The sequence below is a fragment of the Lygodium microphyllum genome, chromosome 13 (assembly GCF_053477565.2).
Source record: "Lygodium microphyllum isolate KBCC chromosome 13, Lygodium_microphyllum_v1.1.10, whole genome shotgun sequence".
Taxonomy (NCBI): domain Eukaryota; kingdom Viridiplantae; phylum Streptophyta; class Polypodiopsida; order Schizaeales; family Lygodiaceae; genus Lygodium; species Lygodium microphyllum.
Window position 1 is genome coordinate 43116386 of NC_141147.1, and position 72089 is coordinate 43188474.

The following is a 72089-nucleotide window of genomic DNA, read 5'->3' on the forward strand; positions in this document are numbered from 1 at the left end:
GATATCATATTGTAATTTTGGTAAACATAGGGTGTGTTCACATGGAAACACGGTATAAGAAAGGATAAAGCCACATGGACAAGGAACAACCCCAAGACGGGGTGAAAATAAGATGGGTGGGTGGGGAAGGGCCCCATCAAGGCAGGACCAAGACATGATATGCTCAAGTCATTTCATAAGGAGGTTTCCATGAGAGTATGCAAAGTGGACGTGTAGGGACGCATCCCCACACTTAAGACCTTAATAGATCAGATTGACTACGTGACAGGGGCCTAACACTTGTTCATAACCCATACTCATACGTCCCCACACTTAAAACATAACCGACTCTTGAAATCAAAATGGATAGGGTTAGAAAAACTTAGTCCGATTTGCAAACAGTCAAGGGTAGTCATCGCTGTCACATGAAGGATCATAGTCATCAGCAGGAGGTACCACGGCTCACCACATCACACTTGTCATGCATAGTAGGGACCACAGTAGCACCCAGGGAGATAACTTTGTTGATGAAGCTTTGGTTAGGTTTTCGGTGGCGAGATATCCATCACTCGATCTCAACAATCACTCATGTTGAAGGGATAGATCAATCGCTCACCCCATGACTCACATCACGTGAAGAATAATTATGGAAACTCGGAGCTCACATCCGATTTAGAAATTAAGAAGGGGGATGATTCGGAGGAAGTATACCTTTGTGCATAGTTGATGGTGCATCAATGTGTCCCGACCCATTTGGCATAGGCACAAGAAGGAATACTAGGGAGCCTTATCGTACAGTGCGCCAAACAGAATGATGTGTATAGTGATGGCAAAGGAGGCCCGTCCTATGGGTGCATAGGGAAACAAGAACATGCCTGTCTCCAATGGTTTTGGCATCCCTCAATCCTCACCTCTTAGTTGATGAAGGGGAAATCAATCACGCTCAGCCCCCCCTCTGTCTCACACTCTATTGATGATTATAAGAGGGCAATCAAGTTCCTTACACCCGTTGATTGAATCCTCGCTTCCACTTGTGCGAACGTTGTATGCCTTGTGTGCAATTGATGGTGCAAAAGTGCAACCTGCCCTGTGCCAGCATACAGTGCGAGAAGGAAGGCCATGGAGCCTTATAGTGTTGTACACATAAATATTTTGTACTTTGTGCATTGAGAGGCCCATCCCATATGTGCAACACTTCATTCACACATCTCACCTCTCTATTGGATATAAAGGGCAAGGACTGGTCACTCACCCCACCCTCTGTCTCGTGCTTTGTTAATGAATACAAAGGACATCGCATACTCATATCCCCATCTGGTTAGGATGATAGCTCTCATCGCTCAAGGTTTGTCGATGAAGATCAGCTTTGTCGGGTTAATGATGTCAACTTGTATCAGTTGATGAAGAGACATACCCAAGGAGGTAGCCAACAAGTCAGGTACTTGGATTGCACATTGGAAATATCGTCAGTTGGAGGGGTTAGAAGCACCAACGGGGTTGCAAATGCACCAAGGGAGGCGGCTTTGGAATTGAATCTGAAGAGTTCGGCTAGGTAATTCCGCTATCTTGGACTATGCATTGTTGCCACCTTTTCCTCAGCCAATGTCTCATCCAAGGGTGTGTGCCACCTTTTCTTGGATCAAGGCCTATTACAACAGGGAATTTCTTTCTTTTCTTCCATAACAATTTGATTTTGTTTTTCTTTTCTTTTTTTTCATTCTCTTTTTTTTTTTAATTTTCCCTATTCCCAAGGGTGTCTCCACCTTTTCTTGAAAAGTAGGTCGGCATGACAGGGATCAAAGTCCCTTTCTCCCATGACTGATATATATTTATTTTTTTCTTTTATTTGTTTTCTTCCTTTGAAAGAGGAGAGTGATAGGAACACCATGTATCAAAACCATCCTCACCACCTTTGCTGAATCAGATAAAAAGGGAGCACTGTTGGGGTGGAAGGTGGCTCGGAGGGGCTAACAAATTGAGGTCACCTCATCAAGATAAGCAGAAGGGCTATCAGGAGGAATAGGTAAAGCCATACCGATTGACGTGCAAAGAATGAAAGGAATATCGACAGTGATTGTCAAGATTCCCAGGGAGGGTAGTACTTCTTGAGGCAATAGCCATTAATCAGGAAGGGATCATCAAAAGCATCGATTGTTTTGCACTTGGACAGAGCCATTAGGATTGATGACAAATATCTTATAGGGGCTATCCATTGTTGTTGAAGATTTCCTGGAAACTTGCCAAATTGGGAATCATAGGCCAAGACTAAGTCACCTTCCTTGAACTCCTTTTGCTTGATAAAGCTATCATGATAGGCCTTTCCTCAATCATTTACAAGCTCTAGGGGATTTCCAAAGTGGTGATGATATTCTCTACAAGTACAGGGCCATGTTGTTGCCATCATCCCACTTGAGAGCTTTGGATAGTCTGTATAGACCAAGATGTATCTATTCTATTTTCTTTTGGTTGGTAGATCAATGGGACCAATGAAGTTAATTCCCCATTTCTCAAATGACTTTAGAGGAAGGATGGGTTGTAGTGGCATAGCACTAGATTTGGTAGACTTCCCCATTCATTGAGACAAACATCACAATGTTTGTAGTAGTCATAGGCATCCTTGTGAACAGTCAGCTACCAGTATCCTGCAAGTAAGGCTTTTTGGCTATCACTTCTCCCATGAAGTGTCCTCCATAGGGCTCGTCATGGCATGCTTTTAACACAATTCTAATCTCTTCTCCTGCAATACATTTGTGTGAGACTTCATCTTTTCCTTTCTTGTATAGAGTACCACCTAACAAGGTGTAGGGGATTGATTCCAATAGAATCTTCTTCTTCTCACTACTAGAGATACTAGGGGGATATTGTTGGGTTGCCATGAGGTTGGCTATGTTTGCGTACCATGGGGTAACAATTTCGATTAGAAAAAGGAAAGCATCAGGAAGGTTTGGATCATCTTGCTCTTCATTATCGCTCTAAGGGATTCGTGATAGATGATCATCCAAGACACGGGAGTGATCGGGTTTGGTAAAACCACTTCAAAGTTGAACTCCTGAAACAAAAGGAGCCATCTCATTATTCTTCCCTTCACATCGGCCTTGTTCATTAAGAAGGACAGGGCCTCATGTTCCACATAGAATTTGAAATGCATCGACAGTAGGTAGTGTCAAAACTTCTCTAAGGCAAATACCATTGTTAGGGACTCTAGCTCCATATGGTATAATTCCTTTCTCTATCAGTTACTTTTCGGTTGGCATAATAGATAGGTGAACTAACTTTGAGGGGCCCTTTTGGCATAAGATTGCACCTAGGCCTTCAACTGATGCATCAATGTGCACATGGAACTCCTTCGTCCAATTAGGAGGCTGCTGCATGGGTGCTTCAATTAGACACTAGTTCAGAGCATCGAATGCCTCATCACAATCAGTGATCCATGTGAGCTCTGCATCTTTCCTCAAGAGCTTATGCAAAGGGGTTGTCTTTGTTACAAAGCATGCAATGAACCTTCTGTAATAGCCCACATGGTCAAGGAATCCCCTCAATTGTTTGAGGTTAGTTGGCGCTATTAAAGCTGCAATCTTCTCAATCTTTGCAAGGTCCGTCAATCCCTTGTGCAGAGACAATGTGGCCCAAAAGTACTCCTGAAGAGACTCCAAAGATGCACTTGTGAAGGTTAAGAGAGATCACATACTCTTGACATCTATCAAAGCACTACTCTAGGTGTCCCCAATGCTCACGAATTAGGCTATAAACACAGAAGTCATCAAGGTATACCTCAATGAAGTCATGTAGATGGTTTTAAAGTGAGGCCATCATTACTTGTTGGAATGTAGCAAGAACGTTATAGAGCCTAAACGGCATTACTCTATAAGCATAGGTTCCCCATTCTGTTGTAAAGGTTGTTTTGGATTGATCTTCTTTTGTAATTTGGACTTGATTGTATCCACTGAATCCATCCAAAAGCCAAGAAAATTCATGGCTTGCCACAGTGTCCAACAGTTGTTCCGTGAAAAGAATAAGGAAATGATCATTCTTACTCTTGGAGTTCAATTTTTAGAAGTCAACACATATTCGCAGCTTTCCATTCTTCTTGGATACTACCACGATGAGCGAAACCCATTCACTACTATAGGCCATTGGATAGATAAACTCAACTTCACGGATCTTCAGTAATTCAGCCTTTGCTAGGATAGAGTAATTTGGATTCATGCGCCTCTGTCTTTGCCTCACATGCTTGGTGTTAGGCTCTAGGTCGATGTGATGTTGGCATACTGTAGGATCAATTTTCTCCATATCTTTGTACAACCATGCAAACACATTCAAGTTCTCCTTCATTAGGTCATGTAGGATTGATAGTTCTTCTTCTGGAAGATTGATACCCACCTTCAGGTAACGTTCGGTACCATTTGCATCCACAAACATTAATTGCTTTTATCCTTCCACTTGGCAGATGAATGTCCCACAGATGGCTTCTAGGTGTAGATCCGACTCCTTCAAGGGAGTAGTCTCCTCTTCTGATTATTCATTGAAACTGACTTCCTCTTTTAGTTGAGACTTAGCTTGCTCCTTGGGAAGCTGAAAGGGTATTAGAGCGGTTTCAAATTTGGTTTGAGGATGAGTTAGTTCTTGGCTCAAGAACTCGTCTTCTGAGGATGCAACCAAAAATGTCACATAACAGGAACCTTCTACGTTCTGTTTGAGCTCTCAAACTGGTGGTTGTTGGCAAGGTGCATCATCATCATCTTCTCATGAGAAGGGTGGATTAGGGCAACAAGAACCACTACTAAAGGAATGCTTGTTCTTCTTAATCCATTTCTTATGGATATGTTGCACATGATGTGACTCATTAGTCAATCCAAAAGGTACCAAAGTTATTCTGTCTAACAGCATGGGGTTTTCTGTTCTGGAGCTTCTGAATCTTCTTCCTTATCTGTGCCTTCTGTGAGTAGGATAAACTCTTCTAGCTCGCTTTCATAATCTTCTTCTTCACTATCATCTTTGTTCTCTTCAAATTGTGTTTTGGCCTCTATGGGGACTCTGTAAGAGAATAACAGACTCTCTATTATGTCATCTACTTCTGCTTCTGCGTCTGTCTCTGTCTTTGTCTTTGCCACTGCGTCTGTGTTTGTCTCTATCTCTACTATGGCCAAGTAACAGGGAGAATAATACATCCATGCTTCTATCTCACTACCAAAGGTAATTTCAGAAGTCATTTCATGTTCAGGCAAGAGGTATTCACCAATTGACAAAGACTTTGGTTCTTTCGACTGTTGGCTTACTATGCCCACTGTTAGGGACTATGCCTCTATTTTCTTGGGAAATATCTATTTGATGTCTTCTTCGTATCCTAATGTGCCATCTATTACTTCATTGGAGGAATCTATGACTTTGATGGAAGTGGATCCATTACCTTTTTGCGATCCATACAACTTCAACACCACTTTGTTGGGTCCTCAACCTAGGGTTAGGGTTCCTTTAAACCAATCTGTCTATGCCTTTGCTTCAAAAAGCCATGGTCTTTCAAGCAGAGGGTATGAGGTCTCGTAAGAATTTGGTTTGACCACCAAATATGTCAACCAATAATCCCTTCCTGTGAGGGTTGTCTTCATATAGGGGAGAATGCCCAAAGGCTTGATTTTACTTTGGTCTCCCAATCTGATAAGCCACTGTATAGGCTGCATTCCTTGCAAGCCTAATTATTTCATTGTTGCATCCATCATTATCTTCAATAATGAACCTACATCAATCAATACACCTACTTATAAAGCATTCTCTTCAATCCACACACAAATCTATGGGATTCCAAGATCCAAGGCATTAGCTACATCCACTTCTTTCATAGGCTCTGGGCTTTATTAGGCTTGATTACTGTTGAGGGAGCAATCCTTGGATCTCTTCTTCTTGTCGGTATGATTTTGAATTTCTTTCAATAACTAGGAGACAACATTAGCAAGTGTCGAAATGTTAGGTTAGGTTTAAAGGTGTCTAGGTCTTTGACCAAGTCATATTCTTTGATAAGATCTATAAGCTTTTCCAATTGGCTAGGAAATAGGGCCACACCCACTTTTATCTTTCCTTTTTCCTCCAATAGTGGCAACATTTGCATCTCTTCTCCTTCAAGAGGTACTTCGATATCCTCTATCTCCTGGATCTCTGGTCCTGTCTCTGTAGCTCTCTGTGGCATTGGAGGGCTATGTACTCATTGTTTTGCGCTACATTGTTATGTTTCTCCCTGGGAAGGTTGAAGTTCACTGTCTTAGAAGTGGGAATGTTCTCTTTTGGAACTGCATGTTTTTCTTTATTTGCACACGTTGTTGCGACAACCTCCAATTCCACCAAATTAGAAGCAGGTTCTTGGGTCTTTTGTTGAGTCTTAAAAGTACCTTTTACAGGAGCGAGACTTGGACAGTCTTTTGCAATGTGGCCTTCTTCTTTGTATCGACTATATAAAAGCTTGTAGTCCATTGACCTTCCAAGGTTTGGATAGTTCAGTGAGATATTCCCCTTTTCTCCACATCTGTAACTCTCCATGTCTAATCTCTGGCCACCACCAGACTGTCGTCCTCTATAACTTTGAGAGAGAAACCTCCTTGGGCTTTAATTAGGACCAAACTCCCAATGTCTTGCGTTGTCATTTTAGACTCCAACAAGTTAAATCTTGCTTCTTGATCTTTCTCTCTTCTTTCATGCATCTCCTTCAGAGAGCAAATATCCTTTGTATGGTTCTTCCTCAAATAGTATGAACATAAAACTCCAAGAATGGTTGGTTGTTGGGTCAATTCAATGGCTAAATGTCTTGCTTTGATGTCACTTTCCACACCATGTATTGCACTACATCACATCTCTTCCACCTCTTGTAGGAGTGGATATGTTGGCGATATTCACCTTCAGCATCTGTAGATGTTAATCACATCCATAAGCTTCTTCTTTATGCTTGGGGGATTGAATTGGACAAGTAGTCCTTTAAATTTTCACCTCTTGGGGTACTTGTAATAAGGTTTTGGAAAGCTTCTGTGATCACCAAATAAATTGGTTGGGTTGATCTAGAGGGTCATGTTCTGGTTTTGATTCAAAGCTCCTATTAAGGCTGGGGGTTGTTGGTTCCACTTGGTAGGGTTCCACTATTGTTGTTGAGTTTCCATTGGGGAAACTATTTGAGGCCATTGTTGTTGTGGTTGAACCATCATTTGAGGTACTATCGTTTACTGTGGGTTCGGTGCACTATATTGCGGCACTGTTTGCATTTGAGGATAGGGGTAGGAAACTGTCATTGGGACTGCAATTGGTGGGTATGTCATTCTTGGCATGGAAGGAGGTAGGACTCCTCTTCTTGAGGTCATTGGCAGCCTTGCTTCAACTTTATCATACAATCTTGCACCTTCCATTGTAGCTTGCAGACTGACTGGTCTTCTCAATTTCACAAACTTGTGAGTTTCTGGTTGTATGTCTCTAAGGAAAACTCCCTTATGGATAGCTTCATCCAAATGATTGTTGATCCATCTTTTTAATATAGACTTCATTTGCGAGAATTAGGCTTCTACTCTTTCACTAGAGGATTGGCTTAGGTTCATGAACTCCTCTCACATCCTCTCTTCAAAACCTTACACCTAAATTTAGTGAGAAATGCCAACTTCAAGTTGTCCCATGTGCCAAAAGTTCATGTTGCTTGTCTCTCATACCATTGAAATGCCTTGTCTTTGAAAGTGGCACGGAATATTGCCATCCAATGCTTGAGGGTTTTGGCACTATTGGCCACACATGCTACCATAAACTCTGCTACATGAAGATCATAGTCTTCATTGTATTCTCCCTTAAAGATAGGCAATGGGACTACATTCATTAGCCTATCATCAATACAGGACGGATCTGACTAGGAAGGGGACCTTGAGTCGCCATGGGGACTTCTATAAAGAGGGCTACTGGGATGTCAAAGGAGGCTTCTACTGCTAGCTCATTCTCACCTTTGATTTTTGCCTTCTCTCTTCTCACGTACCTCTGGACTCCTTCTAGTGCTTACATTTTGATTTTATCATTCATCAAGGAGTTAGCTCCACCCCCTTTGTTTGTACTCCACAAAACCGAATTAGAGGGGGGCTTCAATCTTTGGAGGACTCTCTGGCCAACATTTCTTCCACTTTCTTCTTTTCAATGTATCTAAATATGTCTTCTTTAAGAAGATCATGGGCATAGGATAAGATGATGTCTTTTCTCATCTAGTTGTACTTATATACATGTTGTACTTTTCCTTCTCCTTTTCTTTTTTCTCCTCACTCAAGGCACATTTTCTTTAAGTGGGAGGTCATTGGGGCTTAAAGGCACCTGTGTCTAGCCACCCACATTTACTCTATACATTATATCCACACACATGTATATTGCAAGTGGCAGGTGTCTATCATTGTCACTTTATTTTTTCCATCTTACTCTCTCTTGCTTGAACCTTCATAGCTTTTGCTTCTTTCTTGCTTCCACTCTTGCTCCACCTTTCACTATATGCATATTTCCAAGGACAAGAGGAATAAGATTGAAGCTAAGTTTCATTTTTCTTGGATAAGGAGATTTATGACTAATGTAATATCATTTATGGGATTTAAAGGCTAAGAAGATAGTACCAATCATTATCTTCAATGAAGAGATGTATGGATAGCCACCTCATGAGTAGCACAATAAAAGTTGTTATAGAAATTACAAAAATAATTACAAGAAAATGAGATGATGATTTAATTTATTTTATGGATTATTTTAATCAATTGAGAATAATTTCTTTTTAAACCCTTGAAAGTGTTATAGAAATTCCAAGAAGAGTTACAAGAAAATAGATTATGATTTAATTTATTTTTATGGATTTTCAACATTGTTTAATTATTGCATGATTACAACTTGTTGTGCATAGGCCTGCATGTGTGATATTGGTTGCCCATGCTTGGTAGTTAAATGGCAAGGACTAATGTGATTTGTGTAGTAGATTATTAGGTGAAGTTATTATTTTTCAAAGGGTACTTATGGTGCACAAAGGATTTTTATTTATTAGGTGCTTGAGTAGTGTGAAATTATTATATTTTGAATGTAAACTCTTTAGTGTGATAGTTGTTTGTGCACAAGCACTAGTGGATTATTTGAGGGCCAATTTATAAGAGCATGGAATCATTATATTATTATTATTATTATGACGTATATCTTGGAATAGATTAGGATTAATATTTTTAGATATTATCTTTAGGAAAGATAGCTTACTTTTGAGAAAATTTTTGGGAAAGATGAACTATGCAAGAAAGAGAAATGCATGGGTCTATTTTGAGATGTCTTTTGTATTATGAGCATTGAAAATAATAAAATTAAAACAAGTATATTCATGGGGGGATGTGCTCACCTATGCATGGGAGGAAGATTGTATCCAATTAGTCTCATGCGTCTTATCTCTCTCAAGTCTACTCTCTTGTAATTAGTGGTTTTTTCTAATTTCTTCAATTTTGGTTTAAGCTATGGTGAAATGTAGCAACAAAAGCAAATAATGAACACAAGTACAATAGAAAACAGGGGAATAAAATCTGTTTTACCAAATTGATACAACTAGTGGTTAAACGCTTTGTCTACTTGTGCACCCCTACAAGCTTTGATGGTGATCTAGATAGATGTTTAATGTAGGAACATGAGTGTAGAAGATATAAGTGCTTAATAGCTATGTTATACAAGAGGGGAGCATTACCTATGGATATATTGGGATGGAGGTTAACTAGTCATAGATTCACATGGGTGATTTGTCTTGACTCATTGCCCACATGGTCCAAACGACCCTTCATTTAGCACCCATGTAATATGACACATGATACTCTAGGGAATATTATAAAAAATATTTCCTACAATGTAGGATCCAAGGCTTCTACCCCCTTAACCCCCACCAAGGGGATTATTGAGTCCCCTAGAACCCCTACCCATGACCAACCTTAGATCCCATGGATGAGGTGCATCTATTCACTTTCATTAACTCTTACACTTAACCTGATGGTCAAGTCCACATAGGCCATACCATAACTATCTACTCTTCAAGGTTAGACCCCTTTCAATATCGAAATTAAGAACCCTAATATTGCTCAATGCTCATCATGGATTCTCCTCATTTAGAAGCCTTTTAAACTTGGCATTTGGAGTATAGGAAAGTAATTGAGAGATGGGTATTTGAGTGACCTCCAACTATTTATCCCCTCACTAAATGAGTGCTAGTCTCTTGGCATGTATGTCTAAGGTAGCATGCCTCTAGCATCAACATGGATAGCACCTAGAATGCAAATGATGGAGAGGTAATGGTTAAAAGATGGAGCAATGGGGTAGTATAGTTGATGGTTTAGGTGTGTCCTTTGAGCTCTATCTACAATAATTACTTTGTGCTCTCTCATGCCTCAACCTGTCATGCAAGGTAATGAGTAATACATGGTGTGTCATTGAGAGATGATTCTAATGTTAGAAGAGCTAAAATTTCATAGGCATTGTCCCATGTCTGAGGACCCAAACAATGGAAGGGATGGGTATGGTGTGGTGGAATTTAGGGTGATAAGTTGGTTATGAAAACCTAAGGTGTCCTACATTTAATGTGCCTTGAATTATCTAGTGGGTGGATGGGCTAGGAGGATAGAGATAGAGCCAATTGACCCAAGGCTTCTAGATATCTCTAACTTGAGGACTTATGGAGTGAATGTAAGGGTTGAGAAAGGGAAATCTCACTTGTCAAGTATTATTCTACTGCCATTTGCATTTGAATTGGAGTTAAAGAAAAGGAAAGGATGCATTAGGGCAATTAACTCTTGTTCATATCATCCAACAACTCTAAGCAATATGCTCGTAGGAATGTGGTATGAAGTGTGAGTAGTGTTATGGCACATGGTTCGATTCCAATATTGATATCAAAGAATAAAGTCAATGGTGGTCAATCCTTATAAATAGTGAGCCTTTGTCATAATAGAAGAATTAGTTGCAATAATTTCATGTGACCAAGTGAAGCCCCAAGGGGAACCCCAAGAAAAGAGGGAATCTATTGCAAGAAAATCTATCTTGTGTCATCAACAAACATCTTTTTCATATTTGATATGTCCACAACAAGGAAAATAACACCAAGAACAAGAATCTTCCACAACTTCATAGAAACAATTCTCCCATGGCTTTAACTTGAACGAAATTCATTATGCTCTTCATATTCTTCATAGAATTCATCAAGATGCCACAAAGATACAAGAGATTACACCACTTTGAATGAAAATCATCACATAATATTCTTCTTTAAAAGTTCCATAGCTTTCTCTCACAATCTCTCACTCATAGATACATTGTTTTGCATAATTTTGGCTATCTTTAACTCACTCTCACTCTCATACATGCTCTCTCTCAATAGGACAATGAGATAATCAAGAATAATCATTCATAACCCATCTTAGGTCATGGATACCCCTCCCAAGAGGTATGTCTAATATGAAAGGTCACCAGAGCCATGACAATATCTCTTCGTAGCTCATTAATGTCATTATCACTTCAGTCTTTACTTCAAGTCTTCAGTAGCTACTTCTTTGAGCTAGTTTGAACTTACATTCATCTCTTCCCAATATTGAAAAACTTCCCCAAGCTACACATTTATCCATCATCACACTTACAGAGGCATACAGAACGGAACAAAACATAGATAGAGCTCTTCATAAGCTCAACAGAGGGTTTACAAAACCATACAAAGGGTCATTAGAAAACCTTAAGCTCACTTAAATCATTCAAAATCATCAAGAATTAATCAATAAGTTCCAAGCACTCTCAAACTTTATCAATCATTATTCCAACCCCTCATACAAAAGGAAAACATAGCAAAGTAAAAGGTCAATAAACTCAAATAGAACCAATCAAACACTATTAAGACATCAATAGAACGTGTCAAAACATCAAATCTTCATTTAAAACATCACGAGCTTCTAAAACATAATTAATCTCATCCAAAACACTCCCAAAAACTTCCAAAAAAACTAAAAATCATACAAAATCCATAAAAGAATCAACCATTCAGTCCATAAAAACAACAAAAATCAGCCAAAAATTCAAGTCATTTCAATCCTCAACACCAAGGAGGCAAGATTTGGACAAATTATAAAGGTCTAGATGAAAGAATGATGGCACCAAGTTTCTAGGTTGGAACAAGTAAGTGATGTTGGGATCTTTGACATCTATAAAATCTTTAGAAAGTTGTACTTCCCTTGCTTCTCTAGATCATATGAAGCTCCATGCTATTTGGGGTAATGACACATAAATTGTGATTAAAAAGTTAATAAAAGAACTAACCATCTCTTATTCTCATCAAGGATAGTCATTAAATATAACCCGCTTAAAGCTTCAGTGCTTACCCCAACCAAATTGCCTTGGAAATAAGACAAGTGTTATGAGCTTTTCAAAACCCCAAAATAAAATAAGTTACACATTCATTGACCAAATGCCTTGATATGAGTAATATGTTAGGTTGACTCTCTCATTTGTAGTGGTCCTACAACAAACAAACCAAAAATTCTCATTTATATCCTGAATGTTGTATCCCCGTGCTACATACTCACTATATGCATCCTCTTTCAATAGGTATTTGGCTTGCCAAGCCTCGTTATCTTTGTAGGCTTGGACAAAAGCTTGTTTGTCAAATTTTTCAAACCATCATTCAACATGGAATGCACAATTAAGATGAGTCTTTGGAATGCGGTTATAGGGTAACTCTTCTATGATTTTGTAGAATGACAAAATCAAAGGTGATAGGAATATTGTGCTTGACTTCTACCAATTGAAATTCCTATAGATGTATCAATTTATTTTTGCTCTTCAATCACCAGTGTCTCTAATGGGATATCAAGGGTGATGGGTTTGAGTAGTCTCTTGCCTTTCCTTCTACTTCATGAAACTCTTGCTCCCACCTCTACCTCCCAATTGCCCCAATCTTCAAGACAATCCATAGTATCTAATTCCCAATGGGTACAATGTATCGCTAAATACCATCACTTGTACTATCTAGTTCCCTCATTACCTCCACTACTTAGCTCCCTCTCCTAATGTGGCCTCAACCCACCTTCATAATGTGGTATTGTCATCATCTCATCAACACTATACACATGAAAGGCAACATTTGATAGTAGCAACTATTTTATGAAATAGTAAGGCTACATTTCTTTAAACCCTTCATTCAACCAAATGTGAGCTCCCACAATAGGATGCACAAATCTCTACACAAGGTTAGGATTGCTTAAGGCATGCAAAATCACAAATTGGATTTTCTTGAGGATGATTATATTTCTTCCTTCATTTTTAATTAGCAATACAATACTTTTTACAAGTTTGGCTATGCTGCTAACCCTTTTCTAAAAGTTGGTAATAACATGTGAATGTAGATACTATTAACACCAATTATGGTGCCCCTAAGCATGAGCATTGAAAGTGGAAAGAAATAAGGAAACCATTCACTAGTTATAGAAATTATTTCTTTGAGATGGGCTCTTTGCCAAAGGGTACATCAAGGTGCTTCTAGGACTACTCCTAAGATCGTATGCCTCAAGGGTCATCATAGATTGGTAGAGTAGAGAGGTGATTCATGGATGTTCAAGAATGAATCTCTCTCTCATTTTGATGCATGTGATCTAGCACTAGACAATTATGGCTCTCTACAAAGCCAATTTCTTTGATCTCTTGGTTACTATAGCTAGCATCTTTGTATGTGTGAATTAGTTCTTCTTTGTTGTGCCTCTTGTCACTCTCTTATGGCCTTGTCCTTCTCATTTTCTAGTTTCTAGCATGAGCCATCAAGAGAGAAGGTACTTTTTTGTATTATGGTCACCTTAGATAGGCAAATTTTAGTGTTTCTTTTGGTGTCAATGGGTCACTTTACTTTGGAGGCTATACTAATGACTTCATCTATTGATTCTTTTCATGTAGCTCCCCTTTCTCACCCAATTGTGTTGAAGCTTGATTAGATCAAATCAATGGCATGAGAGCTTGGAGTAGGAGTACCTTAAATTGTGACCATCGAGATCCTTTTAACATATAGAATTCAACGCAAGAGTCAATTTTATCAAGTCTACCACAAACTTTGAGCCTTCTTTGCTTTCTTGCATTCATGGGATTTAGTAGAGGCTACATGATGGGTTTGAAGTTAGAGTACTGAGATGTAGCTTGTGCCATTTAAGAAGAGTGGAAGCTCTTCAAAGAATAAGAGTTCTACAAAAGCTACACCATTGGGCATAGGCCCAAAACAACTTGGGATACACTTATTAGACTATATCAAGTATGTAAGGCACATATTGCTTACTTGCACAACTCGTTTAATTTTGAGTTTGTAAATGAGGGGACTCTATGGATGCATTTCTCACAAAATTTTAAGGATATAAAGTAGCTATAGTTGATGAAATATTTTCAAATGGTACAATAGTTACCAATCTTTTGAATATCTTACCAAGGTTTTGCAACTACACTCTAACTATTTAGCTCATGACTAAGGGCAATCTGACACATCACATTTGATGAGTCTACTTCAATGTATTACAATAACAATAGTTAGTGACAAAATTACTCTATTATGGATAGAGATTGCCATGCTTTTGTCACAAATTTATGACAGGCCATTGTTGCAAATCCAAGGAAAATGCCTCTTTATTTGTGTCTCAAATCCCAAACTTCAATTCTACACAAAATGTTAGCCAAAGTTATAATTAGATAAGGAAAATATCTTATGCACATTGTATCATCCTCAAAGTCAAATTTAAATCCATGTATGTATAGAAAGTCTTGCAAGTAATATGGAATCACGGGTAGCTTAGTTTATGAGAGGGTCTTCGGCATTCATCTACAGTAGTGGGAAATCATGAAGATTGATGGACAATGCAATAAACTAAATGATAAAAATTGAGAGAGGGAAAAGGGTTGAGACCACCCACTCATGAAACCCTGTTTATATAATATGTAAAATGAATGAAAATTCTCATTATTGTGTATGCAAACTTGAGAGCCCTTGCTTTCTTCTTCTCCCTTCTTATTTCCACCATAGCCAAAGCTTAAGAGTGTGAAAGAGAGGGTGAGAGAGTGAGGGATCATGGGAAGAAGTTTCCTACTCCATCTTCATGCTTCTTTCTTCTTCTTCTTCTATTGCTATCAACACACAAAGAAGCTTTAGGCCACACACACACACACACACACACACACACACACACACACACACACACACACACACACACACACACACACACACACACACACACACACACACACACACACACACACACACACACACACACACACACACACACACACACACACACACACACACACACACACACACACACACACACACACACACACACACACACACACACACACACACACACACACACACACACACAGAGAGAGAGAGAGAGAGAGAGAGAGAGAGAGAGAGAGAGAGAGAGAGAGAGAGAGAGAGAGAGAGAGAGGCTTTCCTTCTCCACATTCTTGCTTCTATTCTTCTTCTTCTCCACTTTCTAGTCTCATGAAAGCAATGGAGGTGAAGGCGTATTGGATGGAGGGGGTGACTCTTAAGGGCTCCAAGAGAGCATCACTTAGATTTTGAGGCCATCAAACCTTCTCCTTGTGGATCTCATACTACAATGAGAGAGGTAAGTTAAGATAAGCCTATCCACTCATTGAGTTTTCGATTATCCTTTCACACTCATGGGGCCAAGCAAAGAGTATTTGATTCAAAGCAAGGGTTAGAATTAGGAATGTAAGAAGTAGTTAAGCCATTGGGAGAGTGAAAGCTCTTGAAAGAATAAGAGTTTTGCCGATGTCCCATTGTTGAGTTCATAGATGACGAACAATATGGACAGTTAAATCACAAAGATAAAAGCAAAACTTGCTAGTGGACACTTTAGTGTTAAGATAACTTGCCAAGTCAAAATCACAAAAAACATACAATTCTAGATTAACACTAGCTGGATAGAATAAAGCAAATCCTACGTGTCCTTCAAGCATCAAAATATCCTATTTATAGCTTTGTTAATGCCTTGAACTTGGGCTACAATGAAAATGTTCACATGTCACTACAAAGTTGCACATTTAACCTAGTGTGGTTGACTTAAAGAAGACACGCAATAGATTGTTGATATATAGATGGATTAGATTGATCATCTTGATCTTGACGGCTAAGATACAAGTTGAGTCCCACATGAATCAAGACCAATCTTTTAGCCAATTTTAGTTACCAAAGCCATCTTTTTACTACATAAACTAAATGCATTAGCAAAATGCAACAATTCCAAGTTTGATATCTCAAAAACAAATTAAAAGTTATATTTGAGAGCTAACTTTGTAGCTTGATCTAGACTAATGAGTAGCAAATTATGCATATAAGAGAAAGGCCTTTTATTTTCTTAGCATAGAGTATATCCTTAGTTAAACTATTGTGATCTTCTCATACTAAGCTCAAGGTGCCTGCCCAAGACCATAAAGAGCCTTTTTTAACCTTCATTATTTTGCTTCACATCCCTTAATGACAAAACTAAGAGGGTGTGAAACATATACATTGTCATGCAAGTCACAATTAAGAAAATCACTCTTTCTTAATGTCTAATTGATGTATATTCCATCCATAAAGTGCACCCACCAGTGCAATAAGAGATTGAATGGCGGTCTCATGTGAAGTCGGTGCAAAGGTGTCACTATAATTAATTCTCTTATGTGACATAGGTGTAAAGGTGTGACCATAATTAATCCTCTTCTACTAATCATATTCTTTTGCAAAAAGACAAGCCATTTAGCCAAATCAAAGCTATGATTTGCATTCGTCCTCAATTTGCTTTGAGGCAAGTCAACCAAATCTCATGTGTCATTCTTGAATATGGAATCATAGTCATTTAGAATAAGATTGCTACCCCGCATTGTAGATAGAACCAATAAGCATAGTGCATGGTCATGAACAAATGAAGCATGAAAATAAGTTCTACATATATCCTACTAGGCAAAACAAGTGCAAATTTGTTATCTTTGATAATCTAAAGCCCATTGGACAAAATTTTTGACACATCAATGACCATTCACTCTCTCCAAATGTAACTTGAATGAATACATGTTATTTCCTTTTATATGACAGAAAGAGTTGAGTTGCATCTTCAACAAATGGCACACCTTTGCTAACAATCACCTTCTTTATTGCAATGTTATCAAGTTTATGTATTTGTTAATATGCCCCACAAGAACACACTTCATGACCTTATCATCCAATTCTATACATTGTTTTTCGAACATAAGAGCCTATACATTGTTTTTTGAATGTAAGAGCCTAATCTAAGCACCCAAAAATATGCAAATGTGCAATGTAAGGTTTTCTATCATGTCATGCCTCATAAGGCACAACTATTTACAAGCCTCATAAAGACCTTGTACAGTAAATCTACGATTTCTTGTGAATTCAAAAATCCCCCCTAAGGAAAATGAGATTTTATTGGGAGTGCACTATAATTCCTTAGCTTATGCCCCACAATGTATCGTAGCTTCTTGTAGATGTGAGAAGGGTATTTCCATCCTCTATTGTTCCATCCTTATTAGGAGATTAAGGTGAAGGCACTCAATCATATTTTAATTTTGAAAAGAAAGTTGGGATGTCAACACATATAATTTGATTAGTAGATTGATATGATCAACACAATTAAGTAAGCATGTACATTAAAGTTGAGTGGATGATCAAGGCAATTAAATAAGCATGGTTGTCTTGAATAAGGAGAGATGTTGTGTGGAATATATATATAACTAGAAAATATAACTAGAATGGAATATATATATGAGAAAATATAACTAGAATGGAATATACGAAGATAAATGCTAGTGTGATATCTATGGCTTATTTTTGCACGAAGCAAATCTTAAGTTTGAAAAATAAAAACGTCAATATGGATAAATTTGTTACTAGTTTTATACCATCTCAAGTGATTTATGAATGTATGTACAATATGGTGTGTTGAATGAAAATAAACGCCTATGTGAAACATTTATTATTGACATATGAAGCATTGTGGCACATTGGTAATAATGCAATTTAAATATTACTAAATATATTTATGACATCTCTAAAAAGATATCAATACCTTAGACCAAAATTCATCAGGGCCTCACTAAAGCGAGATATTACAAAGAAATCAAAGCGTTGTTACAATCTCATAGAAATGAGCTTTGGATTGAAGTTAAACCCTTAAGAGAGAGCTTTTGTCAAAGGGAGGTAAGCACAACTTCTCACTAAAGTTGCAAATGGTAGAGTCCACACATTCAAGGAAAATACACATGATTATATTATTAATACTATAACATTTTTATACATATATTATTAATTTATTATTATCACAATATTCCAATATTTACATAAGATATAATATATAATACATTATTATATTAATAATGTATTGATTATTGTACCATTACTATATTGTGTTATATACTATTATGCATGCATTTACACTATTATATATTTATTATAAAGCATCAATTCTATCTATTTTGATATATTAACATTTTATGATTTATTGTATGTAATGCATTATATAGATATCCTATTAACATATGATGTGTATATTATAATATATAATATAACACATATTAATAACATGTGTTATAAAATAGGCATTATTATATTATTAGTATATTATGTGTGACTATCATATAAAGCATAGGTTAGGATGTGAAGTGCCCTACTCTTTACTAAATCAAATGCAAAACATCGGCTATTCTCCCAATTCTTTGCACATAGAAGGGAAAGTGAGAGAACAAGAGTATATGATTGGAAAAAAGAATAGATGAGAGATCAATTAAGAAGTGTTAACAAATGTGTATCATAGATATACACATGATATAATAACTGTGATATACTGAAAATATTGTAGAAACACGACATTATATTTTAGATGGTTTCTTATGCTTGCTTTTGTGCGATCTAGAGTATGAGCTACAAAACTGATTTAGCGTACGAGACACAGTACCAAAATATGATGCTTATGTGAGAACCCTCTTGTCACGTAAAGTGTATCTAGAACCGCGCTGATGCGAAGCACTGGGAGCGCCTAGTATATAAGTAGAATGACAATGGAGTTTACAATGACAAACTATGACAAATGATTTGACAAAAACAAACTTTTCTTTGAGATTAATGGTTTAAAAAAATAACGATATGCTTAACACTAACCTTGGTTTTGGAAAGAAAAAACATTGGACATTGAACCTTGGTTTTTCTTAAACATCCACAAATGTGGTTAATAGTTAGGCAGGTTAGTTAATAGTTAGATAGGGGGGTGAGGCCCAAGGTACTGGCGTGTAAAAAGCATGGGCGTTGCTTTCTGCGTGCGTGCTGTGGATCCCGGATGCTTTTGTGCCTTTTTTTCAAAGACAAAGCGTGTGCGCGTGTGTGCGCCTCTCTCTCTCTCTCTCTCTCTCTCGCGGGAGAGAAGGCGTGGAGGCCAACCCGACCAGTTGTATCCTACTAGTTTTGTGCCAGGTTTCTCTCTTTGTATGAACAACGTGCGCAGCACCTGTAGCAGGATTGCCCAGTCCAGCGAGCGCGCGCACGCACTCTCTCCCCCTCTCGTCTCCTTCCATCCAGGACAAACAAAACAATAAAATAACAGATACACAGCGGGCCTTCCGCCGCTACGCGGTTGCGAGCGCTCATCAGCCGAACAGCGGATGGTTTTGACCAAAAAGGGAACAGAGAGAGGCCTCGGGCTAGTAGAGCACCTGGGATGGATGAGAGAGACTAGGGGGGAGAGAGAGAAAGCGGGACCATCTGTAGGGTCTCGTACCGTCCTTTTTTACACCCCCTTCCTAGTATTTAATCTCCGCTTCGATCCTCCAAAAGCTCCATTATGAGGCGATCTGCGCAACACGCCCTCCGGCGCTCACTTCAACAGCTCTCCTCAGGCCATACAGCTCTTGTGCAAGCAATGGCTCCCCCAGCAACACAGGAAACCTCTTCTCTCTCTAAACCCCTCTCCACCTATGGCATTTGGACCCCCTCGCTCACCATTGACACCATCAACCCTAAGGTAGTTTTCCCCTTCTCTTTTCGGCTTCCGTCTGACCGCTGCTGCCCGTAGTGGTTTCTTTTGTTCACTAACTTGTTTGAACATTGCTTCACTTGTTGATTCCACCCTGTAAAACATTTGTTTACATCTGACTTGCATGCCGTTAATGGATCAAGCCTGGTGTTCCTACAACACTCGCTTGCCAGCCGATACGATGATTTTATGACTTCAAAATCGCAGATGCTTTTATACCTATTAAGATTTGAACTTTAAACCTCGAATTCCGAAGTCTTTTGCTAAACTTGGCCATTCATCTAGCATCTTGTTCTCGAAGATTCAATCGTGTGAAGGTACTATTTCAGTAACACGAGCACTACAAATCGGAAGTTATTATAGACTAGCGTATCTTGCACTGCTTGCTTCCCTGTACCTTGTCTCAGTGAAATATGTCATAAGCTGGCACCAACCATATGGACATATGCGATTGGCTGTTGCCACGCAGTGCAATAATCCCCGTATGCGAAGTCTAGGTTCGTGCTGCATGTTCGTGCTGCACTCTGTGTAACCAGCAAGCACAAAGTTTTGAGCACACGAACTGAAAAGTAGGTAGGTAGTCTAGGTTCAAACGTTATTTCTTCTTAAAACATGTGTGTGGGTAAATGTCTTGCTATACTCTTTCGTGCGATTCTTAAAAGGTATTGATTGTTGAGTTTAAACCATATTTATCATGGCACTATACTATATTCCTTGCATCACTGTTTGATGCTTTTGTCTGTGCAGATTATAATTTCTCCCCAGGGCGCTGGGGGAGTTTATTTCTCTATTCACATATTTTTCTGATTGATCTGCTATTCTTTGATAGGTTCTTGCATGTGAATATGCGGTCAGAGGGGAGATCGTTGCACATGCAGAGGTTTGTATAGAAAGCATTTTAACATAGTGATTTACTTTTGTGGAGCATATTAATAGATGACTGTAACTTCAAGCTTGTTTCTAGGTAATTGACAAACAAGGACAATAATTATCTTGTACATCCATGTAATGTATCCATAGTTTTCAAATATTCAAACGCCCAAACTACCTTGGCTTGCTCTTTCATTAGTATTTTGTAATGCCAAGGACATGATGGTAGAGAAAGAGTACTAATCTCAGCTTACTCTACTGTAACTTCAAGCTTGTTTCTAGGTAATTGACAAACAAGGACAATAATTATCTCGTACATCCATGTAATGTATCCATAATTTCAAATATTCAAACGCCCAAACTACCTTGACTTGCTCTTTCACAAGTATTTTGTAATGCTAAGGACATGATGGTAGAGAAAGAGGACTGATGTCAGCCCCAAAAGGAGTAATACAGGCCGTAACAAGAGCCCACGTCAGTTCATGAATGTGAGAGAGAGAGAGAGAGAGAGAGAGAGAGAGAGAGAGAGAGAGAGAGAGAGAGAGAGAGAGAGAGAGAGAGAGAGAGAGAGAGAGAGAGAGAGAGAGAGAGAGAGAGAGAGCCAATCACAGCCATTCAAGATGGAAGAAAATTGATCGTGGATGAGCTTATAGCAGTCTACTAACTCTAAACTGCCTCTTAACTCAGATGAAGGGCTGGAAATAGGTTTTGGTGCAGCCAATAAGGTCAAGGGCAGACCTCTATGGCTGAATATGGCTGAATATTCATGTTGAGAGCAGGCCTATGTTGAGAAATCACTCCAGGAATAGGTACCTCGTGAGCTTAGTGGACTCTGGAAGACTCTTAAGCTAGCTAGAGGTGGTGGTGGTGGAATACCCGGTCATATTGTAGGTTCAACTTGGTCAAGGGTGGTGAGGATCTAAGGGTCAAATAGATTGTATGCTCATTGCTTGGGAATAAAAGATTGTTTGTAAATGACCGATTTTGTTGTTTTTGTGCTTGTGCCTAGTTATATGAATGAACATTGTGCTAAAAGGTGTAATTAATGAAGAAGGTTTTACATATGCTAACTAAATGTGGCAAGGCTAATTAGAAAATTATACCTTTGGTTGTGTGCATGGAAAGGTGGTTCTAAGACAAACCCTATGCTTCTCAATTAGGAATTGAGTTAATAGAGTTGACGTGTTGACCTACATAGGGTTTATGTCTTAGAACCGGCTCAACACCATTTTAAGCGAACGGGGTGAGATTATGCCTCGTGCATTGAGGGATTGACATTTTACTCTCCCTCGTTTCTTTCTCTCATTGAACAAGTGTGGTGTGGGACCTGGGTATGCTTCCAATCTCGACTATCTTCAAAGTGAACTCTCTTGACTGGATAGGAAGTTGCTAGGAGACTTATACTTAGTAAGTCTTAAGAACCCTTAGGTTGATTCTTGTGGATCAAGCCAGGTGCTTCTCCTACAGGGTAGACCTAGAAATAACCTAACTTGCGAAGCATGTGAATTTTGTAGAATCCAGGTGGTGTTGTTGAGGACGAGCAAGTGGGTGACTACGGAGTGTGCCCTCTCTAGTCCCACTAGGGCAAGGATGTCTCACGTGGTATTTGAGCCTAAAGGAAAATACAAAGGAAAAGCCTAGGTTTTGTTTGATATTGTTTGGTTAAAGTGTTGATAGCGGATTGCGCTTCTCAGGTAATGACCAAAGGACTTGATTTCTTTTCAGATCCTCTTTGATTAGTCCATGTACCATGAGGTATTCCAAGTCAATAAACACTTCGGCTTGTGGATCAAGCAATTATCACTTTCGGTTTGTTGCTATAATTATCCTCAAGGCAATCAAACCCGGAACACATAAAGAGCACGACCTATTTACAAAGGATGGATGTTGTTGGAGGTTTGAGGACTTGCTTGTCGATCGTGAGAAGTTGGACTAAGCTTGGGATTTGAAAAGAGCAAAAATAGTAGAGGAATTACATCATGTGGCCCTTTTGGTTTTTTGAAACAAGGGGTCCCAGTACTCTTGTCCTTTTGTTAATGTCTAGTTGGTAAATCAAAACCAATATACTCATTCTCAACTTCTAAAGGTTGCGAAGCTTGATCGAGTAGTATTATGCCCTTGTAAATCTGACAGTCCTCCTAGTGATTATATAATCAGGATGGATTACTCCCTAACTATTGTTGATGTTAAGAAAGTACCCCCTAAGCTTAGGATTATAAAACCTAAGGATCTTTGCTTCAGGTTGGTTTTTAACTTTAAGCTACCTAGGCTTTGGAAAAACACTTCATGATGAAATGAAGAAGTTTGGTTTCTTATGTTTTGTTTTCACGAGTTTGATTTGGATTTAAGTCATGATGGCACATCTTTGAAAAATTTGCTTGAAAACCCTAGGTATATCCTAAAGGATGAAGGGTTAATATCCCTGAATTGTGTTACAGAGCAAGATAGATCCATGGTCTCATTTCTTGGTGTTCCGTTTCATGTATTCGTCGGCGATACTCTCTATAAATTATGATTGGAGGGATCAACTCATGATGATCCTTGAAAGGATCTATAACCCATCACCCCTTTATAGAGAACGACGATGGATGCGGACAAGAGTCTATTGCTTCATTGATGCAAGTCGACTAGCCTATCTCGAAACCAATCTCAAGCGAATCCGTTGGATGGAGGAGCTCAAGTTGGTGAAGATCTTCATTTTTGAAGAGGCTAGAGTGAATGCTACTTTGCACATCAGGGGCCAGCTAGTTCACCAAAATCGCTATATCTATGAGCGAGTGATACAAGTGGTGTCTCCTCAAAGAGTTGCAATATTGGGAAGGTCTCGGCGAAATAACTATCTCAAAGAAGGATTTCCGGACTTACCCACCCAATATCAGATTCTTGACGTTTTTAGAGAGCCGCCTACTTATAGCATGATAGATATTAGGGAGTTCCATGCTTCAGAAACTAAAATTCTGTAGTTACCTGAATAAAATGTCTCTATGAAGCCTCATTGTGTTTGATTTGAATAAAATGATTCCTTGAATCTCCTTTGTAATTCAACATTAAATATTGATATATTATAGTTCAGTTGCCTCGATAAAAATCTCCTCTTGTGCCAATTGATAGTTAAATCAAGAGCATTTGTTCAATTGAAGATGGTGGTTAGGAAGTCTTCATGCTCTCGGTCAGTACTATGATGGTCCTTGCGGTTCCAATCCATACAATCCCCCTAGTTTGTATTGGTCTGCCATAGATGCCCTTCAAAAAGATCCACAAAAAACACAATAAAAGACTGCTGCTTTGGATGTCCTCCACCTATTTGGGGCTTGTGGATCTGCTGGGCAGCAAAAAACTGATGTGCAGCAGTGTAGATGGGGAGTATCCAAGGCGGGAGCAGCCACTGTCCAAATGATACCCAAATGTCGGGCTGCACTGCAAAATGCAAAGTCAGCAGGCACTGTTGCCTGAAAACACTGCCCATGGTAGGCTGTAGACAGATCAGGGGTCCTGAAAATGTGCTGCCTGCAGGAAACACAATGACTAGGTCTGCTATTGATGACACCAGCACTTAAAAAATGGCACCCAACAGATAGGCGATTCTTCCTAGTAAGATTTGTGGTTGCCTGGCTGCTACAGCAGCTGCCTGTTCAAAACGCAGCAGGCAGGAGGGAGGCCTACACAACACGTAGGCTGGATAAGGTTTTCCCTGCAAAAATAACAGCAGATATGGGCTGGGAAAAGGATCCCCTGGTCTGAACAGGCTGAAATGCAGGTAGTGCAGCTTGTGAAGATGTCTTCCAGCTCGTTGCAATGTGGATAGCAACTCCTCTTTGTCATCTTTAGGTCCGGAGTCCCTCTAAGGTGAATGATACCACGTGAGTGTGTGCAGTGGAGAGGAAAGTGAACACAGAGCAATTAGACGAGGAAACTGAATGAGAAGCAAGAGCAAGAAGGAACAAGTTGACTAATTATTGAAAGATACGAGGTTGCAATGGTCAGCCTCAAGTTCCAACATGTAGCATTGAGCACCAATGTGGGTGCCAAATGGAAGCAGGGCAATGAGAGAAGAACGAGGAGGGCTGGCTGAATGAAGACTGAATAGAGTGAGGGGAAGGCTGCTTGTAAATAGGCAAACTGAGGCCGCAACTAGTGTACAACTGGCGAGGGCTCAAATATGGCTTCCCAGTTCAGCCCGCCCAACTAACCAAAATGGTCCGTGTGAAAAATGAAATGCACTGATGCCACCTCTATCTTAAGTGTCTACAACACATAAAATGACAGATAGACACAATGTTAGAGCTCCTAATGTCCTTGTCTGATTTAGATTGATGCTCGTAGGCAGGAGATGACTGCACATAACACACGTCTGCTAACAGAAATGAGACACAAAAATGACAAAGCAATGATGTTTTATTAACTTTTTAAATTTTTGATGATAGTAGTTCTACAGGTCTCAGCTATAAAGAGGAACTTACTTAAGCGCTCCTTACCTTGTAGCCAAGTTATGAGTCAAATGTGAGGGAGGTGCAAGTGGCATGTAGAGGGGTGGTTGTCATTACTGATGAATTGGGACATGTTTCAATTTTGGGGTAGATCAAGTGCAACTTCTTACTACTATGGAAATGTTTGTCCTTTTTTGTTTGGATTTTGTACCCTTTCTTCTTTAAATTTCCTAAGTTGTTTGCCTTAGCAATGGGATGGAGTTTTCATTTTGATCTACAGTTTAATTTAGGGCATAAGTATGGCAATGCAAATTAGATGATTCTCTTCCTTGTTTTGTATAGCGGTTGCAAAATATCCTTCGTTCAAATCCATCATCTGTTCCATTTGACGAGGTAATTATTATTTCTTGAGTATCCTTCTACTCACTCTGAAGTGGTTGATGGTGCTGACAAATTGTTATGATAATGTCTTTAGATCATTTACTGCAATATTGGAAACCCACAATCTTTGGGACAGCAACCAATCACCTTCTTCAGGGAGGTATGTTTGTTTAGTATCTTATGCCATATGCAGGTTATTCCATGATATCGCTCTTGCCAATCATGGGTTTTAATGGAGTGGTTGTGTTTGTACTTGTTTGGGAGTAGTTCAATTGATATGCTTTCTAATAGCTTAATATATGAGCAAAGGCTTGAATATGGCTGGAGATAGTAGATGCAGTTTCATGCATTGGAGCAGCATTACCTTACTCTGTGGGATTGCTTCATTACCATGTTTGTAGAGTGACCTGTTTCTTGTCTTGATTATAAACTAAATCGTGCCTTGCTTTTACCATTGTGTTTCTAACCTGCTATTGATGTTCAACCACTTATGGTTTGTTTATTCAACACACTTGCATGAGCATTATGCTGTTTTCTTTTCAGAGAGTAGAAAGGAGCCAAACTGATGTTAGGAAATTTGGTTTTGAGATCTTAGACTACTGTCCAGGTGTGGTCTGTATATGTGGATTGAATCGACACAAGTTTTAGAAGAGCTTTATAAGGTATCATGGGAGAAGAAATATAATTAACTCTTGAAAATGTGAGCTGACATATGCAGTGTCTTGAAAATGTGAGCTAACATATGTGCCATAAGTGACAACATGTAAATTTTCATGGTTCTGTATAACTATTGGATGCCCACAATGCGGCCTTTTGTAGGGGATTTCCGGGCTCTTTTATACTGTGTACAAATAAAGTGTTTTAACATAAATAATGCTTTTTGGAGTTCTTTTTAAGGAGCAAAGGTAGGTGTCCTAAGAAGTGAAATTCATACCACCTGCTTATTAAATTTGAAATTGCAAGGCAACAAACAAGTAGTACAATCCTTGCAGTAAGAACAATTAATTATGCGGCAAGGTTGTCATTGACTCTTACTATTATGTGGTAAGGTTGTCATTGATGAGGATCATTAGTAATTGAGATGGACTGAAATGCAGTCCAAACCAGATGTCCAAGAAAGGAGGAAAATAGAAGCATCCTTGATACAAGAATGTGAAGCTACCTCAAATAAGGAACTTGTGAGGAAGAACAAGTGCCAAGGTGTTAGCTGAAAGTGCTTGAAACTGACCTTTGGAGAGAAACCACTAGCCTCGTCTCCTAAGAGTACGAATGTATGCTCAATCTTGGGCCTTGGAAGAGAGGACACTATCATCGTGTCATTGTTAGTCAAGATTCAAATTTGTGCATGATCCCTAGTCTCGGAAGACAGGATACTTTCCACATTTTTGTGCTGGTTAAGTTCCACAAGTGTAGCTAGCCACCACTCAGGCATAGCGTGCCAATACCAGAAAGGGTAGATGAAGAGTGCCAATGCTTGTTGCCAAGGTGTATGAATGCTTGTGTGTGGAGGGAGCGAAATGCAGTCCTTCGAATGATTGCAATGAAGCATGACACCCTCATAATCTTTCTTTGAAGAAGATAAGAAGTCCCCAAGAAACTGACCTTCCTTCTCAGATAGGGTGGTCATTCCTTGATCAAGCACTTAATTACATCAATCAACAATTTACTTTTATTGCAAATGGATGGAGTACAACCAAGATCCTTTGATCTCCTCTGCCAATCCAAGTGTCTTTTGTTGTCAAAAGTGACTAGTAAACTCCCAAATCAATTTGCCCTTTGGTTTGCTTGGGGATTCGCCTTCACCCTGCTCCTTGAAAGATAAATTCAGTCCCAAATCTGATATTGGTTGGTTGGCCTATTGAATCTTCTTAAAATTCCTCAATTTCTAGTGGCCCCAAATTTGAAATTGGCTAGGGGATGAGAGAGATCGTTGTCGAGAGAGAATTTTAGGAGTTTCATCGTGAGAAACATTGAAAAGCCACTATTGCCTTTCTCAAATAGCCATGGATCTGTTGCCTATGGCTTAGGACGACTAGAAAGACTACTACCCCCTCCTGTATGCTATCACTTGTACCAAAAGGACCTTGGGTTGTTGTCACTTGCTTCTAGAGGGCTCCAAATAGCTATCACATGCTGTAGGACTGATCCTTGGTGGTTGCAAATCACATCATTAGCCTCTTCTTGCTTTTTAGCAGCCTTCTTCTTTCTCACAATGGTTGGAATAGACTTCCACGAACGCCTAAAAACGTTTTTTCCACTTTCATGGATAAGTTTGGCTAATTGGCAACCTTCTAATCCCATTTTTCAGTAGTATCTAGCTTATTAAATGAAATTTCAAAATTAATATTCTAAAATTTAATTTTATTTTTATTTTAGTGTCCCATAAAATAATTCCACTAGCCAATAATTAAATCAGCTAGGTCAATTTGTCTTCCAAGTATCCTTGAGCAGTTATTGACCCTTAAACTAGTATTAATTAGTTAATTAATTAATGCCTAGTCTCTAATGTCACCACCACAAACATTAGTGGCCAATAGATTGGTCTAGGCCCAAATTTGACACTGGGTACTTGCACTCAGCGGTGTCAAACAGGCTAGGCAGCACTATACATGCTTGCATTTTTTGTGGGCAGCCCTTGGCACACTTGTTGTAGAACCAAGCCTTGCAATACTTATGTTTTAATAGCATGGCACCCTCCTTTAGTTGGACAACACATTTGCAGGCTGAGTGCCACCTTTTTGTGTTGGGCGACCTGTTTTTAGGGGTGGACAAATCTTCCTTTGCTGTGTTTTCTATTGGACAGCCACCTTCTTTGCCAGGTAGACTCTTTTCCTAGTTGGGCAACAAGATTTTTGACTTGTCTTGATTGCATTTATTGCAGATATATTTGCATTCTATAGATTTGCCCTTTTTTGCTCGGCATCTAGTCATTTCTCTCACCTTGGATACTCCCCATCTACCTTGCTCTTTGATTTGCATATTGACATACCATGTATAGGTGGAGGACATCCCAATGGTAGCATTTTCTTTGCTTTCTTGCAAGTACTTATTGAAGGACATCTATGGTTGATGTGTATGCTATGGGGGATTGTGTGGTTCGGGATCATTCAGCCCGACCACCATCCTATCACTCTTTCGTGTTATATTCTTTTAGATTTGCCCCTCTTTGCTCGGCATCGAGTCATTTCTCTCACCTTGGATACTCCCCATCTACCTTGCTCTTTGATTTGCATATTGACATACCTTGTATAGGTGGACATCCCAATGGTAGCATTTTCTTTGCTTTCTTGCAAGTACTTATTGAAGGACATCTATGGTTGACGTGTATGCTATGGGGGATTGTGTGGTTCGAGATCATTCAGCCCGACCACCATCCTATCACTCTTTCGTGTTATATTCATTTGGGGTTTCTGGTCCTTGATTGGCATTGATGGCATCTCTTGAGCAGGTACTAGTCCTACTCTCTCTACCTGCATTCGATAAGTGTGATGAGATGAACTACCCTTTATGGTCATGCCACATGGAGTGTCTCCTTGATGATTGTGACCTTTGGGATTTTGTTATTGTCCCTACACCTTGACCTACCGTGGATCCCCATGATGATGATGTGACTGCGGATTTGGCAGCTTTATGGGATGAGTTGAATGCTAAGAGCTCGCTCTTCTCTCCTTTTGAATTCTACACATTCTGTATTGTGCATGTTAGATGTGTCCACACCGCTGTAGAGGTTTGGAGGAGATTGACATCTCTCTTCCGGATCCAGAAATTTGGGCATTGATTATCTCTTGAGATACTTTTTGTGTAGGTTTCTCACCTGTGAGTGCAGATTTCAGCCGTCAGCCTGCACACATGTGGTTGTCCAGCCCCATCGACCTGCTGCCACACCTTCCTCTACATCTAGCACTCATCCATCAACATTGGCGACAGTTTTTGACCCTTTTCTGCTTGCGTTTGGAGCTGCCACATCTTGGCGACTGCATACACAGCTTTGTGTCAGCCTTCCACAGCTTGCAACAGCCTCTCCTCATCAGACGACAACTTCTTTTCACCAGGTGGCTCCTCATTGGCTGCCTTTACAGCCTTTGACTATTGCTAGCCCTCTTTCACACTCACTCTACTTGCGTTTAGGTGTTCAGCATCAGCTGACACTTGCGTTTACAATATCCTTTTCATCCTATACTCCAGTTGGTGGTCACAGGCTTGGGATCTGTCTCTGGTGGATGTCACTCTCCTGCTTTGCCCTTGGGCACACTGTACACTCTTACATTCATTTACAGCATTCATTCACTTTATAGTTGTGTTCTCTCTCTCTCTACCTTCTTCTATTTGTGTTTGAGTTTCTATGTTTGAGTTTTGAGTTTTGCGTTTAGGGTTTTAGTTTTGCTTTCTATGTTTGTGTTTGTCATTTGATGCTTTTGTCGTGGTTGTACACTGTGTTTCCTAAGTGCAAACCCTAGCGATGACTCCATAGTCTTCTTCACATTATTGACTTGTGCGTAGAACTCCAATAGCATTGTAGAATGATTTGTTTCACTTGGAACAACAAGTTGGCACAAGTAGTACCTTTGGGAATATGTCTATACAATAGTGATATAAGGAGCAACGGATGATGATGACAAGTAGAGGTGGAGTAACTTGTCTTGCTGCAGTAGATGCACCTAGTGGTCCATGCTGCAACCTAAGGGGAAGGAACTAGAGCACTTGTGTGACAAACCTGTGATGGAGGGTGGGAGGGAGAAATAGAGTCCCCATGAAGGTTGCAGTGAAATAGAGTGAAGGAATGTGAGTTGATTGTAGCCTTGTTACCCCCTGCAACATGTGTTCTTCACGGAAAGAGAGGTTCGACACCATGTAAAGAAGTGATAGGACTTGCAAGGGAGATAAAACAATGTACAATAGCACTAGTAGTGAGTAAACTTATAGACATAAAGGATGAATGAATGATGACTGAAATCAAGTGATGATACAATGGCCTTAGGCCTCATTGTCAGCAGGACCAGGTTGAGAGCTGAGCGGTGGAGTTGGTGATGATGGAGTGGCTCAAGATGACTGCACTATCCCGGCTGATCAAGTCAGGAGCTTTTCTGAAAGAAGTGCTCTGTGGAGGGAGCAAGATGCACTTCCCTAGGAAGGCGGATGTTGAAGAAGACACTAGATGAATGTGGACAGCAATAAAGAGAGTGGAATGCAGTCCTCTATAGCTGATGGTGAAGGAGAAATGACCTCTAGGGGCTGCAGCAACATAATGCAGATATGCAGCAACTCCAGGTGGGTTGGGCGGCAGCTTGCCAGTGCAGGTGACATCCCATGGGAGAAGCATCAGCAAAAAATATGTGGCAGCTCCCTCAGAAGTTGTGAAGACTGCTCCATGCACAAAGACACTAGATGAATGTGGACAGCAATAAAGAGAGTGGAATGCAGTCCTCTATAGCTGATGGTGAAGGAGAAATGACCTCTAGGGGCTGCAGCAACATAATGCAGATATGCAGCAACTCCAGGTGGGTTGGGCGGCAGCTTGCCAGTGCAGGTGACATCCCATGGGAGAAGCAGCAGCAAAAAATATGTGGCAGCTCCCTCAGAAGTTGTGAAGACTGCTCCATGCACAAATAAAGCCTTTCAATATAAATAAATATTTTTTTGGATTGTTTTAAGGAGAAAAAATTAGGTATTAATGCATAACAATAGCCTTGATTTTGGTGGCTCAAAATTTTCTTTTTGGGGGGGGATATTGAAGTAATATTAACTAATTTAACTATAACTCTCCCTCTTGTCCCTCATACACGTGGTTTTGTTTAAACCTCTTCCTTATAGCCCCCTTATACATGTGGCCTTTTTGTGAGGAGGAGTAATATTCGGGAGTTCCACTTGGGTACATTGCGCATGGGAACTAGTCACTGTTGTTAGATGAATAAAAATTTCAGGAAATGCATGATTTATGCTTAGATGTGAACTGTCTTCTTTTTGTCTAAGTTCTGTGTTGGTTTTCCTAAACAAGTGAATATATGCCACAGGTTTCAGCTCTTTGTGATCATCCTGGATTGTTAGACAAGGATGAGACACATGGTCTCTTCAGGTATTAGTTTTACTTGTGCTGCATTGTTACATCGAATGATGAGATTGCAATGCATGCCACAGTTAATGCTAGGTGCAGTTTTTTAAAAAACTTGAAGCATTAGCATTATGAAATTGACATCGAGGTTTATTGAATTGTGCATGCATGACTCAAGCTGCTATTGACCTCTTGTCAAATTTTCTTATTGTTTTCAAAAATATGCAGTTCAGATTCTATTGTTAGGGCTGGTCAAATCATTGATTCTATACCAGGCAGGGCTACTGGAGCATACAGTCATAGTCAAGTAAGCAACTTGCTATATTGTTCTAGAGAGGAAGTTCCTAATTTATTTGGTTCCCATTGCTAGAGTCTCATGTATGGAACAGGTCGGTATGATTTAACGAGTTGATTTTTACTGCTTTTGATACTTTGGTTTACTTTCTTAACTGAAGTTCCAATCAGCAAACTGAAAATTAACAAAATGCATTGAATTATATCAAACTTCTCACAATCAGCACATCTTTAATCTAAATGGCCAACTATAGACATCGGTTTCCTCTTCCCTATTTAAACAAGGTTATGGACAGCATGGCAAGCCATAAGCATTATAGGCTTAGGAATGACCATTCAGAAGTTGTGATGTCTGTCTTTTGATGTCTCTTATCTTCAGAAAGCTGTTGAAATGGTCACCTTGTGTAATATGCATAAGAGATCATCTCGAGTGGTGACATCTGCAAATAGTGTTTACAGTAATGCTTTATTCCTATTTGTTCTACACTTTTTTGTAAATCATTTTCACCTTTCCAGATGGATTTGCAGTGCATGTCACACTGTTTGAACTTGTGTAGCATTGCGAACTCTGGAGCTGTAGTACTTAGATCTCCTCTTTGGACAAGAGGAGTTCTGTAATTGATACCTGTACTTACTTGGAACTTGTTTATGAGAATATATTAGAGACTGTTGTGAGATGGTGGGGCTTGATAATCACTAGCAAATTTTAACCAAATTAATAGAGCAGCTAAAAGGCTGAACAGTAACATGAGCACTAGGTGGGAAAGCTCCAGTGGTTAGTAGCACACATGAGCTTGTCATTTGGCACATGGCTTGGTCATGGTAGGTCCTTAGTAGCTTGTATCAGATGTGGAGAGTGAGAGAAGACAAATGATACTGCTAATGGGATTACCATAGGGCCAGGAGGTTTGGAGGAGAGCCTTCAAGATTGGCTTCCATGGTAAGGTTAAGTTGGGGGACAATAGCTTGGGTCACAAACAAAGGCCCAACATGTGGACTCAGAAATCTTCAGAGGAGCCATTTCTTTTTTCATTTCTGGCCAGCAAGTGAGCATGATTACCACTCTAGACTTTTTCCTAGGCAGATTGGACTAAGGGACATTATTTTAGATGGGAGTCGATTGCTAGTATTTTTGCTTAGTTCATTTGGATTGTGAGATCTATCATGTCATAGATTTGGAGGACATACATACTGCAGAGACTCTCTCTAGGATTTAGATAAAGATTTTCTAGATTCCACACTCCTCGAAGCAAGGGAGAGATCGCATGGTGACTCTAAGTGCATGAGGATGAAGAGTGACGCCTTTCTACATACTTGGGATTGTGGCACCTTCCTCCACTTGGAGTAGCACATTGCTTGACATTACAGACTGGCCTGATTTGGGGGACACAGATGAGGAGACATGAATATGAATTGTAGCCCGGAAATGCAATAGAGTACATTGGTAAGATCTTGGATGGATGGAGAAGATGATAAGAGTTGGGAGAAAACCAAAGGACTTACAAACTTTCTTCATACATACCTTGCACCATATTTGATAGGAAGGTTGACATTGGATAGGTCGTATTTTTCAAATTGGTCTGTCCTCTTTCAGTTGAGGGTTCAGGTTTTGCACCAACATAGATCTCCGATTGACATGCATGCTCCTTCAGTTGTGTAGACTTTATCAGTGGAATGACATGCCAAAGGTGACATGAGATCACGTGCATGGAGACTGAAACTTGATGAGCTCTCCCTAATCTTTGCCTCAGGAGAGACATATCCCTCTTCAGTGAGAAGATACATCCTTCTTGATAGAAGACTTGCCTCTGGAGGAAGCTCTATGCTTTCCATCCTAGGAGTGGATAGAGAATACCGATCCCTTGAAGCCGATGGCATTGGCTATGAGGGAGATCTCTCTGGTGAGGATGTGGGAGACAACTTAGGTGTCCTTGCGCGCTCTGGATGCCAAGTTTAGTTCTTCACTAAGAGTGAGAATCCTCAGCTCTTAGAGCAACTCTGCTCTGATACCATGTGAATGCCAAGCATACAACGTACAGAACACAATTTGAAGAATGCTGACTGAGAATAAATGAATCAGAGAATAGGAATGATACAATCAGGAGGCCTTGAACTGATGTGTCAAGAACCAGGGCATAAGTGTCTAAAAGTATTGTTGGAGTGTGCTGCACTGGCAATGGATCCCAAAACACAACAGCAACACTAGGCTGAGTGATGATGTTGATGGTAGCAGGCTGCAGAGGGAAGAATACAGAGTCCTTTAAGAGAGGACACCAGATAAAGGTGGACAATAGTGAAGGGGATGAGACAGTCCTTGGTACTTGTGGATAATGATGAGAATGAGCTTCGGGGGTAGCAGCAGCAAAAATGAAATGTGAACATTTTCTAGTTGGAAAGGTTTCTGAGATGGTCTCTAGGAGAAGCAGCAGCGAAAATGAATTGTTTGGTGATGGAAGGATCTGTAGCAGCAAAGTTGCAAAAGTCCGTGGCTGAAAAAGTCTCTGGGAAGGTTTCCAGGGGCAGCAGTAGCAGCCAAAATGAAATTGTCTACTGATGAAAGGACCTTTAGCAGCAAAAATGCAAATGTCTGCTGGCTGAAAGTCTCTGGGAAGGTCTTTGAGGGCAGCAACATCAAAAATAAAATTGTCTGTGGATGGAAAAGGCTCTCCACTGATTGATGCATTTGTCCTACTACTACTACAAAAAGAGCCATTCATTTTGGTAATTCAGCATTGGGGCTGTTTGAAGGAGAACTAATTAGGGATTAATGCACTGTAATGGTTGCTGCAAACCCTAATATTAGTGTTTAACATGAGGGACTACAACACCATATAATATTCTTTCTAATGAGATCACATTGTAGACTTTAATGTGAGGATCATGAGCAAATAGTGCACTATATTTGATTTCAAAGAGGATCCCATATAGTTACCTAGCATAAACAAGGATTTCTATGTCCAAATGTGTTCATTAAAATCCTCTTTAGTGGGCAGTTTTCTCAGTTTGATCCTGTTGTACATATTTCTCATCTCAGTAAATGCAAATTCTTTCATTGCTTGCTTGTTTTCTTTGCACAAATGCATGAATGTGATTTTCATTTTAAGCTTTAGTCTATATGTACTCCTGTGATTTTCAGATGGACTAGAATGACATTGAATGCTGTTAAAATAACAAAGAGTTTTACTACTTTTTCTGCTTGCATATACCAAACTCAATGAAAGTGTTTGATTTATAAATTATTCCAATATAGGAAAGGACCTCCTAACATATGATTGCCCTATGGCTTATGAAGGCAAGAAGGGGTAAAATATCGTTGTAGACAAGAAACAACATAGAAGTTTTTTTCAAAATTTAAGGAGGCACCACAATATTCTTATTGACAGAACATTTTCCAAGAGTGCCATACAGTCATAAGATCGAAGTGGAAGCGGGCATATTTGAAGCTTTTCCCAACCTTGTAAGAGGGCTGTTCAGCCAGTTCCAGAATCCTACTCAAATGTCTCACCGTCCGCTGTAGTCTGCCATCATGTTTTCCTTCTCAACAGCTGTTGTGAAGGAGCTTTCTTGTGAATATCCTAGAAAGTTTTAATGTTTAGTACCTGGGTCTTCATGTGCAAAGTAATTTTCGAATTGTAAAACAGGCACATTGTGCTTACACAGTGAAGTTTTTCGTCATCTACTGGTCTGCAAGCTTAACTTTTTGTCATTTTGACAGGGTTTGAAAGCACTCAGGGCTATCGTTGCAGAAGGAATTGCTCAGCGTGATGGGTACCCTGCAGATGCAGATGACATTTTTCTGACAGATGGAGCTAGCCCTGGGGTTTGTCCTACTTCACCAAACCCTCCAGATTAGTTTGAAAATTCTATGTATGTTAAACCTTTGTACTGGTATTTTTTCAGGTTCACATGATGATGCAGCTCCTCATTAGGTCAGAAAAAGATGGCATTTTGTGCCCTATTCCACAATACCCCTTATATTCTGCATCGATTACTCTTCACGGTGGATCCTTGGTAATTAAAATTTGCTGTTTGCATTTTGGTAGTTTCTTGAGACAGGGTTCACAAGATGCCTGCTTTCTCTCTCTTTCTCTCCCTCCATATGAACTTAATATGGGAGTTTTGCATAAAGTGTGTGTTCTCATGAAATGTTTGAACATTGTCTTTGTTTCTGTGTTCTTGCTCATTTAAAAGTTATTCATCATGCTTGTGTATCTATTTGGTGGTGATGCATGTGTGGCATTGTTCCATCACATTTTGTGCTTACTAAGAGAAGAATTGTTTTTGTTACTAATGATAGATATGGCACGTTGAACGAGAACAGTTTTCACATTGTTTGGAGTTGTCCTTGTATGCAAGAGCTTATACATTGTGTGTCCTCTTCTTTCAGCGCTTCTTTATTTGTTTTTGCTTTGGTAAAGTGTTCTCTCTTGAGAGGATTAAAGCTTATGCATTTTCTTTTCCTTTATGGACTTTTGGAAACTTTTCAAAATTCCACTCTATGGAGCCTTAGCAATTAGTGGCTTTTGAGGCTACTTTTTTTTTTTCTTTTGTGGTTGCTTTCTTTGGAAGATTATTGCACCAATCTCTCTCTGATAGCCTTGTCACTCGAGGATTGGATATTGTCAGAATGGTCTTACTTGGCTACACCCATTTGTAGTGTTCGGCCATTTTGTACATTGATAATCGGTACTATATCTTTTCACAGAAAGAATATGTGTAATGACTTTCCCTCAAGCTCAAAGAACTTGTGCTTGGGAAAATTTTATAGGCCTTTGTGGGGATTGATACAGAGCACGATTAGACTTATTCAGCCCGTTCGTCTTCTCAAAACTGGAGGAGATTACAAGAGTGCTTTTAAGCTTTCTGGGTTACACTAATATTTAGTAATTAGCCATTTTCTGTGTTATAATCAATACAATATCTTTCCACGTGAAAAAGTGTGCATGATGACTTTCCCTTAGGCGGAAATAATTTGTGCTAGATGGAAATTGATTTAGAGCATGATTAGACTTTTCAGCCACTTTATCTTTGTAACAATGAGAAAAAACTAGCTAAAGCTCTTCACCAAATAGGATGAGTTTCTCTCTTCATGACATGACAATCAGGAGGATATATAGCTAGGGCCTTTGGATAGCTCATCATGTCGACATGAATTTGGCATTATTCCAATAAATCCACAAGTGGGAAGTTCGTTTTGGCATTATTCAAATTATCTTTTCAAGTGTGAAAGTGTAACCTTGCAAATCTGGACTAGATGAAAGGCTTTTTTGTGGCAATATTATTTTTGCATTATCCATTGGATCGTGTGCTTTCTATGAGAAGGATAGCTCTCGCTACTTGTTATAGATGTAGTGCTTTAAATGTGACCCCTCTTCAAATGTGTTGGAATTATCCATGTACATAGGAGCTTATCTATTGGGTATCATCATCTCTCAGGCTTTCCTTTTATCTTTTGGCTTTTTCAATTTTGTAATTGTGAGACTGAATGTTTGTGCTAGATATTTTTCTTGAATGGACTCTCTAGAGCACTCATAAGGTGGCTGCTTTCGAGACTGTCATCTCTTATTGATACACTTTCTTTACAAGACTTGCACCATTTGCTCTTTAACAACCTTGTTACTTGAGGCTTGGATAGACCTTAGAACGATCTTTTTCTAAGTTTTATGGCTGCTGTGCATTGGCAACTTGGTTACCTCTGAGGCTATAGTTTCTTATGGGTACACTTACTCTCGAAGTACCAATCTCCCCCTAACAACTTTTTCTCAAGGATTGCATAGACCCTTGGATAGACTTTAGTATGATCTTTTTTGAGGTTTCTTGGCTGTAGTCACTTTGAGTGATGGTTAATAATGTAAAGGGAGAGAGAAATGTATAGTATAGCCAATGAGATGCCAAAATAGCCTATGGGGCTTGAGTTTTTCAAAGAGTACAATCAAAGCACAATCAAAGTATGATGAATGTGTATATCAATTGTAAAAATTCAGGACTATAGAGAAAGCCAAAAAGCTGAGATAACAAGCCTTAGAATGTAGAAATTCAGGACTATAGAGAAATCCAAAAAGCTGAGATAACTAAGCCTTAGAATGCAATATAAGATGTCATCATGTTTGATGTTTGATGTGGTATTTGCTCTTCCCAATATCTCCCTCGTAGAATTTTGCATCAAATGCCCCGACATAGGGGTGATTGAAGTGTCCTAGTGGGCATCTCTTGTGGGGGAAATACTAACTTGTCTCCATCATTGATTCAAGCAGTTGCATCATGGCCTTGCGGGTTGAAAACTTCTCACTCCTATGCTCTAGCTGACCCCTTGTGAAGATGGTTTGTGGTAGTAGTAGAGAAGTAGCGATTGAGGGAGGAGAGTCTTTGGTACTTACCATGGTAGAGACTCTACACGCATGCTTTGTCTAGGTGGGTTTGGAATACTGCTCTCATGTCTCTCAAGAGAATCTCTTTATGGCATTGGAGCTCGAGCAAAAACAACCTTAGATACCTTTGGTCCTTATACTCCATGATTTGGTACAATGGTCCAAGCTCTCTAAATGCTTTTATTATACATGTTTTCTTAAGTATGCAAAGGTATGTTATTTTTGGAGTATGCTTGCTTGAAACATTCATGACTTTTTTTCCTTTTAAAGACGATTGAAGTAGAGGGGTACAAAGATGGTCTCTAACTACGGCTATTCAAATATCAGACAAGGACTAGTTTTTTTGGCTATAGGGCATGAAATAAATCTGTGACGATGGAATTCCATACTAGTGGTACAAAAGAAATAGTTTCCATAGGAGATTTGGTGTTTTAAAAGAGTTGAGGAAAGGGGAAGTCCACCCACCATCACCCTCCAAAGAAAAACTTTACTCTTGAACGGAGTCTTGTTGAGCCAGCCTTCCATCACAGTCAATTTTGACCAAGCCTTAGTTTTGTGCAAGCCCCAAACAACATAGGCCTTGGTGATCAGCCAATGGTGATCTTTAATTATGAGATGATACACTTGATTGCTTGAAGCTTTTCAATATTCAACCATTCGGCAAAGATCCAATCTTACCAAAGATGAATAGTATCAAGGGCAAGAAAGGGTACATGACCATACCTGTGAGTTTCTAAAAGAGTCTCCAAGCTATGTGGAAAGACATCAACACATTGTGGCTCGCCACAGTGGCACAACAAAATTTGAACCTAGACGTTGTCGAGGAAATTTATGAGTGCGACTGTCTTTGGCTGTGTGAATTCGGCAAGAGAAAAAAGAAAGAAAAGATGAAGATGAATACACATATAATCTGTATTTATATTTTTTATTGATTTAGGGACATATTTCATCATGAACCTTGAATCATTATTTCATAATTCAACATTGATCATACATTAGCTTCAAATCACACCCTAACACCAAGTCTTTGGTTGTGAGAATTCGAGAAGAGGAAGAAGAAAGAAAAGATGAAGATGAACACACACAGAATTTGTATTTATGGTTTTTATTGATTGAGGGACATATTTCATCATGAAACCTGAACCATATTTTCATAACCCAATATCCATCATCATTAGCTTCAAATCACACCCATGAATATGCAAACCATATTTCATCATGGTCTAGGCATATATCAACCACATTTCATTATGGTCAAGGGCAAATAGGCTACCCTTCTCTCATACATTGATGCTCCTTATGCACATGATCTCTCCATATTTTTCACACTCAAAAACCTTCAACTTTTGCCTTTCTTGCTTTGCTTTTTGCTTTCCTTGGTGTTGCTTTTGTATAAGCCTTGACCTTGACTTGTTTGGCCATAACTTTGTCATATGAACTCCAAATAGGATCATCCAGGTACTCAAATTGAAGCGAATAGATCTAATTGACAAGGCAACGTGGGTAGAATTTCGAAAATCCTCCTAGAATAGTAGTAAACACTATTTTTCTATAAATGCGCCACTTCTTAATATTTTTTAGCTTGGACAACTTGTACCACTTGAGATAAGTCCTTGCATGTATTTAGATTCTTCCAAAATTCTCATTAAGTCATTAAAACTTAATGTTGGATATTTGTTCCTAGAAAACCTTGTCAAGACTCCTTGCTATGTATCCATATTGTTGATCACTTTATGAAGATAGGACAAGTATTATCTTGTATGCATCTAGTTAAATTCTTTGCATAGATGGTCTTTCCTATGGTTTTCCTTCATTAAATTTGTAGCTACATGACAATGTGCCATGCGATTAAATTTGGATCTGTCCTCATATTTTCCATCCCAAGAGAGCAGCCTTGACATAACCAATAATTCCATCTGGAACAAGTTAGCAACCAAACGAACCTCTGTTGGGTGCCGTTGCACTTTTTGTAGAACTATCTTTATGAGCATATCAAGTGGTTCATGAGGAAAGAATATGTGGAAAATTGACCTGTTGTGTTAAGGATGTGCCACCATGATCTTCGAATGGTGATGTTACCATGCACATAGCTCGAAAGTGACCATCAAAGAGCTACCGTATGAGTCTCAGCTATAGAACGGCTCCTTCTCCCATGCTTTTCAAGATGCAAATATAAACAAAGGACTCAAAGGCCAACCTTGTTTGACCAAGCATGCAAGAGTGAAAGGATTTGTGACTACCATTTAGCATGGCATGTGAAAAATCATCCTTACTAATAGTGTATATCAAATGAGACATATGCGGTCCAAAGCCCATTGCATGTATAAGTTCCGCAAAAAAAGAGCAGCCTAAGTAGTCTAAAGCTTTTTCCAATCTAATTGAAGCAAGGGCAACACTTGATTGCAATGCTTTGCATCGTCAATGCCCATTTGCATATTCAACACATTGTGCAAAATGTTTCTACCCTTGATGAATCCATATTGATGGGGAGGCACAATATATAGTAGATGTTTATGGAGGCAATTACCTAGCACTTTTGAAATTTTTTTATATATGGACCCCATCAAAGAGATTGGTCTCCAATGCTTCAACATTGATGGAGAAGGGACTTCCAAAATCAATTTGATTACCCCTTTCTTTCAAGATGCAGACATGATCCTCATCTCCCAAGCTTGTTGATACATAGCTATGAGGGCTTTCACCAAACAAGTGGTATAAGTCTTGAAGAACTCATTAGTGATGCTAGTGCAACCAGGAATTTTATTCGTGGGTAGGTGTAACAAGACATCCATAACCCCCCTCACAGATATTAGTCTCTAGTGTAGGTTGAATGTTTGGCTGAACTTGATCTTTGACCAAGTCATAAAGAGCTCAACAAACATGAAAAATCTGCTCTGAAGGTGCTTGTGTGGAACCAACAAGTTCCACAAAATAGCTTCTACAAATATGCACAATGCTCTATGGATTTGTAACCATTGGACCTTTGCCTACTAAAGTCTAAACATGTTTTCTTGGGTTGGAGATGCATGGAAGCTTCAAAAGAATTAATGAAATTGATAAGAATAATCTTGCAAATTCTCATTGTGGGTTTGCAATTTGACTTGTTGGTAAGATCTCAAATGAAATGGTTTAATAAGATTTGGTTGTGAGAGTGCACAATGGAAGAGAAACACACACACACACACACACACACACACACACACATATATATATATATATATATAGCGAGAGAGAGAGAGAGAGAGAGAGAGAGAGAGAGAGAGAGAGAGAGAGAGAGAGAGAGAGAGAGAGAGAGTGTGCGCGCGCACTAACCAAAGAAAAATGCTCATACAATGGGGATGGACTGATCAATCCCTACAAAGCGTCAGTGAGGGCATCGGTTTAGGTTGATGACAATGGCAGCACTAAGCATGGAGTGTTACAGAGTGCACTTGCAAATGGAAGATTGAAGACTAAAGATTGTGTGTGTCTGCCAAGTGGGACGTGTGGCTATAACTAGCTAGAAGACCAAAAAATTGGCTGACTTGTACTTGTAAGAGCCATAAATGCTGGCCGACAAGCAATAAATATCGATCACTCCAAAAAAAGCCATAAAAAATAAGGGAGGTCTCGGAAAAATCCGAGCTAAAAATGACAATGTCTAGCTGGTTTAGGAAGATTGTGGAAAGTAGAAACTAGCCTAGGAATGCACACAAGAAGCTGACAGTTGAAGAAAACACATCTAAAATGCTAGAGCTCCTGTGTCTCTATCAGACTTTGATAGGAGCTCACAACTAGGAGATGACAGACTGATATGACTAACATAAATAGGCTAACACCCCCTTTCAAATCCCGGGAGTGTCTGAAGACCCCCAACAACCTCATGTGGTAAAGTAGAGAAGCCTTGGGTAAAGGCTTTGTGAAGAGATTTGTTGCATTGTTTGTTGTAGGATAGTAGGCCACCGCTAACTTGAAATCCACGATCCATTCTCGAACATAGTGATATTGAACCTCAATGTGCTTTGTGCTAGCAGGAAACACAGGGTCCTTTGCCAGAGCTAGAGCACTCTGGTTATCCACATGCAATCCACATGCAACTCTGCAGGTCTAGGATAGGGAAAGCCAATCTCTACCAACATGCGGCGAAGCCAAACCACCTCCATAGCTAAAGAACATAATGCACTATACTTTGCTAGTTTTGTAGAAGAAAGAGCCACAGTAGGTTGCTTCTTGCTGCTCCACAAGATAGCTCTTGATCCAAGAGAGAAGGCATAACTTGTTGTGGATCATCTCGAATCCACATCACTTGCCCAATTAAAATCACTTCATTTAGAGAGAGTAATTGCCTCTCCATAGGTGATCCTTTGGGATTGAGCCCTTGTAAATAATGAAGAACACGCAAGGCCGCTCTTTAATGCTCTTGAGTGGGAGTCTTCATGAAAGAAGACAACAATGCCACAACAAAAGAAATATCCAGCCGAGTGTGTGTGAATAAGCTAGATGAGGGAGCCAACAAGATAACTATTATGGGTGGCATTCGTAAGGGGAGCTTTGGTTGCCAAAAACTTGGACTTTAGGTTCATGGGGCAAGAAATAGACCGACAATTGGCGATACCAAACTCCAAGAGAAGCTAAAAAACGTACTAGTGCTGCAAAATAAAAATGCCATGTGCCATCTAATAGATCTCCAATGCAAGGAAGAAGTGTAGGATTCCAAGATTTGTCATGTTGAACTCCTATCACAAAATCTCCGGAATGCGATCAACCTCTCGAGCATAGCTCCTTGTAATGATAAGATCATCCATATACAAGATGAGTAAAACATATTTGGCATCCACAACTTGGAAATATAGGTTGGGGTCATGAGCTGGTTGATGGAAGTCACTCTGTAGAAAAAAACAATCAATGGTTGGTACCAAACTCTAGGAGCTTGCTTCAACCCTAAATCTCCTTCTCAAAGATACCATTCAAGAAGGTAGACTTTACATCCATTTGATAAACATACCAGCCATGGTGGGTTGCAAGAGTCAAGATAGCCCGAATAGTAGGCATTTGAGCTATAAGTGCAAAAGTCTCAAAATAGTCCAAACCTCCCCCCTAAGAAAAACTCTTGGCAACAAGTTTAGCTTTGTGCTTGTCTAGGGAACCAATTGCAAGTATAGATTGACTTTACACCTATCACCTTCCGCTTCAGGGGACACAGAACCAACTCCCAAGTTTGATTACGCTTGGTAGAATCGAGTTTTTCTTGCATGCCTTGCGCCAAATATCCTATGCTAGAGCCTCCTTAACTGTAGTAGGCTCATAGTCATGAAGAATCTGTTAAGAGCATAGTTCACAAAAAATGAACTATTCTGCTGGGCTTGTAAGCGAGCTGATGTACATGGACTTGTAGGAGAAGCAAGAAAGTGAGAAACACCTAAATCTTACATGAGTTGTCGGTACCATCGAGTATTCCGAATGGGCTCATTTTGTTGCGAGGGAGTGAGTAGCCTCCAGTACTTGTAATACACTTGTTTGTGGTAGGGACTCCCTCTCACCAACAAAATGTAAATCCTCCTCATTTGAAAAAGGCTCCTCCTTTGATTGCTTAACATCTCTAGAAAACTCCAGAGGGGAGGTTAAAGGGGTGGAAGTATGTGATGAAGAAAGAGAAGTAGTGGCATCCATCTAAGGTGGTAGGGAAGCTGGGGTAGAGGGTGGAGGAGGAGGGGGAGGAGCTAAAGAGGAAGAAGGGGTGGTAAGATGTAATCTAGAAGGAAGAAGAGGAACTAAGGGTGGGGGAAGGTTAGTCGATAATGAAGAATCACCTGTAAGAGAACCATCAATAGTATCCTCGGAGGTCACAGCCTCGTCGAAGATCACATCCTTGCTCACCTCAAGCTTCCGTGTCATCGAGTCATAGAGTCGATAGCCCTTCATGGTAGTGCTGTAGCCTATGAAAATGAGCTTTCAGGACTTCGAGTCAAGCTTTGAATTTCTTTTCTTTTTGTGCAAATGGACAAATACATCACATCCAAAGATGTGGAACTGAGACACAGAGGGCTTTCAACCAAAGAAAGCCTCGTAGGGAGTCATGTCTTGTACATAGAAGTTGGGGAGTGATTTTGGATGTGAACTGTAGTAGCCACCATCTCACCCCAAAGGGTATGAGAAAGATGTAAATGTTGAGCCATCTCTAGTATGGTCCGGTTCGCACACTCCACCACATCATTTTCCAAAGGTGTATTTGGATGGGTATACTTCACCCGAATGCTATAATCCTTGCAAAATCGAGAAAAGAGATTAGAAGTAGACTCTTCACCATGATGTGCTCGGATGCCATGAACTTTGGAAGTAGTTTGTCTCCATAAACACTTTCCACCCCAAGAAATAAGAGTATATGCCTCACTCTTGTACTCTACAAAAAAAGTCGTCTATAGTCAACATTGAATACTTGGCCTTCCCAAGGGAGGCTGTGCCCATGGGTTCACAAAGGTCAGTGTGAAACCCAAGCGGGGTAGAAGTCCTCCTAGTGGTAATCTGTGGATGCAGTTGCTATACAGAGTCTCCTTCACTTGCACATTCCTCTCTTTTTCTCCTCTTCCCTCTCATCCTCATTTTATTGTGCTTGTAAATAAAAATAATCTAATAATTCTGAAAGTACATATTTATCATGCACATCAAATATCAATCGAGTTCCATTGCTAGGGGGTGGAATTGGTGATCCCTAACAAAGTCTAGACTGAACCACGGAAGCACAAGGGTGCACATTAGCTACCCAATGGCCTACCAAGACTACAAAGGTGATGGTTATCTTACTAAGGGAGTCTAAGTAGTCACCCCTTCACCATCTTTTTTTGAGAAGCCTGTTAGATAGCATCAAAGTTGAGATGACCATAATAATCTTCAACTTCCGAACATGCATAAGGACAGAATCTTGCAAACTCATAAAGAGAAAGGATCAAGCTTGAGAGTTGAGTTGATCCCACAAGGTTGCCCGGTCCATGGAAGTTCCATTTGCTAGATCCTCTTTAGGACATAGAATAGAATTAGAAACAAGAGCCCAAAAGTCGAAGGTGTTGAGTATGCACTCCACCTTACACGACCACAACAAATAGTTCGAACCATCGAGTTTGTCTTCTTTGGGTAATGAAGGTAAGACATGCACCTCACCAAGGGTATCAAGGATAGCATCTTCACTTTGGATAGAACCTTCTATGATAGATGAATAGAAGGGGGACGGGTGTAACAAGGGACTCCTCTTGTCAACTATAATCGTGATAATCACATATCCACCTTAGAAGAGTGTCTTGAAAGAAGCTCCTCCTTTGAGTTATTAAAGTTCATGAATTGCTAAGATATCTTCCATCTTGCAATCACCTAGAAAGCTGCATTTTGATGGAGACAACATGGGAGATAGAAGGTAGTCAGCTACACAGATTGTACATGTGTTGTTTGTCAGGGAAAAGTTGTCACTTGCCACTCGAAGGGGGCTTCCTGCACTAGGAAGCAGTTGCCTATGCTAGAAAGCTGTTTCTTGAGCTAGAAAGCTGCTGCTTGCAAAATGCAAATTTGTGTTTGCTGCAAAAGGCAAAAAACTGGAGTTGCTTGATATTTGGACAAGGTTGCTTGGTCTTGGATGATGTGACCTAGTCTTTGGAAGGGTCGATTGGGCATTGGACCGCTTGTATAGGCAATAAATGTAGCAAGTGTAGGGTGCTGAAAATCTGTGTTTAATAAATTTGGGCTGCTCCTTTGCATGAAAACATGCTCTTCTACAAGAAATCTCCAAACTGTGTCCTCACTTAGGCAATGATACCATGTGAGAATGTGTAACGGAAGAGAAACATGAACACAGAGAGAAGCACAGAGAGAGAGAGAGAGAGAGAGAGAGAGAGAGAGAGAGAGAGAGAGGAGGAGGAGAAGAATATTGCACTAACTAGGGAATAATGTTTATACCTGGGGATGGATTGATCAATCCTTGCACACAACCCAAAGCGTCAGTGAGGGCATTGGATTAGGCTGATGACGATGGTATCATGGTAGCGCTAAGCACGGAGTGTTGGAGTGTGCACCTGCAAATGGAAGACTGAAGATTGAAGAGTGTGTGTGTTTTCTAAGTGGGACGTGTGTCTATAAATGGCCAGAAGACCAAAAAACTGGCTGAGCTGCACTTGTAGGGGCCATAAATGTTGGTAGACAAGCAATAAATGCTGATCACTCCAAAAAATGCCAAAAAAAAAAAGGGGCGGCCCCTAAAAATACCAGATGACAATGACAATGTCAAGAAGGTGTAGGGTAGGAATGCACATAGAAGCTGACAATTGCAGAAAATGCACCTAAATTGCCAAAGCTCATTTGTCTCCATCAGACTCTGACAAGAGCTGACAAGCAGGAGATGATAGATTGACATGACTAACATAGGCAAGCTAACACAGGCAACCTTGCTGCCAATGAGAGTAGAAAATCATCATTTGGAGAATCAAGCAGCAAGGAACGAACCAAGACTAGTAATTCGTTGGCAGCCTGTAAAAAGAAGCATGATGAATGTCGTATTACCAAGCAACCCTCTACACATTATAAATCAATTGTTCAAAGGATTTGACTACCCTCAGATGGGAAGTCAAGCAAGAATTTGTGTAGCAAGTGTTCCATATAACCACCAAAAACCTTATGCTTCAGGTCGGACAAATTGAAGCATAATGGTAGCTTGCCTAAAATTTGAGCAAAAGGAGCAATGGGTTGTGCAAGCATCTCAAACTATGGGGGAAAGTGAGTTAAGGCATATTGTCACAACACTTATCATGGCCAGAATTTTTGGCAAAAAAGCATAATCTTGCATGACATATATACGATCCAATCAAGACCACGTGGCCCTATGTTGCCTCAAATGAAAGGTAAACCCTAGGGCTTGTAGATCTTTTGGTAAACGGTAGAATAGCAAGATCACCCCAATCCTAGAAAAGGGTTGGCCTTTATATATGCCTTTTCACATTTAACTTCTGGTCTCTAAAGCACACCAACTAGAACAAGAGTGATTGTGGACATGCATAAAGACTATCGGAAGCCTAATGTGAGGACTTATATAACCTTACCCAGCTGGAGCTATAAGGGCTATTGATCATATGTGCTATTGTACAGGGGGACTATGCATCCTTATCAAGTTGAGAGATGTGCTAGTGGTGATGCAATATGGTGCTGCATCTGCCAAGTGAGTTCATGATCTAGGCTTCTGATATCTTCATACAAGCCTGAGATATGGTAGACCCTCAAAGAAAGATCCTGCAGATAGATTTATATTTTGTTGGCGAGTTGAGTCAGTTCCAGACTCTGATTCTTGAAAAGTATGTAAATCATGTCCATGATCTAGGCTTCTGATACCCTGGTACAAGCCAAAGTGTTGACAGAGCTTCAAAGGAGATCCTGAGACTGGTATGTACTTTGTTGATGAATTATGCTTTTCCCACACAATCATTTTTAAAAGTTGATAAGCCATGTGTGTTACGCAACATACTATTGTCAGGATCACTTTGAACCGATAAGTCATGCATTTCTATTAAACAGACAGTATTGTTTTAAGTTTCTCAAGATTACTTGGATTTGACAAGTTTTGCATGTCTAATCAAGTGAAACTTAACTCAGTTTTGTATAGCATGTGCTTGGTCAAAGTGAGCTGAGCCTTTTTAGTATCAAGAACATGTGAATTTTGATTGATCATGATATGGTCCAGTCCTTTAATATCCTGTTTTAATCGTTTGTGAGTGTCACCAGGTTCCTTACTATTTGAATGAAAGCAAAGGATGGGGCTTAGAACTATCTGAGTTGAAGCAACAGCTTGAGACAGCTTCTTCTGCTGGTATTAACGTGAGAGCCCTTGTCATTATCAACCCTGGAAACCCTACAGGCCAGGTCAGCTTGATTAATTCATTTTCCTTTTGTGAAATTCAGTCTATCATCATGTTGATTCAGTATGAATGAATGCTGTGTTGAATTTGAACAAAATCCAAGTACATGACTTCATACCATATTCCTTTCTTTGAAGTTCCAAAAGTACTTGCTGTCAGATCAAGTAGGCCAAGGTTGAAGCACCTGGAGTCTGCCCATGTGCTCTTTGAATTCATTTAAAATTTTGCAACTCTTTTCTATTTTGGAAGCCAAATGCTTTAAGAGTGGATAGCCAAGTTTCTGATGTGAAGTATTAGTGAAGCTGTTTAGATTCTAGAAGAAAACAACAATGTTTTCTTTAAATGTTGCAAACACGCTTTTCTGATGCAGGTTCTTTCAGAGGAAAACCAGCAAGAGATAGTTCAGTTTTGCAAAGATAAAGGCTTAATTCTACTTGCTGATGAGGTAAGTTATGACATTTAGTTTGTCAGAATGGTAATGTGGACATTGACTTTTGTTAGGGCTTATATGTTTTTCTCTTCGATGCACTACACTTAAATTCGAACTAGAACTAGTTGTGTAAAGTGAATGCAGTAGGTTCCTAAATATTGAATATTATTAGAGAAATCCTAAAAATAAAAATGTGGTCATGATCAAAGGAGTTTAAACAGCTATGGAGTGTCAAATGACTGCTGACAGTACAATTGTTTAAGAATTGCGTTGTCTTTCACAGGTTTATCAGGAGAATGTTTATGCATCAAACAAAAAGTTCACATCTTTCAAGAAGATAGCTCGGAGCATGGGCTTCAGTGGTCAAGATTTTAGCTTGGTGTCTTTTCATTCTATTTCAAAAGGTGCAACTTTATAGTCAAGAAAAATGTCAACAGATGTAAAATACTTAATGAGGGAGGCGTTGCTTTGTAATTTGTTATAAAGATTACAATTTCTGTGTTTTCCTGTTGGACAGGCTTGCATATCTAGGATGCAAGTTATACACTCATCATATTGAGCACTAGAGTGATGCTGTTGCTGCTTTCCTAGTTTCTGTAGGGCTCAAAAATAAGTCAAGAAAGAGGTCTTTAAAAAATTGTCATGGCATTTGTAATAGACTTGCAATAAGAGCATTGAAAGGGCCCAAAACAGTGTGTAGTCCTAGAGAGTGTCCATGTTCTGTAAGCCAAACCCTAATTTGGGAGGATCCACTCATCTATAAATAGATAGGCTGCCCACTACTCAGCCTGATCCCTTGTCTTGCAGGTTTCAGCCCATCAGCTCTCCCTTCAGTGGGCTATCCAGCCCATCACAATTGCTGCCACATTATCAATATCCCCTAATGACCTGTTCATTGTTGCTGCCTACTAATTCTAGTTGGTGACCAATTTCTACCCCTCTTGATAACTGGATTTATAGTTTGAGCAGGCTGCCCTGCTGTCCAACCACTTCTAGTGCATGCTGCAGCTTGTGTTTGCAGCAATGCATGCCCAATGAGCATTATCTTCACTTCCTCTGCTGTAGCCCTGCATTACCAATGGGAATGTGCAATGGAAGAAGGAATGACAGATTGACACCACTAAAAGTGATAGGCTAACATTATCAAAAGCCCTTGGTGCCCTGTCCACGGCTGCTGCCTACTAATTCTGATTGTTGGTGACCAATTTCTACCCCTCTTGACAACTGCATTTATAGTTTGAGCAGGCTGCCTTGTTACCCAATCACTTCCAACGGATGCTAGAGCTTGTGTATACAGCAATGCTGGTCCATTGAGCATCATCTTTGTTTCCTTTGTTATTGCCCAGCTTCCTACAGCCTCTGGCGATCGGCTGCCATCATCTTCAAGTGGTTACATTGCTGTGTTTACTAGTTGCAACCCCATGGATTGTTGCATTTTGGTTTCCAGAATCTAGCTTGTTGCCCTAGACATTATGAATCAGTTACGTGTTGTTCATGTACCTTGCACAAAATGAAGTCTCCACAATATTTGCAGGATACTCTTTACACAAGCACCGGCTTTTCATACCATGTGAAGGCATGCTGTGGTTTGCATTGAGGAAACACAAAGAGAATAGCCATGACTGAAACACAAAGACTTAGACAGTGATGTGCAAAACTGAAACCTTAAATGCAAAACTTAAGATGCAAAATGCAAAACACAAAGCATAAATAGAAAATAGAGAGAACTCTAAAGTGAATGAATGAATGCTGTAAATGAAGGAAAGAACGTACAAGATGCTCAAGGGCAGAGGTGTCCAATAGCTGGTGGCTCTTGTGGGAGTAGGCTAAGGGAGGTGTCGATGCGTATTGTTTATCGGAGACGGAGTCCAAGTGCAGTAAACAATAGTTGGAGCAGAGGCTAATGAAGTAAAGTGCTAAAAACACAAAAACAACCTAATGAAGATGAGGCAACAACATAGACTATGTAGTAGTAGTGGTTGGGGGTTGGACATCTAGTGGAAGATGGTTAATGGTTGAAACCTACAAGACAAGGATAAAGCTGAATGGTGGGCAGCCTATCATTTTAAAGATATGGAAGGATCCTCCCAAATTAGGGTTTTCCATATGGGACATAGGAACTCTTTGGAACAGTTCCCTGTTTAATGGAACTTTAACTTTTGGTAATTTACTGTTTTGGGTCTGTCTCAAAGAGCTAATCACTGGGTAATGAATATTTAGCTCAACAAGTAGAATAATCAAATGAATTGGAAAGCTTGGAGTGATCAAGCGACCAAAAATGTGTTAAACATGATGCTATATTCCTCGTTCTCTTCATTTGAGAGATTCTCACACTAGACTATTATCCATAAATAGTTCACTTCAACCTATCTAATTCTTGGTTTTCACGAGGCCACTACTTCAAACTTGCTCACTAGGTTCCCCTCTTTTGAAACGTGTCCCACATAAGTTCCATCATTTTGATCTTCCAACAACAACAAAAAACACATCAAGGTCTTCTTTTAATTGTGTTAGAATCATCCCTGTATTAATAGTCAATCAATAGTGATCTAGTGAACATATCAAACTTCTTTCTTGACCTCTTTCTATCATTGAGGATAATTACACTTTTTCCAATCGTAATTAGCTCCCATATACTGTAGCCATGCCCCCTCCCCTTCCCCTTTCAAAATAAGAGGGTCTCATGGTCTATAGACATCACATAACAACTAACCCTGGTGGAAACCCAAATACTTCACCTCTAAGCTCCTGATGTTCCCTTGGCATTTGATGTATTCATGATTCACTGGTCTGATTCTGAACACAAATAGTCCAAAGTTATCCAAAGCTCAAACTTAAACTGCTTGCTAAATGATTGTGAAGTGACAGCATGTGACCTAACATCGGTGTAAGATTCCTCTATGCAAGCATCCTTGTACCATGCATCAACCACTAGACATATCTGAATATCTGCAATATTCAGATGCTCGACAAGTATATGAATACCTGCATCAACCACTGGACCAGTCTTTAGATGATTTTCAAGAAGTATGGCATGTTTATAAAATGTGAAATGCTAGTGTAGATGATTTTCAAAAAATATTGCTGATTATAAATTCTCTAGAGTCTCAGAGTGCATGCACATCCTTAATAACTTTTCATTTTATTGTGATACAATGCCCTTAAAATCAAATTTTCTTTGGGTTTGGTAAGTAATTGTTAACATGCGTACATGTGTTTTCATCTAGATAGATGCTTAGTCTAATTGTATGTGCATTTTGGAGGTTTTTGAATATGATGTTCTTGTAAAGAATTTCAAGGAACTCTCTTGTTGATTTCGAGGTTGGGTTTACATGTGATTTTGAAATTCTCATACTTTTTAGCTGGTTTGTTGGCATTCCAGGATATTATGGTGAATGTGGTCGCAGAGGAGGCTACATGGAGGTGATTGGCATTGGTGCAGACATAAGAGAGCAACTGTACAAGGTGGCATCTGTCAATCTGTGCTCTAATATACCAGGTCAAATATTGATGAGTCTTGTGATGAGCCCTCCAAAGGTACGTATGAGAGAGAGAGAGAGAGAGATGAAAACTAGTTTATCAATATGCCCGTATGGCAATACTAAATAAGTGTGAATTTTCTCCCCTTTAAGGATTGTTCTCTTGGAAGGTGCTCATATTTAGTTTGAAAGTTTCAAGATGAGAGCTCATGTTTTAGTATCATGCTTACCTTGTTTCCTTGAGAAAAGAAAATTCTATCAGTAAATCACCTAGAGACAATGTGTCCCAAGGCAAAATATAATATAAGAAACAGCCCTTTTAAGGGACTTCCTAAACAAACAATATAAAACAAAAGGGGAAGTCTATCACAAGGCGTGAATAGGTAACCAATTAGGAGGTTTGTAGTGCTAGACCAGATGTGGCTGGAAGTGAAAGAAGGTGCTAGAATCCTAGATCCTGAGAAAAGCACCTCTCCTCCTGTCATCTTAACCTTCTATCCATGCATGTAAAATAAGGGATTCAAGTACCGCTAATTCTGTGCCAAGTGCCTTGGCTTTCCCGAGGGGTATTTTTTTCCCAGTAGTGACCTTTTCACACAAAGATCTAGCCCTTGTTTAGGTTTGCTCCTTTAAAGTTGTATTCATCACCTCTATCTTGCTTGCCAGTGCATTCTTTTGTTCTTTTCACTAAATCCAAGTTTGTATTTTCTGTGACTTTAATAAAGGTTTTAATTTCACTTTCATTGTGTGTCTTTAGTTTACTGATTTTGTTTTGCAGATTAGATGTGATAGATACATTTTACTTTTTGTCCTTTTCTCAATATGTTTTGTAAGTAATCAGTTTTTGCTTAATTTTCCCCATGTAAATATTTTTGCACTTTGTCTCAGTTTGGCATGCCATTTGATTTTCTTCTAATTCCATTTCAACCTGTCTTTGCACCTGCATTTCATTATTTGGCATCATTTATATCTCAGCAGGTTTTCTTCGATCTGTAATCTCTTTTTCAATCTGTTATCTGAATAGGTGCATTTGAACCTGTACAAATCGGCATATCTCTTGATGCATTGCTTCATCTATCAGTTTGGACTTTTCCATGCCTCTTGGATATCCTAATGCTAACATTTCCATGCATAAGTGATCTTAATCTTGGGATTTTTGGTGGGTGTTGGAAATGATGCTTCTTTTGTCCTTTCAGCTGTAGTAGTGTCCTCCATTATAATCAGTGTGGTAGCAATCTCTGTTTGATCATGGTGCATCTCTGATATTTTATCATTGTTGTTACTTTGTTCACTGTTTACAGCTATGTTGCATTAAATTTCACTGCAATTGTAAACTCACGAATTAACCCAATCCATGCAGGTTTTAAGAACTAGTATTTGTGCACTGCAACTGTAACCACACTGGTTAGCCCAATCACTGCTGGTTGTAAGAACTAGTATTTGTGAATGACCGTTTACATTCACTGTTTTGCCTGCTGTTACTGTTTTCACTATTTTATTGTTAATATATTTGCATTCAGAGGTCACCCACTGCAGCTAGTGATTGTCTCGCAGCATTAGAGAGTTGGAGAACATACATGACTGCATTACTACTCACTGCTGTAATGCTGGATTGTCGTACTCAGCTAGTATAAACTGTCATGACAGCATTCCAGATCTCTTTCAGGTTAAGAGAGCCTTCACACCAGCATTCATGTCAGGGAACCTTCATGTCAGCATCGCCTGGGGAGAGAGAGAGAGAGAGAAAGAGAGAGTTTACGAAAAAAAATAAGAGAGAAAGAGAGAGCTGACTAGTTACATTTGTTTCAGAGTGGAGATGAATCTTATGATCTTTACATTACTGAACGTGATGGTATACTTTCTTCATTAAGCAGAAGGGCAAAGGTACTATATTATAATTGTGGACATATTTTCTAAGCTTATGCAAAGCTAACTTTTGATTTTCTGCTTTTCTTCTTAGCTTAGTAATGTTTGTGTAGGGTCTTCTGAAATTTGTTGATCTTTGGATTCGAGGCTTATTTTTATCATTTTTCAAAGAGAGAATGCTCTTTTTTAACCCAAAGAAGAGAAAAATAGAAAAGAACTTTCTTTAGTTGCTTACAGGGCTAACATGATACATCAGAAAATTAAGAAGTCTAATATTAGGTTTTGAGTAAACAGTAAAAGAGAGGATACCTGATTACCTGATTTCCATTACTAGACATATAGAGGTAGGTGTCTTTTAGATCATAACCTCGCAACAACTTATTGCTATTTTTGACAGTCTTTCTCTTGTAGCAGTTGCCATGAGTCATGACTGCCTTTGATTGTCTTTGACCACATTTCACTTCATCTTTACCACCTTTGCTTTTCTATTATTAGAAACCTCGTTCAGGATTGATATTTGACCTCATATTTGACCACCTTTGACTTTACTGGGCCTTTGACTTCATCTTTGACCATCTTTCATCTTTGATAGGTAGTGTGCAAGGCATGCATTTGAGACAAAGTATAGGTTACTTGACGGGAATGTAGAGGGAAGATAATGAGAAATGGAAATTTGGTGGTGAGGTTCATGTATCAATATCATCCTTGATGAATCTTGAGACTATCTGCGGAATAGTTGCTAGAAAAATATGCTTCTAGGTGCATCTCAACTACACCGACATAGCAAGACGCACAAACAAGCTCGTGATAGTTTGGAAATGGACTGAGGAATGCTAAGCTGCATACAAAGCTGTCAAATAGGCTCTGATAATGGCACCCATGTAATAAGCCCTAGACCATGTATATATTGATGCATCCAAGGTGGCTATTGGAGTGGTAATGTGCGAATTGTGCAAGAATAATTTGGACTTTCCAGTGAGCTTTGTGAGAAGCAGCTCATAGATACAGAAATGAATTATTCCATGGCTGAAAGGGAAGAGATAGGTATGGGGTAGCTGTAGAAAAGTTTTGCCACTAGTTTCTTGACACATCTTTCACTTTCTTTGTAGACCATCAAGTGCTACAACTATGGTTGCATTTAAAAAAATGGAGAGAAGTTACGGGTTGAAGATGGGCTATCACCCTCGAAAGAATGTAATTTGGCTCAATCCAAGTGTTTTATGGATGAGTTCAGTAGGATCAACTTGGGAATGAGGAGTATTTGCCACTCTAACAAGATCATACAAACAATGTATACATGCACATGCACCATGGATGCTCAAGGTTGGTGTGGTGGAGTAGATATGCTTGGCCACAGCACGGCGAAGGCTCCTCAAAGTGAAGCATGGAATGAATAGGCTGGCCGCGAGTCCCCAACTTTTTATTCGTCTCTAGAGCACAAGGATGTCCTCAGTAGCACACTAGTAGGGCCACATACATGTTCCGAACAATTATTTGACCGGGCCACTGTAGGCGGCTGCCTTGGCCCTTAGAAGAAGTGCTGTATATGCTTGCTCCGGATTTTTGCTTTTCCTTACTTATTATTTGTCAAATAGGAGAGGCAAAATGTGATTGGCTAAGTTTCAGGGGTACGGTGCAAAGTTGTGACCGTATGTACAAAGAGCTACAGACTCAATTTATACTGACTGTTGGTGGTAATGCAGCTGTTTGCGGAAGCTCTTAACAAGCTTGAGGGTGTGACCTGCAATGAAGCTGAAGGGGCTATGTACGCATTTCCTCGTATCGAGCTACCTGAAAGGGCGATAAAGGCTGCAGGTGCGGCAGGAATGGTGCCAGATACGTTTTATTGCCGGCGATTACTGGATGCAACAGGCATAGTAGTTGTGCCAGGGTCGGGATTCGGTCAGGTAAAAGCCTTGCAGATCTCATCACCCTCCCATTCAAGTGTGGCTGGGTAGGTGGCTTGTGACCCGGAAAAATTAGAAGGGAAAGGCTCAGCAAAAAGATGAGGTTTTTGAGCCCATCACTTCACATGTTAGTGCGATGGTCTCTAATTTCCTTGTGTGTTTGCAGGTCCCTGGAACATGGCACTTTCGGACAACCATCCTTCCAGCTGAGGAGAAGCTGCCCAGTATCATCGCCCGGCTCACCCACTTCCACGAAAGATTCATGCAGGAGTTCAAGGACTGAAAACTGGTTTCCGCTTTCTTCCATTGAGTGCAATAAAATCGATCTTGAGCTTCGCCTCGGTTCTGAGTGGGTAGGAGGCTATGTTCAATAAATATCGAGCCGAGGCCGCTTTTTGGTTTTCTTGCCTGTGTCTTCCATCACTGAATACGTTTTTGCAGCGGCTTGGCATGTTTTTGTAGTAGAGTAGATGATCTGCCTCTCCGGGACAGACATCATGTAATGCTCTAACTTTTCTGCGAAACGGATGGCAATTGTCCAAGAAGAAACCCTCTTCTTCACCTTAAATTGTCTTAACGTTTTATAGAAATGGTAATTTTTGGAAGAAGAACGTTGATGTTAAAATCTATTGTACGAGGAAGAAACTTTTTACATAGGATAGTTACGAGGAGCCTTTGAGCAGGGAAGCTGAAACCCCTGGCATATTGCAAGTCCGTACATAAGGCTATGGCTAGAGGTATAGTTTGAAGGACGTGTCTCCTCAACAACAGTATATTATTCTTTCCCCATTCTATCCCCATTCGGTTGATACCATCAGGGTGAAAAGCTGTTTACAAATGTACATCCAGCAAAAGGCCTACTATAGTCACTTCTAAGATATTGCCCCCATATTTCCGTGTTGGTACAACAACGCTTAAGTCTCTTCCCATGTCGATGTTCTAGACGCTCAATATCTAGTTCAATTTGTAGCAATATTTATGGATTGAATTGGCTCATAGTTACTAGATTAGGCAATTTACTATTTTCGCTTGTCCATATGTTCCTTTAGTGCGATTCCAAGCAATAGGAGAGACCCCTTAAAGCTCTCCAACAAGTAATTCTTTCCAATTCAGGATTGTAGACTGATAAGAAAAGTTAAGATCTTGCATAAAGCTGAAGTTTTTTGAGTTAGTCTTATAATTCATGAACAAATAAGGTATTGGTTACATTTCTCCAAAACACCTTGACACACTCAACTTTGAGGGATGTTCCATAAGTTCAAAGTGCTTTGTTAGGTAGTAGCCACATTATCCAAGCACTTTTGTGTTGAATTGAAGTGTATCCATATGTTATCAAACTTAAAATTCCATTGTTGACAATTCCAATTTAGATGTCATCTCTTGTTAAATTCATGAAGTTGAGTGGTCGAGCTATGGGATAGCACATCTTGAAGAGGTTGGATTAGTTTATATTAGACTTGTATCCCTCTGTGGTTGACTTTGCCTTCAAAGTTGATATAGCATTTTGTATTGGAACTCCACATACTTGTTCTATTCTTAGCAAGGAGTATATAATGGTATTAGAGGTTGAATATTTGAAGCATTTGTTGTTCATCAAATCAATCCTTGTTTTCCTTGCTCCATGTCTTTCCAGTGGGATATCCCTTTCTTGTAGAAATTCTATGCCGAAGTAAGATTCAATAACTTATGGTGTTATGGAAGATGTTGAATCAAGATTTGATAACCTATGGTGATATGGAAGATGTTGAATCAAAGCGAGCCTTGTTTGCACCAAGGCATGGTAATGTTATGGTTGTAGCTTAATGAGATAGTTTTGTATGAGAAGCATCCCTCCTATAGGCATTTATGTGGGTCTCAACTATTCTTATCATTTACTTGGTAGTCCACTAAATGCTATAGTGAGACTAAATATGGTTTTTCCATGTTGGCAGCATGTCATTTGGAATTTTTGTAGTTGGCATGCAATAGAATGACCCATGTCTATCCATAATGAAGAAACTTTTGACAGTCTAGTTAGCAACTAATTTAATGGCTAGTGTCTCGAGGTTAGGTAAGGCTAAGTTGTTCCCCCCTTGGTGGGTTGGGTTGGAGATATAAACTTTCCATCATGCTACTTTGGGCATCTTGAACTCATGACCATCCGTACACTAGAGAAAATTCATGGTAAGTGCATCCAATTGGTTTAGATCAACCTTGTATAGGATCCCGATTATTGCTTAAAATTGGCTTGTAGTTTTATGTATTTCAAGTTTTTTTAAATATTATTAAGGGCCCAATCCCGCCTTTGCTTGTAGAGTAATACCAAAATCCAATTGCATTTCCAAAAGTCTAGAAGTTTTATTGGCGTTGGTGCACTTGTATCCAACTTTTAAGAACCAATTATGGATCCTTGATTTAGGATCCTAATACTAGTTTTTGTTGGATTAATGACTAAACTGAGCTTTTGAACTAGAAATTGGAATAGGGCTTTTGGAACATCAAAGGAGATTGTGAAATCTTTGCTTGTACTCATTTTAGTAGCAATCAAAGTTAAAGAAATACTGAAAGGGGTGCTAACTTTAGGGCCAACAGGGTGTCCATTGTTTAAGATTATTAAGGTAAATTGTGCATTTCAATTCATATTTATTTGCTGAATATTGTAATTAAGTGCTTAATAAAAAGTTACCATCTTTTTCAAGAACGAAGGTTGGTTTCATGGTTCCATTGGTGAGATCTTACTTAATCCCTTGATTTGATGGGCTCTAGGCACTCGATTGTATGCAAAGCTTTATTCTAGTGCAGATTTTTGCTCTCAGTTGAGAAATTGCAATAATATGACTTTATATAGTGAGATGTAATCAAGTAGTGACGATGCCTCTTAGTATGGACACTCACATGGGAAAGACGAAAATATAATACGTAATCTTAGACAAGGCTAAAACCATGGAGAGCAAGGTGAAAATGTTATTGTTGGGGAAGATGTAGAGCCTTTAAGGAAAAATTAGGTTGATAACCAAAGTGAAGAGGAAATTGATGACCAGTTAAAAAATTGCATGAGGATCATAGCAAATCTCTTTGCTGAATTGGCAAATGATTCTTAGTTTACCTAATTTTTGAACACTCCAAAGAAATATTGCAAGGCTAAGAAAAAGAAATCTTCTATACCTTTCAGCTAGTAAGGAATATCGAAGGTAATGCAAAAGCCTTTACTTGAAGCTCCCAAAGATACTAATGAAGCAAAAGAGTTGGTACCTATGGAGCAAGGAATGCAAATGCAAGTCTATCATGAAAGTGTCAATCAAATAGATTTTGGATAGTCAGGTATGCATTCGATCATGGGGTAGGCATGATTCTTTGGTGGTAGTACGATTGAATTTGAAAAGTGGGTATTATTAGAAAAGAGGATGTGCTTAAGATATCTTTTAGAACATCTTTTGGGCTATATGAGTTTCTTTTCATGCCTTTTGAGCTTACAAATGCTTTCACAACTTTTAATTGGATGATGGATTACATTTTCAAGCCATGTAGAGGATTTGTGTACACTTAATTTGATGACATGATTATCTATTCAAAGAATGAGGCAGATCATAGAAGACATTTGGACATTGTGTTCAATAAACTACATGAGCATAGGTTGGTTATCAAGAAAGGCCTGCCACATAGATGTGAAATTTTAAGATGCTTTAATCTTGCCAATAATATTTGATTAAGCTATTAATTAAATTAGTACATATGATGCACATAGCAATTATTTTATAGTAACATGCTAAGGATCTTGAGGATGCAATGGGTGTTAAAGGCAGAAGTTGTGATAAGTTATCCTAACTAGGCTTTAGAGGTTAGTTGGTGTCAATTTTAACCCTAGTACATTTGTTTGGCCAATATGTGTTAGTGGTGACACTAGGAGCTAGCATTAAGTAATTAATTAATTAATACCAATTTAAGGATTAACAGAGGTTGCAAATCACTCCAGGTTTCAAATGGCCTAGGTAATTTAATTATGGATGAGCACATTTAATTTTGAAAAAGGCTCGAACAACTAAAATTAAATTTCAAGATGATTTAATTTTGAAAATGAATTAAATGACTAGATAATGTTAAAAAATGGATTTAGAAGGTTATCACTTGGCAAAAATACCCTTGCAAATTGAGAAAACGTTTTTGGGGATTGAGACTTAGTCATTTAGTTAGTTTACAATTGGGGAGATATAGAGGGTGCTCCTAGTCCTTCTTTTGATTACATAAGAGAAGAGTAATTTGAATAGGCAACATGTAGATTTTAGGGTTTTCTTGCGGACAAAATCAGTTTTTTCTCTCATCTTGGATTTTCTCTCTTTCTCGAGTAATTTCTCAAAAGCTCTCAATATTTCTTAGCCATTTGGAGTAGATTTCAGCCACATTTGGTGGATAGAATGAGGATTTCTGTTGTAAACTCTAAAGTTTTACAAAAATTAGGATTTAACAACCATCTCAAGACTTGTGTCAATAGAAGAAGCTATCATATATTAAATTTAGCACTTGAAATTTGTGTAATTGTCAAGAAATTCAGATGCTAGTCAGTTCATTGTAAATTGAGACAACATTTGACCAATTTGTGAATCCAATTGTGCAAGTCATGGGTGAAAAGTCAAGGAGCAAATAATTAGAATTGCTTGTTGATTATTATTATAGTAAGAAGCTTTTGGAACAACAAAGGAGATTATGGAATTTGAGCTTGTACTCATTCCATTAGCAATGAAAGTTAAAAAAATATCTAAAGGGATACCAATTTTGGGGCCAATAAGATGTCCAATGTTCAAGATTATGAAGGTAAATTGTGCATTTCAATTTATATTTATTTGCTAATTGCTATAACTAAGTACTTAATCAGGCAATTACCACCTTTTAAAAAAGGAAGACTGGTTTCAACAAAACTCAAACCCTAAAGGGTAGTAAAAATTGAAAGGTTTGGAGTAGTGATCTAAGGGCTAGTTTTACCAAATTATAGGCTAGCCTGCAAAACTAGAAATTATCAATTCATATACAATGATGATTGATGAAATTGACAATTCGTGAATTTGACAATATATTTATAGTGAGATTAAAAATCCCTCAATTCGTAAATATGTTCATAATGATGGCTCACGAAAGCAAAAATCTATCAATCTGTGTACATTTTTATCTAATTGATAACTTCATATGATGCTTGATATTATGACATTATGAACATTATATATATTATATATATAACTATAAATTATTATATTAACATATATAAACATTATTTTTTAACTACGTATGTATTATGTTTTCAATAACATATACATATTACGTATATAATAACATATGTACATATTACATTTTTAATGATGAATATATATTACTTATATAATATTCTTATATACGTGTGTGTATAAAATCCATCAATATAAATATATACATATCGATACTATACATTAGTGTGTGTGTGTGTGTATTAATGAGTTTTAGATTATAAATGAATAGTATATATATATCTATTGTGATGTGTGTTTGTGTTATAATCTATATTATTAGTTAAGGGGGGGATGGGAGCAAGTGCCATGTGAGGAATAAGAGATATATAGACAAGTGCCCTAAAGTGTCTTCCACAACCTCATAGCATTGAAAGTAACCAATTGTACTATGTATGCATAAAGAGATTGTATTGTTCTAAAACTTTGAGCCTTGAAGAACTAATATTTTATTATATAGCACATACAAAGGTTGACCAAAACGTTGTGCTTAGTTGCATACATACAACATATGAGGTGCAAAAAAAGAAGGGGTACTCTAGAATCAACTAAACTTTTAAAGTAAGCCATGAGCTATTTAGAATGGAAATGCAGATTGAGATGCATCATCTACATCTTCACTATCTATTATGTAAACGTTTTGGGTGGATTGCACATGGCATTAGCCAACGTTGCCACCAAACCTGGATAGAAAAAATCTAATAATATTAATATTAGGAATTTCTAGATCCCTTTATTGAGGTAATATGTGCCTCTTGCCCAACTCCCTACGGATATGTATTAGGATGGTTCTTAGCCCCACATGTATAGCATAGGAGTTCTTCATCAATTAACAAATGTTGGCAAGAAAATCAAGTTTGCTAATAGACTTACAATAGGTAAAACCTCTGCATGCGTGCGCAAGCACGTGTGTAGGTGTTGGGGAACCTAACTTAGGAAATAATAAAAAAATAGATACAAGCAAAGGTTGTAGATTTCTCATACAATATTTCAAGGAGGAGACAAGAAGTATAGTAAGATCATAATGTTTGATTTATTAAGAAAGCTTATGTGTTTTAATAACCTTCAATTAGTACTTTTTGTCTTGGCTTTGGGGTATTTCATGGTTTGTTTTTGAGGGACTCAGCTAATCATGAATCATAATGCCACGTAAGACATGCATCAAGATGAGAATCATATGTAATATGTTGACTATTAATAATACAATTACTTCACAATGGTTTTGGGGCCTCTCATAGTTTGTTGTTTACAGAATCAACTTGCCATGAATCATATTGCTGCATAAGACACGAATCAAGATTTTGAATGTATTAACCAATAGTAATAGTGGTCCTTTAAAGTTTAGTGTGAAATGCCAAAGGAGACTAGACGTAGAGTGCCTCTTACGAATGAGTTTAATAAGTTCTTCATTAATGTTAACAAGTAAGGCCCCATATTTCATGGCTTCCTCTCTTTAGCCAATGAATCAAAAGTATCACTCAATTCATATTCTATGAAGGCATTATCTAGCATATCAACCAATGTCATGGTACTATTTTTTCCATTACAATGGAAATTTGGGTGGAACGTGCGTGCCTATCGGCTGTCCAAGCATGTTTTTTAGCGGTCCATCGAGAGATAAATCTAAGTGACACTGCCCGACACTCCCATGGATTGTTACGGGGTTCGCCGCCTAGGGTTTCTCGAGTCCGCCTCGCAATGGAATGTTCGCGGACGAACCACTGGGATTGACCCGAAATTAGGGTTCCTAGTGGACAAGGTCTCCTAAATGGATTCTAGAGTCGAAACTTGGATATCCTACTTTACACAGAGATACCCAAGAAGAAGCACACCCATGTCGCACTTGGTTCAAAAGTGAATGGGAAACGAGAGGGATGCACTGCTCAACCTCTCTGCTCCTAGAGCATAGTCCCATTCTAGTCCCCCAAAATGGCATGAATCGGGTTCTAACCTAATAATATCTAAAGATCATACAGCTGTAGAACCTTGTGAGAAGCCTCCCAGTCCTCTAGGACCACCCTTCCATAGGATGGACCCGTCAGGGGTTTTGCCCACCCACTTCCCTCAATAGGTGTTCTTTAGTTATCTAATTAGTTCCTACCACATTTATGTGTGACATTTAAAATTGGCTTCTTTGCTTAAGCCTTTTGTAATATCTCCGCACAATAAAAGTTAGTTGGTAGGTTCATAAGTTAGTTAGTCAATTAATAAGTTAGTAAGATTACTAACTAAAGACTAACTAAGGTAAAAACTAACTAACATTAATTATTGATAATTTTTATTTAATTTAAAATATTTTATTTAGAAAAATCAAGAGTCGTAAATTCGATATTTTTCTCGAATTGGCAAAGACCGTAGCTACCCTTCACGTAAATTACAACGTGAACGAGACTTATGAGTTATATTAATCACTAAGTTCATGTGTATAGTTTGGAAGGTCCAAAAACATTAGATTTTGGATAAAACTAGTATATTTTAGATATTTTAGATATTATCCTAAAAGAAAAAGATATGGAGATTTTTAGAACTGGATGTCATTTAAAAAGAAAAGAGAAGTGATATTTTAGTTAGTTTGAAGATTTTATAAAAAGAAAAATAAAGAAAAATGACTGGCGAAATCGCGCGCGCAGCGATCGCAGTTTACAGGCAGTAGACAGCACTTCGAACAGAGAAAAGAAGAAGGAGTAAACTGAGAGCTTTCTAAGCAAGTGTCTTGGGGTTTTACCCCCCTTTCGGAGCCAATGGAACCATCAGATTTATGATCTGAGCATCAGATCACTGATCTTTCCAAGATCCCCCTCCACAAAGAGCTCCACTCCTCAACCACAAGCCCTCTTCTCTAATTCACTATAAATACGGGGCATGGGAGAGGCATAGAAAGCATAAGGAGACACCGAGAGGCTGCGAGAGAGAAGTAGAGAAGAGGATACTCCTCCAAGAGATTGTGAGGAAGAGCTTGAAAGAGAGCTTGAGAGAGAGAGAGAGAGAGAGAGAGAGAGAGAGAGAGAGAGAGAGAGAGAGAGAGAGAGAGAGAGAGAGAGAGAGAGAGAGAGAGAGAGAGAGAGAGAAGAGTCACCCCGAGAGGCTGCAAGGAAGAGAATTAGCTCAATTCCTTCTATCTCGATCCTCGACTAAACCATCTTCTCTTACGCTCTCCCATCTTGAATCTATTCTACCTTCTTAATCTCTTGAGTCTATTTGCGGACGATGGCCTCCAAGCAAAGAATGTCGCGTGTGGATGACAATCCTGCAACCAGCAAAAAGGCTTCGGGCAAAGGCATTACCGTCAATCCAACTGCGGTTCCGGTCGTAAGTAATATATTTTCAAATTGATTGATGCTTGCTTTGATTCTCGTATGAGATACGTTAGGCCCCATACTATTGCACGAGTATAGGTAATGGGAAAGGATAAATTTCATCTCACCTATTCGGAAGATGGAGTTTGCGAAGTGCATATAACAAGGATAGATAATTGCATCCAGTTACATATGACGTATTTGCTAGTAGAACAATTACAAGGAAGAATCAGTCAAGCGTTATGAATGGCATAGTCGTCAAAAGAACGATATTAAAAGATTGGGCATAGAAATGCTAGATTAGAGTATAGTCAAGGGTTATAGATAGCATAATTGCTAAAAGAATATGGCATTAAGAATCATGAATGGAGAAGTACTAGTTTAAAGTTTAGATACTTCAAAGGTACTTAGCCTAAGAGCCTAGGAGTCTAATTACTTGAGATCATCTCACACTTATCTTATCAAGTATTTACATGTTATGCCTATGACATGTTTGATATATGAGGATAAATTTCTATTTGCCTCATGACTTGACTAAGAGCTAGTACAAGAAATTGATCATAAGGGTTAAAGCTAGGATGTCTTGAGATCCGTCGGATAACGATGACTTTTGCCAATCCAAATTCAGGGTTGGGTTATCAATCAAGGTAAGTGACCTATAGAACTTACATCATGAATAGTGTTTGAACCCTTAACATATGCCCTAGCCGAAGGAAGGAAGTGTTAAGAACATGTTTGCATGGTATTGCTCTTAGATCCCAAGGGAGAGAGCAAATATACGATGGAAATGTTATATCGTCTATTCTTGCATTGTTTGGAAAGAATGCAATTGGTTTTGTTGATTGATCGAACATCATCCTAAATGTTTTTACATTCAATTGGTTGTTAGTTATTGTTTGGATGATTATTCCAAGTGCTTGTGATTTATGGCAAATGCATGGCAAGGGTCTGTGATGACAAGTCGCCATGGGAATAAAGGAATGTTTTCTTAGAAAATGTTATTAGGCTGAATGCCTTGTTTGTGCTTGACTCTTAAAGGATTTAATTAAGGAAGGATATATTGTACGGGTGGATCACCTCCATGGTCGCACCGCGTAGTAACCCGAGAGGGCACTGCTCGATTCATGGGCCGAAGGTCGAGTGGTGAAAAGGCCAACCACGGGAATGATGTTTCGCTCCTAGACAGCTTGTGGGTCAGTTGGAGCTCTGGACACCCCTTGCTAGGTCAAGAATGGAGTTGAAGACCTCCGTGGCCCCCAACATCTGGGCATGTTGGGAGATCCTATTCTAGATAAAGGATTGAATTTTGGTGCCATGTGAATTGGACCAGTTACTTCTGCAGGGCAGAAGGGATACTTCTGTTGGACAGAAGCGAAACATAATTTCTCCTGTATGGGCGGGAGACAAAGATTAACTTGAAGATAAGTTAAGGAACTTGTTTGATCTTGTTTGTCAATAGATTGCTTTGCTCTGTTTTCGTGTCTGTGCTATAATTTACGCGAACGAACCTTGTTCCCTAAAAGGCTTAATTAATGGAGCTGATTTTGAGTGTCACACATAAATGTGGTAGGACCTAATTAGAAAACTAAAGCTATTAAGGGAAGCGGGTGGGCGGAATCCCCGACGGGTCCGTCCTATGGCAGGGTGGTCCCAGAGAACTGGGAGGCTTCTCACAAGTTTTTATCGTCATTCGACCTTTAGGTATTGATAGGTTAGAACCCGATTCATGTCGTTTTAGGGGACCGGAATGGGACTATGCCCTATGGGCAGAGAGGTTGAGCAACGCATCCCTCTCGTTTCCCATTCTCTTTGAACCAAGTGCGGCATAGATCTGCTTCGGGTTGGGTATCTCTGCGTAAAGTAAGATGTCCAAAATCCGATGCTAGAATGCTAATAGGAGACCTTGACAACTAGGAACCCAAATTTCAGGTCGATCCTAGTGGGTTCGGCCGTGAACGTTCCGTTGCGAGGCGGATTCGGGAAACCCTAGGCGACAAAACTCGGAACATTCCTTGGGAGTGCCGGGCAGCGACGCTTAGATTTGTTTCTCGATAGACCGCTCAAAGAGTGCCTAGAAAGCCGATGGGCGGGCACCTCACAGTTGGTATCAGAGCGAAATTTTGTAATGATACATGATTGATTAATGTATAGTTGTAGACATATCCTAAACAAAATAATCTAAGCAGTATGGCTTGATTGTTAGGCACCTTCTGTACCCACAAATGTTGACATGCAAGAGAAGAAATTCATTCTCAAGCAAATTAAGGTACCCGAGTTTGATGGAGAAGGGATAGACATTGCAGCAGAGGCGGGGATATGGATTGAGTCGATGGATGACTATTTCTTTGCTTCGGGAACTGCCTCTACCAATCAAGCAATGATAGCCAAACTTAAGTTAGTTGGCCAGGCTCGATTATGGTGGAAGCAATGGTGCAAAGATGAAGGTGTTTCTGAAGCCGCTGTTACTTGGGTTCAGCTGAAAGATGCTGTACGCAGACGATACCTTCCGCCAACCTACCAGACTTTGAAGATGAATGAATTCTTCAGGCTAAAGCAACTAGAATTAACTTTGGAAGCTTACTACTCAAAGTTTGTAACCCTACTAAAATACGCACCACCTATGGATATTGCGCAGCAAGTATCCAAGTTTTGCCATGGCCTAAACACTCCTCTGAACCACCGTATTGAAGCAATGCGTCCAACGGACTTGCAAGACGCATTACTCCGAGCGAATCCAATCGTCCAAGAATTTAAATCGGAAAATTTTAGTAAAGATGACTCCCGAGATCTGGGTAAGAGATACCACACATGTGGAGAAATAGGGCACATCCGTAGGAAATGTCCCTACCGTCAATGTTTCCATTGCAATGAGCTAGGACATGTCCAAGTAGACTGCCCTGACTTAAGTCCAAAAGATATAGAGTCTCCAAGAAAACGAAGTTACACAAGTGCAGTCTTCGGATATATAGAGGAATCAGATGAAGACGAATACTTAGAACCTACTACACCACTTCAGGATTATTAGAAATCCTAGAAATTTTGTCGACATGAAATACAGCTTGTATTGGAATAAACTTTACTCTTGTAACTACAGTTAACTTGAGTAATATGAGTTGCATCTATTTTGAGCCTAGAACTTGCAAATGATTAGAGATACTCTGGCAAGGAATGATAGTCATAATGTGCAATGAATTTCTCTTAAGTCATTTCTTCTCAACTAATATAGATTGGGTCTTACCAGAATGTCGAAGCTTGGAAGTATTCTTTAGTAGTACAAGCAAAGCCAATTGTCCATGGAGCTCAGTCCCGAACTAAGGGCAGGACAATCTGGAAATGTAGTTTCCAAGATAAAGGACCACTTCAATCTACTAAAAGAATCCTAGAACACTTTGGTCTAAAGAAGAAAATCCTACCAAGGACAACCAAAAATCTTGTGACCACAAGTGATAAAGCTCCGCGCTGTTTCTATTGCAAGGAGTTAGGTCATTTCAAAAGGGAATGTCCAAAGCACCCTAAACACCGATGCTCTGAGTGCCACAACATTGGATATAACTACATCAATTGTCCCAATGGAACTCAAAGAGAACTTGAGCTTACAAGAAATAAGCCGTACAAGCTCCAATGATCTAGAATATACCAAGTGCTTAGGAAAAACCTAGAAGATATCCATGAGATGTAACTACAATAAATTTTCTATTGTAACCAAGACTCAAATATATCAAATACCATAGGTTGTTTTTTCAAAAAGACCATATGTCTGTGAGAGATCAAAGTAGCGCAGCAGAAGCGTGGTGTTCCATAACCCACATATTCCAAGATGATACCCCCTGTTTCTCTCGAGATGAGGACATCTCGATTTCTCTAACGGGAGGAGGATGTAATATCTCTGCACAATAAAAGTTAGTTGGTAGGTTCATAAGTTAGTTAGTCAATTAATAAGTTAGTAAGATTACTAACTAAAGACTAACTAAGGTAAAAACTAACTAACATTAATTATTGATAATTTTTATTTAATTTAAAATATTTTATTTAGAAAAATCAAGAGTCGTAAATTCGATATTTTTCTCGAATTGGCAAAGACCGTAGCTACCCTTCACGTAAATTACAACGTGAACGAGACTTATGAGTTATATTAATCACTAAGTTCATGTGTATAGTTTGGAAGGTCCAAAAACATTAGATTTTGGATAAAACTAGTATATTTTAGATATTTTAGATATTATCCTAAAATAAAAAGATATGGATATTTTTAGAACTGGATGTCATTTAAAAAGAAAAGAGAAGTGATATTTTAGTTAGTTTGAAGATTTTATAAAAAGAAAAATAAAGAAAAGTGACTGGCGAAATCGCGCGCGCAGCGATCGCAGTTTACAGGCAGTAGGCAGCACTTCGAACAGAGAAAAGAAGAAGGAGTAAACTGAGAGCTTTCTAACCAAGTGTCTTGGGGTTTTACCCCCCTTTCGGAGCTAATGGAACCATCAGATTTATGATCTGAGCATCAGATCACTAATCTTTCCAAGATCCCCCTCCACAAAGAGCTCCACTCCTCAACCACAAGCCCTCTTCTCTAATTCACTATAAATACGGGGCATGGGAGAGGCATAGAAAGCATAAGGAGACACCGAGAGACTGCGAGAGAGAAGTAGAGAAGAGGATACTCCTCCAAGAGATTGTGAGGAAGAGCTTGAAAGAGAGCTTGAGAGAGAGAGAGAGAGAGAGAGAGAGAGAGAGAGAGAGAGAGAGAGAGAGAGAGAGAGAGAGAGAGAGAGAGAGAGAGAGAGAGAGAGAGAGAGAGAAGAGTCACCCCGAGAGGCTGCAAGGAAGAGAATTAGCTCAATTCCTTCTATCTCGATCCTCGACTAAACCATCTTCTCTTACGCTCTCCCATCTTGAATCTATTCTACCTTCTTAATCTCTTGAGTCTATTTGCGGACGATGGCCTCCAAGCAAAGAATGTCGCGTGTGGATGACAATCCTGCAACCAGCAAAAAGGCTTCGGGCAAAGGCATCACCGTCAATCCAACTGCGGTTCCGGTCGTAAGTAATATATTTTCAAATTGATTGATGCTTGCTTTGATTCTCGTATGAGATACGTTAGGCCCCATACTATTGCACGAGTATAGGTAATGGGAAAGGATAAATTTCATCTCACCTATTCGGAAGATGGAGTTTGCGAAGTGCATATAACAAGGATAGATAATTGCATCCAGTTACATATGACGTATTTGCTAGTAGAACAATTACAAGGAAGAATCAGTCAAGCGTTATGAATGGCATAGTCGTCAAAAGAACGATATTAAAAGATTGGGCATAGAAATGCTAGATTAGAGTATAGTCAAGGGTTATAGATAGCATAATTGCTAAAAGAATATGGCATTAAGAATCATGAATGGAGAAGTACTAGTTTAAAGTTTAGATACTTCAAAGGTACTTAGCCTAAGAGCCTAGGAGTCTAATTACTTGAGATCATCTCACACTTATCTTATCAAGTATTTACATGTTATGCCTATGACATGTTTGATATATGAGGATAAATTTCTATTTGCCTCATGACTTGACTAAGAGCTAGTACAAGAAATTGATCATAAGGGTTAAAGCTAGGATGTCTTGAGATCCGTCGGATAACGATGACTTTTGCCAATCCAAATTCAGGGTTGGGTTATCAATCAAGGTAAGTGACCTATAGAACTTACATCATGAATAGTGTTTGAACCCTTAACATATGCCCTAGCCGAAGGAAGGAAGTGTTAAGAACATGTTTGCATGGTATTGCTCTTAGATCCCAAGGGAGAGAGCAAATATACGATGGAAATGTTATATCGTCTATTCTTGCATTGTTTGGAAAGAATGCAATTGGTTTTGTTGATTGATCGAACATCATCCTAAATGTTTTTACATTCAATTGGTTGTTAGTTATTGTTTGGATGATTATTCCAAGTGCTTGTGATTTATGGCAAATGCATGGCAAGGGTCTGTGATGACAAGTCGCCATGGGAATAAAGGAATGTTTTCTTAGAAAATGTTATTAGGCTGAATGCCTTGTTTGTGCTTGACTCTTAAAGGATTTAATTAAGGAAGGATATATTGTACGGGTGGATCACCTCCATGGTCGCACCGCGTAGTAACCCGAGAGGGCACTGCTCGATTCATGGGCCGAAGGTCGAGTGGTGAAAAGGCCAACCACGGGAATGATGTTTCGCTCCTAGACAGCTTGTGGGTCAGTTGGAGCTCTGGACACCCCTTGCTAGGTCAAGAATGGAGTTGAAGACCTCCGTGGCCCCCAACATCTGGGCATGTTGGGAGATCCTATTCTAGATAAAGGATTGAATTTTGGTGCCATGTGAATTGGACCAGTTACTTCTGCAGGGCAGAAGGGATACTTCTGTTGGACAGAAGCGAAACATAATTTCTCCTGTATGGGCGGGAGACAAAGATTAACTTGAAGATAAGTTAAGGAACTTGTTTGATCTTGTTTGTCAATAGATTGCTTTGCTCTGTTTTCGTGTCTGTGCTATAATTTACGCGAACGAACCTTGTTCCCTAAAAGGCTTAATTAATGGAGCTGATTTTGAGTGTCACACATAAATGTGGTAGGACCTAATTAGAAAACTAAAGCTATTAAGGGAAGCGGGTGGGCGGAATCCCCGACGGGTCCGTCCTATGGCAGGGTGGTCCCAGAGAACTGGGAGGCTTCTCACAAGTTTTTATCGTCATTCGACCTTTAGGTATTGATAGGTTAGAACCCGATTCATGTCGTTTTAGGGGACCGGAATGGGACTATGCCCTATGGGCAGAGAGGTTGAGCAACGCATCCCTCTCGTTTCCCATTCTCTTTGAACCAAGTGCGGCATAGATCTGCTTCGGGTTGGGTATCTCTGCGTAAAGTAGGATGTCCAAAATCCGATGCTAGAATGCTAATAGGAGACCTTGACAACTAGGAACCCAAATTTCAGGTCGATCCTAGTGGGTTCGGCCGTGAACGTTCCGTTGCGAGGCGGATTCGGGAAACCCTAGGCGACAAAACTCGGAACATTCCTTGGGAGTGCTGGGCAGCGACGCTTAGATTTGTTTCTCGATAGACCGCTCAAAGAGTGCCTAGAAAGCCGATGGGCGGGCACCTCACACCTTTTTAGGGAACAGGGTTCGTTCACGTAACTTATGGCACTCACATGAAAACAATTCATACAGGTTGCTTGGAAGTAAACTTAATATTAGCATTTTAATTGAGATATAAGTATTGCCTAAAAAGAACGATTCTTACAATTCGTGAGGACGCGTATTATTTTCTCCAAGTGTTCGCCCTTGCACTAGTAACAAGGCCTCGAGAATCCATCTCGAGTCACGTAGATCGTTTGAATAGGACCCGGAGGCAGGGAATTTACAACCAGAGTCCCCCTGGCATCCAAGCATCCTCCTACGTTCAAAATAACCCACGGAGAGACCTCTCGTGGCAGGTTTGGTCCACGTTCCCGTCACGGTTATTTAGAACCCCCTTGGATATGGTTGGCAGTTAGCTGGGGGCGGTTTGGAGCGCTCTCCATGAATTCAACCTGATTCATTATTCCAAATTCTTTTGTGAGTTTAGG

General features: G+C 39.3%; 1 protein-coding gene across 1 annotated transcript; it reads left to right on the plus strand.

The window, feature by feature from the left end:
• The first annotated feature begins 19414 nt into the window (after window positions 1-19414).
• Window positions 19415-56544, plus strand: LOC148026561 (alanine aminotransferase 2-like). Its single transcript, XM_087691000.1, has 15 exons — window positions 19415-20027; window positions 20869-20919; window positions 25679-25729; window positions 25812-25877; window positions 31729-31790; window positions 31995-32073; window positions 35776-35880; window positions 35961-36071; window positions 48161-48298; window positions 48665-48739; window positions 49008-49128; window positions 52107-52261; window positions 54013-54087; window positions 55773-55976; window positions 56143-56544. The coding sequence occupies exons 1-15, from the start codon at window positions 19848-19850 to the stop codon at window positions 56257-56259; spliced, it is 1590 nt and encodes a 529-aa protein (XP_087547126.1). The 5' UTR covers window positions 19415-19847; the 3' UTR covers window positions 56260-56544.
• Window positions 56545-72089: the final 15545 nt, after the last annotated feature.

What these genes read in the sequence shown, in the direction of transcription:
- LOC148026561 (XM_087691000.1), top strand. Translation starts at nt 19,848, where the DNA reads ATGAGGCGATCTGCGCAACACGCCCTCCGGCGCTCACTTCAACAGCTC. An exon ending in CAGATGGAGCTAGCCCTGGG is followed by an intron (nt 35,881 to 35,960) that starts GTTTGTCCTACT and finishes GTATTTTTTCAG; the next exon opens with GTTCACATGATGATGCAGCT. An exon ending in CTCTTCACGGTGGATCCTTG is followed by an intron (nt 36,072 to 48,160) that starts GTAATTAAAATT and finishes GAGTGTCACCAG; the next exon opens with GTTCCTTACTATTTGAATGA.